The sequence below is a fragment of the Pagrus major genome, chromosome 15 (assembly GCF_040436345.1).
Source record: "Pagrus major chromosome 15, Pma_NU_1.0".
Classification (NCBI taxonomy): domain Eukaryota; kingdom Metazoa; phylum Chordata; class Actinopteri; order Spariformes; family Sparidae; genus Pagrus; species Pagrus major.
Genome location: NC_133229.1, coordinates 28,171,128 through 28,243,216, shown reverse-complemented (window position 1 = coordinate 28,243,216; position 72,089 = coordinate 28,171,128). Strand labels below are relative to the sequence as shown.

Genomic DNA, 72,089 nt, shown 5'->3' with positions numbered 1-72,089 from the left:
ATTTAACTGGTAAGAACTGAAATTATATTTTTTGAGGGTAAAGTACCAAAAAAAGGTACTGCTTGGGACCGGTATCAAATTCCAGGTACCGGTATCGGTACCCAGCCCTAGCTATGTTTACATTATTACAATTGAAATGGTAGAAAAACACAGTTTTGAACTCAAAATACGACACTTTCTCCTAAACATGACTGTGGGGTCAGGTAGTTCTGTGGTGCTGGGAATGTTAAATAATTGATTAAAAAACAAATATTGCCAGATTGATGACCTGAGAGGCAGAAACTCTTCAAATAACCTGCTGTTTTATTATAAAATATGAGTCTCAAGTGTCTTTCAGGTGTAATTTAGGGATAGAAAAGTGGACGTTGCCACAGAATGACCCAGTATCACGCAAACATCGCTTTATGCAACTTAAACATCTGCACCCGGGACGTCACGTCATGTCCCGAGCAGAGGAAGTCGATCATTACGGCGGCTGATACGAGTTGGAAGAAGCAGGTGCTTGTTGCTGCAGACAACACGATCGCTTGTGTCTCACCTTCACAGAGCGGCGTCGGACAGTTTCCAACCACAAGAAGAAGAAGAAAAACAAGAGGCTCTTTGTCAGATGCACGTGTGGTTTGTTCCACCTACAGTAGCCACTAAGTCTCTCCAGATGTCTCCACTGAGACAAAGTGTTTCCACTACCACTGCCAACACACACACACACACACACACACACACACACACACACACACACACACACACACACACACACACACACACACACACACACACACACACACACACACACACACACACACTGATGTCACTGATGGCAAAAGATGCAGCTTTCTGAGTTGGGGGCAGAAAATGCAAATGGGAGATTCACAGAGAGACAAAGAGGAAAAGTACAAGCAGAACTTTTCTTTCTTTACTTTTTTCTTTGCACGTCATTTATAATCAGAGTCGAATGTAAAAATCTTTTTTAAACGTTATTGATTTCAGGTCTCTGTGATGCATCCGGAGAAAAAACTGACCATATTCTCATTCATCAAAACTTTTCTTTTAACTAAACCTCTTAAAAATGAGCCTGCAGAGGTTTTAAAGTTTGAAACTGGAAACCCATCAGTGAAGAGCAGGTCTGCTTTATTTTTAGCCGCGGTGATATTATTATTATTGATGTGCAGTTAAGACGAGACTACTGTGAAAAAACTCCTCCAGTTGTTGGGTTCAGGTACGCTCTGACATCCGATACTCGAACTGTGTTATTGTGGCCAGACAATTTGCTAAATGTGACCAGAGTCTGTTTTCTAAACAAACAAACTGATTGCTGTACAAAATGTCTGATTATGCACATACGGACTGAGGTTGTGCAAATTACTGTTTGACGGCCGACTCAAGGAGGAAATTTCCTCCCACAGAGACCATAACTTCATTTTGATGACTTGAGACTTTGCTGACGTGCACTTTTTAAATATATCGAGTCCTTCTGGGTCACATGGTGAAAAAAGTCTGTGCACACTGAACTTAATTCAAAAGTGGGATACTGCAGTTTAATTCTACACAAGAGAGGTTTTTAAATGATGTGATGCAGGATTTAATCGTCATGCGAGCTAAATCAAATGTCAAAAATAATATCGTGTCCTGGATGCAGCACTAAATAAACTAACTATCAAGCAAAGGCAACATGTCTGACTTGCTTTTTTCACAGTATATCTCAACATAACATTAAAATAGGGTGTACCGGACACATTTTAGTGTTTCATTTGCCCTTATAAAAGTATTTTTGCTGAGCGTTCTTCCAAATATTTTCTAACCTCACAGTTAAAATCCATTGGTGGAGATGAATCATTAAAACCATACTCCGACGACTGCCGTTAATCTTTGAACAATGGCGGTAATGTGAAGAAAACGTAGGCTCAGGTTTGCAGCTACACCATTATGAAGATGACATCATCTCCTCTGACGTCTTTCTGAGAGTTGAGCTGTTTTATCAACCTCGGGGGAGTTTACATCGCTGGGTACTTCACGTCCTGACTTAAAGGCTCAATACATTTATTGGACTGCTTTTTAAGGCAATAAAAATATAGAAATGGATTTTACAGGCATATTTTTACTGCAGGCAGTCTGGACGGGGCTTTGAAACAGGATTTAGACCTGGGAAATAAAAAATACAGGAAATTAACAGTTACCTGAATACATAAAATATGACAAACCCAATAGGTTTTATTGGTTTCAGAGAAGTTTCTTTAATGCGAGAGTGGTTGGGTTGTAGTGGAGGGAATCAAAATCAGTATTTTTAAAAATCCCATGGCTCAAGAAGCTGTAAAAAGGAGAATTTATTATTTTTTGGGGGGATAAATCTGGATTACAAGGTTGTTAGGTCTTTAGTTTTTATCTGTGAGCCATTATAAAGTGAGACAGGGTTGTAAATGTGCGGTCTTTAGATGGGAAATACTGGAAAACCAATTTTTCAGAGTTGATTTCCTGCTTACTTTATACCAGATCTTGTTCTGGCTTGCATGTGCATTTGTTGTGGAAACAAGTGAAAGAAAGACATATTATTAATACTATTATTTTTCTCTTTTTAACACGGTTGTTTGCAGGATACATGGCGCTGAGGTAACGTATCCGTTTATGTAAGATTCATATTTGTGAAAGTAAACTTCGCTTTAGTGCCGTACCAACAGACTACAGAGCAGCTTCTTTCTTCCGGCTGTGATAGGTCTAATTTTAGGATTTACCCATAACTAGCCGTAAGTCCTTGGTAGTAATATACAGCCTAACAGAGCTGTAACATGCCTGTAGCCTCTTGTGTCTTTTCTGTTGTCAAAATGAAAACATGACGAAGATATATAAGCACTTAAACTGAAGCCCACACTCTTAAACTTTCAAGCTTCTTGTTAAACATCGACCTCTGAGCTGAACGTGGCTGCAAAGTAAAGCGAAAGCTGTAAATGTAAACATCTGTAATCACGAGGAATCAGCCCGAACATGTAATATTTTGGTTTTTAGAGCGAGAAAAGATTTTAAAAAGACTTTATTACTCCCTCATTCTGCATCAGAGCGTATGTTTGTCATGACTCGGCTTCTACTCTTTATCTCTGTAAGTCCGTCAATTAGTGATAATGGACCCCATCGGCCGAGAGGAGACCACTCCCTCCCTCCCCTCCCTCCCTCTTTACTCCCTCCCCTCCTTGACACACACACATGCACACACACACATGCACACACACTCTCTCTCTCTCTCTTTCTGTCCGTCTTTCTTTCTATCTCTCAGTCAGTAATAATGGAGCCCAGCAGTCCGAAGAAGATCCAGTTTGCTGTACCTCCGCTGCAGGGACAGCTGGACCCTCAGGCCGCCGAACATGTGAGTGTATCCCAGCATGTGTGTGTGTGTGTGTGTGTGTGTGTGTGTGTGTGTGAGGTTCACGTATGTGGAGGCTGAATGAAGCGTCTATCTGATGTTGGGAGTCTTGTCTGGAATTTTCTGTGTGTGGGTGCAGATCAGCGTGTGTGCGTGCATAAGTCCGTCTTATGAAAACTGCAGCTTGTTGTATCTGGGTGACGGCGTGTGTGTGTTTAATGGGTCTGTCGTGTTTGATGATGTGCATGTGACACATTTCGAGCTTGTTTGTTTTCACGAGTATTGTCAAAGAGGTTTAACGGGGGGTTATATGTGTGTTTGTGGGCAGATGATGTGGATTATTTAAAAGGGAACACCCGCCCTGAAACTTATTTAATACAAACAAACACAACTAAGACGTTTTTATTCTGTGTTCTTGAAATATAAACTGTAGTTTTAGCGTTTTAAATGTCCTCGTCGCTCCTTGTTTACTAGCTGATGATCTAAAAAGCGACTGTAAATAAATTCACCACCGTCACGGATGATCTGCAGGTGATTGCAACAAGTTCACGCCTGTTCTCTAGAGAGGAAACACGGGGAATCACAAACCAACAGATCTTTCTTCATTTCGAGAGGTTGAAAAAGGCCAGTTCGACTCCTGAAATGTGCAGAACACCACAAACTCTGGTTCTGAATGGCGCCTACAGTAAAAAAAGAAACAGAAGCCGCTCTTTCATACATTGCATCATGGAGTTTGGAGAGCAGCTCTCTGTAAGGCGTGAGTGTTGGACGCCTCGCTGACGTCTTTACGAACTGTTTATTCGATGGAAACCGGAAGCTGCAGCTGGTAATGACCAGCGACAGATTAGGGCCCCTCGGTGGCTGTTTGTGGAGAGGCCCCTGTGTTGGAAACCGTCAACACTTACAGAAGTCGAAGATAAATTTAAGCACTGGTTTTATGAGATACCATCTCGTAAACCGAGTCTCCCGATGAACATTTACATTCCTGTAGTGTTATTCCCATCGTCTGGGAGCTGGGAGCCAAGCAGAAAGGATTTTTCTCAAGTTTTGTTAAAGGAACAGTGAGTTTAATCTGATCTTTACTTTGGCTCCACTGGTTTATTTAGTTATTAAGGCTGGAGGTATTGGAGTAATCAGCAAAAGTGCCATTTATAGCTCATGTTTCTCAAGTTAATGTCGTGAAAATTCATCTAAAATGTCCTTTTCCAGCCTTCTTTTTAAAATAAAAATAAAAACAAATGAGCCGTTGAGGTTAGCTGTTAGCTCGTACCTTTACGCTACAGTACAGTTTGTGGGAAAGTCTTTAGGTTGGTAATAAAACTGTGAATGGAGAGTTAAATACTCACAATAAACCGAAGCCAGAAGTATTCAGGCAGTTAATGACAATTAACTTTGCACAAATACGCAGCAGTTAGTGTAATCGCGTGTTTTTACGGTGTAAGAGTTGCAGCAATTAGCTCCAGTTGTTACTTTTAATCTCGTATTATTTGGACAATTAGCTGAATGTTGTGTTTTTTAAAGCCTAATTACTAAAGACACTATTTAAGGTGTTTCAACTGCTGAATACTCAAAGATATAAAGACAGCAAACACGCAAATGTTCAGGACAAATCTCAGTTTTTTTACCTTTTGGGCATTCAGCAGTTGCAACATGTGAGCTTGCTTTAGCAACACAAGATCAAACAGTGGGAAGGCGTATCCTCTCAAAGATTAAGTATTTAAAGTGTGTTTGCACAGAAGACAGTCATCATATCCAGATGTTAAGAAATGCAGATTAAAATAGACATAAAATCAACTGACTGCAATTAATATTATATCCATATTTGCAAAAGCCATGTAGCACAACCTTTTGTTAACGATAAGATGGTCAGTGTAGCTTACTGACAGGTTACGTGTTACCTCAGCGGAGTGAAACTGTGTGACTGAAGTTGCACCTGAACTGTAAAAGACACTAAAACTGTATCTCGTCGTTAACTCGTCATTTGCTGCTCATTTAAAGCTCCTATTTGTAAGAAAGTTGATTTTTGAGTCTCGTTCCCAACGAGTCAAATACTCAACAATCCCAAAGTTGGGAATGAAACTCAGAAATCAACTTTTCTAATAAATAAGACCTGAGAAGACACATAAAACAGATGTTTAAATTATAAAAGGCTATAAGGTTATAAAGTCAATTACTGCCATCTTGTACAACACAAGGGTTTAAAAAACTAAACTAGGTTTGAGTCCTTTGTCTATTTTTATATATTGTCGGACAAAGAAAACAGGTGAGTTTATCAGTCTGGTTTCAGTTATCAAACCTGTGTTGGATCAGACGGCTGAGGGAAGTCTCACAGAGCACCGGAGATCATTTCTTCAAAACTTTTTCGAGGAGCAGCAACGAAAATGTGTCTGTGTTCGTGTGTTTACTTCAGATCCGCCGCAGAAGACCGACTCCTGCCACTCTGCAGATCTACAGACAACCTGGCACAGGTGAGAGAGAGAGAGACAGAGTGAGTGAGTGTGTGAGTGTGTGTGTGTGTGTGTGAGGAGAGAGAGGGGTGTAGGCAGAGGGGGAGATGAGAGCTGAAAAGCAGCAGCTATAATGGAGCCTTTATTAGATTTGTGCTGCAGCTTTTGGTAAGTGATCTCAGTGTTCAGGCTGGACTGATGGATGCCTAAAGTGTGTGTGTGTGTGTGTGTGTGTGTGTGTGTGTGTGTGTGTGTGTGTGTGTGTGTGTGTGTGTTGCCTCTCAGCTCTTATAAATCCCTCCACACAGGAACTGACTGATTGAATAATCGGCCTGATTCCATTTTGTGAGCTCAGCTCAGTGAGTCTGGTTCCAGCGGAGACGCTCTGCAGGCACCTGAGACCGTTTCTCTGCTGCTGTCCAACACAGCAGGAAGCCTGGAAACGTCCAGAAGGACACATAACACATCTTCAGTATCTTCTTCTCTGTCTTTATTCATTTAAATTTGATTTGGCGACAAATTTCAGAGATGTTCTGTTTTTTATTTCTCGGTAATCAGCCGCTGACGGTCTGAAGTGGAAACCAGCTGGCAGCTGTGAAAACAACAAGCGACTCTTCGCCTTGAAACTAAAAAAGATCAGCATGACAAAAATGTGGATGTTATGTCTTAGGTTGTTGAATGTTTTCAGTATTTTGTCTTCAACAAATGTGGATATTTTCTTAAAGTTTACCACTTGAACTTCTACTGACAATCTCTGGGACTCTTGTTTGGTCTTTCTTTGTATTTTGTTCGACCTCCTCAAGAGATATAAATCTTCCTCCAGCTCTCAGTCGGTCATTTGAAACGGAAAGAGATGAAAACATCAACACAGAGCTGAAGGAGAGTCGCACTGGGTGACATGTTCCTCTATCGATCCTTCATCCACCGTCCTGCTGCCCTAAATACTCACAAAAGGGACAAATGTGGATTAATCCGCTGCTGAAAATAGTCCCCAACTAATGCACTATTTCCTCCTGTTTGAGACATATTTGCCACAAGCAGTGTTCACGTGTTGTGTGAGATCATTTACCACAAACTATATATTTGTGAGCCATCTTCAGCAGACACCAACAGCCACAAAGAAGCCCACTACACAACCTGACCACTGACAGGACAACTGATACTGACAGATCCTCCAGTGGGGCTAAAAAAACCATCTGTCCTGCAGATTTGGAAAATGGCGACGTGCCATCTACTCATAAAAATGAGCTTAGTGACGAATCAATCAAAACAGAAATATCTCAATGCTGCTGTCTCTCGTCTCTCCCGCAGATGTTGGAGATCAACACAACGCCAGCGGAGAGTCGCAGGTTTGTATAAATGTTGTTTGTACACACAGATGCAGAGAGAAGCCGGCAGGTAAACACTGATCTGTCACTTTAGAGCGAACCAGCGTGAGCAAAGAGCCTCCATTTTACACATGAACACATCAGCTCAGACATGTCAATCAATATTTTCTTGTTATTGCACATTTCTTGTGAACTCTCGTCATTAAAAGGTCGCAGCAGACAGTCAGGGGACAGACAGTCGGCCGGATAAACGATGGCTCGTCTGGAAAGTCGATGCTGCGTCACTATAACGAGATTAGAGAGGACGACATGGTCTTTTCCTGTCTCCTGATGGATATTTATTTTTATGTATAAGCAACGGGCTCCTCCTCTTCACATCCATTGTTTTTTCTTTGTCTTCTTGTTAGGCTTCAGAGGCCGCTCAGAGGAAGCAGAGCACCTACGCCCCGCCCACCATGAAAGGTAAACAAAACACAACTTTCAGCCTCGCCTCACATGATTTTATAAAACGTGAACAAAGTCTACAAATGTATATTAGACGCTCTACGCAAGGAAAGCGGAAGAAATCCATTTCCCCCCTGAGGAGAGGATTAGGAGGAGGATTTACCCTCTGCAATCTACAGTTTTCTATAATTAATCACCGCTAAAAAGGCGTCTAAAATGGGAAAACGGTGACGAGAGGGAAGCTGAGATGTTTGCAGCAAAAACGCCAGAACAACAAAAGACACCAGAAGGAGCAATCTGTAAGATATGGCCAGAATATTAGTTTAAAACATTACAAAACAGTGTAGACGTTATGTCAAAGATGTCCATGTATGGAGTTGCAGATGTCTACTGAAGTTAGCATGCTAACCAGCTAGCTCCGGCCCGTCCAGTCTCGCAATACCACTTTGCACCGCAAGAGGCGACAGTCCGATAGCCCCCGAAGTTTCAGCTGGGAGATGTAAAGGCGACGAGTATTTAGTCTGATGATCAAACAAAACTCGGATTCGTAGTCTTGTTCGGAGTTGCTGTAAATCGCCTCCATCCCGTGTCTTCAAACTGACCTCCCTCGGACTTAGAGACTTTGTTCAGTCCCTGATGGAAAATTTACACCTTTAAGACTTTAACTAAAAGAAAAGTAAGACTGTGTACTGTGAGAATCAGTTGCAGACGTGCCTCAAAGTGTCTGTCAAAGATCCTTGAAAGCAGAGAAGATAAATCACCGTCCACTGTCGGTATCTTTTGAAGCTTTGTCACACTTAAAGATCTCTTACATCTCGATTATCGGCAACAAACCCGTCGTTTTTCCCGATGAAAGTATGCGCCGTCAGAGTCGTTTGAAGGTATGACCGGGACACGTTGCTGGAAAATGTAAAACTAAATATGCTAAACATCAAATGAATATTTGTTTAATGCGGATAAAAACGTGAAACAGGGAGTTTCCCAGCACACGAGCGCTGCAGTCATGCATCAGCCTTACATACAGTATGTGTATGTACAGACAGTGAGATCTTTGTTCAGAGTCATAGCTCCTCTAAAATCACCATCATGAAGGATTTCTACAGACGCTGTTTGTACTTTGAGCTCTGTGGTGTCATGTGCTGGTGTTTCTGCTGCAGCTGTATCCACACATCTCCTCCGTCCTCTCCTCAGGAACATGTTTTCTATATGTTTGCTTTTTTTATGGACGTTCTGTTTGTTTTGGTTAATTACACATTGTTTGTCTTTCTTTGCTTTTTCTGTAGCTATTTCTGGTTTTTACTCCCACTTCTGTTTTCTTTAGTCTCAGTAGGCTGAGTTGGAAGGAGGGATGATGATGATGGTGGTGGTGGAGGATGAAGGGCGGATACTTGTGATAGTTTGGTTTCTCAAACTGGGGATTACTCTTTGTCTGTGTTTGGGAAGAAAGATTCACGAGATACTTTCATCTTTTATTTCTCAGCTTCTGAATAAACTATAATCAGGGTTTAACCCATTACAGATCCGGCTTTTGAAAATGAAGGATTTTGCTTTTTAAAACTGCCACGAATCACATTTTTTAATGAATTACAGGATATTGTCGATGGACATTTGTTTATTACGACCATCATTTAACGTTTTTGGGTCTGTTGTTGTTAATTGTTATTGGCAGTAGTGGTAGGAGCAGAAGTGTGTGCAGGTTTTATAACTTATATAATCGGTATGCTGCATCGTCTCTCCTGATGTGTTGACAAACAGCAGCTTCTTGACTTGACAGATGTCAACACAGCTCATCTTTTATGCACAGTTTGTCCGCAGAGCACCTGCATCATGGCTTTTATCTCTAAAACACTTTGTTGTCATTTTGTTTATCATCGCCTGCGCTGAATAATTTATAGAAGTGTGATGGAGGCCAGAAGAAGGAGCGGTGCAGCTGCAGCCTGCTTCTGTTTAGAGACTCGGGAAAGGCCTTTTCGTAATCGCTCGACTTCGTATGCGAGACGGGGAACTCCGGTTTAACGAGCCTGCGGGGAAAAGGTGGAAGAGTTTCAGGGGAGAAGAAAGGAAGAAACCAACAGGAAGAAAAACACGGTGTTTATAAGTGTGTGTGCAGCTCGACCAGAGAGTGCAGCGCCGAGCCGGTTCCGGGAAGTGAAGACAGTAAAAGCTTTTCTTTTATTGATCCCGCCTGAGTGTGTGTGTGTGTGTGTGTGTGTGTGTGTGTGTGTGTGTGTGTGTGTGTGTGTGCGTAGGCCAGTTAGCTAATAGCTTCAGGAGTAACTGCCTACGCACCAGATTGCACATTTGCATACTGTAGGATCAGAAAGAAGCATTTTATTTATTAATCTGAGTGTTTTCTAATAAGTTTTTCGTGTTGGAGGTGAAATGGATCTTGAATCTGACTTTTAAGCAGACTTTGGCAGCTTTTATGTTAATATTTAGTCTGCTAGTCTACTGATCGAGCTCATGATCGAGGGTCAGACATCAACAAATCATTTGAATTCAGCACCGGTCCAAGAACAAGTCGGGGTTTACAGACTCGTAATACTCACATTGTTACTTGAACTTTGGCTCTTTTGTTTTTGGTCCATTTTTACTGTTTGGTGTTTATTGAAACTGGAGTTTGACAGCAGAAGATTTGTATTATAAATCAACAACCTTCTCCCTTAAACAGACGTCTAAACTTATAAAAGTGAGACAAGTTTCTCTGGCGCCGTCCTCAAAAGCTCCCAACAGGACATTTAGGGTTTATACAAGATGTCAGCGAGCGCCACTGAACTGTTTCCTGTCTTCTGCCTTTCAGTTCGGTTTTTAATCTTCAGTTATAAATTAATTTCAGTTTAGTTTCGTTGATTTTGGGCTTCTTCCGCTCGATAGCGACGTTGTCTGTAGTTGCAGCATCTGTCCACTAGAGGCGCTCTTCTTCTCCCTCAGAGCTCCAGCTGGGGGTGGAGCAACACCTCCTGGGGGCGGGGCTCTGCGACACAGACGGCGAGCTGAGCCCAATCACAGCGCAGCTGTACGCCGCCGCGACCCTGTGGGGTAATCATAACGGGCCGGAGGAAGCCAATGGGAATGAGGCCGGTCTGCTGCTAGCCAATCAGGAGAGAGCGGTCGCAGAGAGCAACAGTTCAGGGGGTAAACAGAGAAACTCAGCAGTACACACGAAATACATCAAGTGTTGTGTTTTCTCAGATTTTTGACAGATTCCCAGTAGTGTTATAAGTAAAGACAATACGTACGCAAATAATATTATATGTTTTAAGTATTTAGAGAGCATTTTAGAGAGTTTAAACATCTGTCGACAACAACTTGAAGCCTAAAAAACATTAATTACCAAATAAAAACAGTTATTCTCAATCATAATTAAAATGTAAGTTGTTCAGAGATTCACAAGAGTTTTTTTAATGTTAATATTGAATCAAATGTGAGATGACAGGAGGCCTGTAGCTTTAAAATCAGGGTTTAAAGTAAAATTGTGCAGCTTTAAGGAGATTTTAGTGTCTCAGCTGTTTGTTACACCTGAGCTGCTCTTATAAAACGCCTGCAGGCAGCTGTGAACAAGCTCTGATGAACAAACCTGACGCCTGGATCAGATCCTTTATGTGACGGCTGCTGCAGACTATTTTCATTCTGTTTTACGTGACACCTTTGTGTAAGAGTTTAATTTATGACAAAACATCATATTTAAAAGCACTTTCGATGTTTTGTGTGCAGAAACCTGCAGTGAAGTGTAGGATACAGTATTTCCCTCTGAGATGTCAAAGCAGAACGCAGTCTGATAAGAAAAGACTCAAGTAAAAAGTACAAGTACCTCTAATCTGTTCCTTAAACGCAGTACTTGAGTTGAAGCGACTACGAGGAACTTTTGCGTGTTAATGAAACAGTCTGGTGGTTCATCTGATGATTATAAATGACCTGTAACGAGACCATCAGCGAAATGACTGATATTTTTATATAGTTACTATTATTATTATTTGGGTCCGATCACATATATCACGTATAAAATCACACGCTTCCAAAACAAATACACGCTTTTGTCCAAAGAGGCGCTAGAACCAACAAAAACTGAAAGTTCCTCGTCGTCACTTCAACGAAAATAGTTAAAATACCTGCCGAGCACCAAAACACAGACGAACTTGGAGCATCTAGCAGCTGAAGAGATGAAAACACAGAGAGTGAATATTAAATCTTAAACTCATCAGGTACGTTAGACAGAAACACAAGAGGTCTGAGTCACATCAAAAAAATAAACACTTCACGCTCTGTTTCTAATAATTCACTGTGTTTCCATTTTAACGCTCTGTTCTATAAACCTCCTGACTTCTAACAGCACTAACTCCTCTTTCCTTCTCTTATCCTTCTTCTCTTGTGGCTTCTTCATCAATCATCTTCATCTTCCTCTTCTCTCTCCATCTTTCTCAGATTTGTCATGCGACCACAAAAAGGAAGCGTCCAGTCCCGACTCCGTCTCCCGATAGCCGCCTTCGCCTTCGCCGTCACTCTCATCTCTTTTTTCTCTCGATAATAATAAAACGACTTTTTTCCTTCTTCCTCACTGCTGTTCATCCGACCCCATTAACACACTGCTTCACTGCTGTGCTGCACATTAAACGCTGTACGTTTTGAATCTTTCTCTCTCTCACACACAGAAACATGCACATTTTAAGTTACGCGTATTCAATCAGGCTGGATTTAAATTACCGTAGGTGATGTTGGTGCTTGTGTAGAAATGGCTGTGAATAAAGATGCATTATATTCAAACATTTGCAGAACGTGTGAGTTTTCTTTATCCGTCGAGATATTCTGACGTCCTAAAACATGTTTTAGTTGCCTAAAAAGATGTAATGAACCCAGCGGGGATGCACCAGAGCGTTGAGTAAACCATTAAGAGATTAAAACAGATTAATGGGGGGAAAAAAGGTTTTAGAAAGGACGCCATGTTTTGTTTTTCTGCACCATTTACCCAGAAATAAATAGCAGTACATGGCTGCCTCCCTCACATCTGTGTGACCCCACTGTTTGGAGATCAGAGTCCCCCGTCGCTGCATTAACAGCTGAAACGTCTCCGTGTGTTTGTGAATGAGCGTGTTGGTTTAGGCAACACGTGTCCCAGTGTTTCTGGCCCTGAGAGGCTAAACGGCCGCAGATGGGATTGTGCTGCGAGAAGAGGAAAAAAGGGGGAAGAAACAAATGGGATGCACCGACTTCGACCCTCTAACCGTTATTATCACTCCTGATAATTGTTTTCACATCTGTGTCTCGCAGTGAATCATCTTGAAGTGGTTCAGTTCTGGCTTTTCTAGTACGGCTGAATTTGAGTTTCCTGCTCCTCTGTGAAGATTCAGCAGGTATTTCCTGTTGATGCCGAGTCGAACGTGCAGCTGGAAACAGGAGGGATTATTAAAGGGACAGTTCAGTGTTTGTTCAGTGTTTGTTTACATGTTGTGACCGAGGATACGGATAAAGTGCATCTTGTTTTCTAAGGGTTGATTTCTTGAGTTAGAAATGTACTTAAACATTTTGAATGGAGGGAGGATTGCATCAAGAGTGGAAGAGTTTCTAGTTTTTCTTGTTATTTTTTAACATCTGATGGTTGTGGTGACGGTGTATAGGTGGTGTCGGGTGGAGGGAGAGGAATCAGATTACACTTAATAAAAAGTGTACTTGCATGCAACAACGAGAACATTTGTGAGGATTTTAGCCTCTGGTGTTCAGTTGTCAATGGAAACAAACTCTCTTTGGGACGACAAAGGTTTTACTTTGTTTATATGTGGCGGACCCTGCCACCTTTCTATCTTCAAACAGTGTTCTGGGACCTTATTTTCCTCCGAGTACAGCTTGTTCATATCTGTATATATTCGTTTGTATTATTATCTCATTAATATTGTAAATAATACAATTCTGATTTTGTTTCTCTTGCCTGTGTAGGTATATTAAGTGTGTGACAACAGAGTGTGTGTGTGTGTGTGTGTGTGTAGGTAACCTGAAGAGTCCCGTACCTGAGGAGGACGAGGAGGAAACCAGCCCTCGAGCAGACTGACGCAGCAGGCGGATCTCAGCGCAGAAGAAGTGGCCGATGCACCGTTGACTTTTCTGGACAACCCAACAGACTCTGGCGTCCATCTTGGCTGTTGCACCTACACGACGAGACACTGATGAGCGGGAGAGAGTTCAGATCACTGAGACAGCAGTTAACTTTTAATTAGAGTCGTGTCAAAGGTTTACTCTTAATGAAGTGGCCTGGGAACACATTCACCTCAAGCACAACATTTGTTCGCCCTTTAGTTCATAAATTAGTTGGAAATATGATTTTCCCTTTAAACAGAGCAGCAAACTGACGACAAAAAGCTCGTTTTAATGCTTTAAACTAGCGAATACTGACGACATTAATGTTCAAAACTCACGCACAAAATAAATATTTCAAAAAGGAATCAAAAGAAGTTAAAATTCATTGCTGGTCTGCTAACTAGGCTAAACGTTACAAGAGCAAGGGTTAGCCAACTACACCTGCTTAGCTAACTAACAGGTTAAGCTAATAAATTCACGATAGATAAAGCTTCTTCTTTATCACCATTAAGTGTCCATTCACTCATTAAGAAATTAAAAACATAAAATAAATGAATTAGCATGTGTAGCCTACATATTTCATGATTGCTAGCTAAAACAACTGTTAGCTTACGGTGGCGGTTAACCTCCAGAAGCACCACATTACCTGCTTGGTAAATATCCTCATTAAAACGCTAATCTTCAGGGTTGTTTCCCTCCTCGAGTTTGTAAAATGTCCGCTGTGTGATCAACAATTTGCAGGTGTTTGACACAACACCTGTAAAATACACCTGTAGCCTCGCTGCTGGAGAATAATGCAAAGCAAAAACAGTAACTCTTATGCTAAGCTAACTGTTAGCTCTTTATCAGTCGTACGGACATTTTTTTCAAAGCAGACATTTTGATAAATAGTAAAAGTACAGTGTAATTAACAACATTAAAGATGGCTGCATGGATTGGCCAACATTAACGTTATTAGCTGAATATTTCACTGAAGTCATTATGGATCAACCGATAAGCAGGATTCATGTTTGATTTGTTCTTCTTCTGTTAATTTCTATGTTTCCTTCTGACTTACAATATCAGTAACTGAGATAATTGATTGATTTCATACATATTAGACTGTGGAAATATAAGAATGTAGGTTATTTTAATGCCCAGCTCGATTTATCCCCCCCTCTCCTTCATGTCATCATCGTGGTATTAGTTTTCCTGCAGCGCCCCCCGGTGGCTCCTGTAGGACACAGCAGGCAGGACTGGATTTTAAATACCTCTTCTTACAACAGCTGCTGCAGATGTGAAGGATCAGAAGTCATGTTTTTATGATGTTTTTTGTAATTTCTCTTTCGGATGCCATGAAATTGGGACTAATTTTGTTGCAAAACCTAACATGAAATAAATAGTCGATGCTGTGTTTATACACCTCCAGCTGACTGAACCAGGTGTTGTTGTACCACCTAATGTTTGCTTTGTATACATTACTCTTTATATATTTGTTTTGGAGTAGTTGAACATAGTTTGAAGTGCCTAACGTGCAGAGCAAATGTTGATCTAGCCTTCACTCTATAGGCAGAACTGAAATAAGTATTTAATCATTTATCATCAGTAAAAGTAATGAAAACACTCAGTGAAGCACTCAAAACTTCACTTTAGTAGGAAATTATCAGCAAAATATACTCAAAGTATCTGAAGTATTCATTTGTTTGTATTATTATGTGATTATTATTGATGTACTGACACGTGAAAAGTACTTTGTTAGAGCCGATTGTAGTGGAGCTAATTTTAACTAGTTTTGGGAAGTTAATTCTAATTTTTATAAAATCTTAATCTGAAAAGTAAGTATAGTTGTCAGATAAATGTAATAATATGGATAAATAATGGAGTACAAAGTGCAATAATTGCCTCTAAAATGTAGTGGTGAAGTATTAAGTAGAATACCTGGGGGGATTAAGTAATCAGATTACAAAATCAAACATTTTCCAAGAGTGTTTGAGCACATTTAGCCCCCAAAAGTGTGATTGAGTTCTGAAAATAATAATAATACAAATATCTGCACAAAACAAAACATAAAATAAAAATCCTTTGGATTACAGGAAGATCCTCACACAGCTGGTGCTCGGGCCCATTTGATAAATGTGTAATAAGATTACTTTACTGTAAATATGCTCAATATTAAGTAAGTACGTTACTCCTCTCAGGCTGTCGGTGACTTTGGATGGAGTTTTTATTCATATTTATATTTAACTGAAGATAAAAGATGAACATTTCCAGTGTTCCTCTCAGATTACAGGAGCAAAGTCCAACATGTGGCCTCGATTAAAAATCAAGAGTGCGTTTAGTTTCCTCTGAAAACTTAAAGAGTATTTGTGAAAGTATTTTAAGTGTTTGATTCTGAAGTAATCCAAAAGTACTCAGATAAGATAACTGAGTAAATGTACTCGTTACATCCCAGCACTGCCTACAGGATCAAACAGAGATGGATTCACAACATCTACCTGATGGTATATTATATATTAACACCCACTTACCGGTTCTTTCACTTCACCACATCTCAGCCGAAGCCACCGTGTAGGAACCAGCGCCACACACTCACAGCTCAGGTCTGACACAGCCCTAAAGTTTATTTTTATTCATGTCATTAAGTTACACGGTGGAATCAGAGAGACACAAAAATAAAAAGGAGGTTAGAAAGAAAAAAAACAGCAACCATTCCACATCAAATGGCAGAATGCGTCCACGGATCCGTCCTCACGTGCTAATAATGCATACTACCGACTAAAAAACACACCAGAATTAGACATGTGGATCTACTGTAAAGTGCAGACACGTCATTTACTAGATTTTAGTGTATTCCTGCTACATACTGTAAAATATGACCTCACTTTGCTTCCAAAACAGTCCAAAAGGTAGAATAGTACGCAGTATGAGCCTTCGGACGGCCCTGGCGTTAGTCACACATGAGCAGAGGGCTGGCATAGAGGGAGCATGGTGTGTGTGTGTGTGTGTGTCTCAGTATGTAGCCCTTGCCATGCCTTGATTGAGGAAAAAAATACAAAATAAACCAGACTGCACTTTGTAAAAGTCGTCCGTCTGTTCCTAAAAGGTCCCGCACAACCACCCAGAACATGTAACTGCTTCGTTTGAAGACGCCCCATCGACTGAAGTTCATAAATCCAGTGAAAAACATCACCAAGAGTGTTTATATGCATTTTATTCTTGTCTTATTGCAACTCCAAGGTTTTTTTGTAGACTTTCACAGGTTTGAGATCAATTAGGATTTAATTGTTTCTCTGTGGAGGAATTAGTTAAATTTACTTTTTAAAACGCTCCTATTGAAGTTAAAGTCCGAACACATCGAGACCGATCAGACACAACATTAAAACCACCGAGTTAGGAAGTGAACAATATTGATTAACCGGTTACAAAGCAGTGTTTTTGCTGGGAAAGCTCGGGTCCAATGGCCCGGGACAATGTCACCTACAGCTCCGCAAAAACTGCTCAGGATGTCCAAGGAACAAGACAAATCCTGCTACCGAGACGGATCAGAACTCGAATCGATGTCCAACCTTCAACTGGAGAAACTGCAATGAAACGAGGGGTAGTATTTGAATTATGCTACTGAATGGAATATTTAGATAAGTTTCCCAGTGTAAAAGTGCTGTAACATATAAAGTATAATGGCGTCTGTGTCGTTTATATGCAGGAAGGCTGCACTGCAGACGGTTCAATTGCGTGAACACTCGTTACAGTGAGACGTGTTTTGTTAAATTTGCTGTAGTGAAAAGAAATCTTCTGTCCCCGCCTTCAAAAACAGAAAGGAGTCGTGCTAGTGGTGTGTTGATGTAGAGAGGAGGGAGGAGGATTGCTAACCGAACAGACAGGAAGTTAGCTTAAACGCTTACAGCAACTTTAAGATTTGCAGTCGTGCGCCTGGAACGCTCGGAGGTCGAGAGTCAAGGCGTCGACTTGGACTCAGATCACAATCTGATTGGACATTCGTGTCCGATCCACGTACGCCTCATCTCGCGACCCACACGACTAAAAGGATTTATCACGAGTGCCCTGGCGCCAGATGCTACAGGACACCCCCAGAGGTCCCGTGTCCTGCTTGATCAGGCCCGGTCCACCACACCTATTAGAGGGTGCAGCTGCCGCGGGGTCTCTGGGTGGGTCGTGCACGTCAAGTATCCATACGAACACCAGGGCGCAAGCTTCCCCAGCAGCAGTAATAATGCGATAAGATACCAGCGGTTTTAAAGGTTGTGTCTGATCGGTGCATCTAACCACAGCACGTAGATGGCGTGGACCCTCGACAGCTGCTGTTAAGGTGCCTTTGAGCAAGGCACTATTCCCCCAGCTGCTCCAGTAGGGCCTGCTGGCACTACAAGACTGCCACTGTAAAAATTAAAACACAGAAAAGATCATATAAATTATATGTTGCACTGGCTTGTTCATTTCTACTCGGAACCATTAGAGAAAAATAGTAGCACCTACTGGACCTTTACTCAACAGCTGTGAGGAATAATTCTGGCAGCTCCGTGCCGACACCGTAGAACCACTGCAGTACATTTCTTTTTTTAACATTTGTTCCCACTGTAAAAGTTCTTCTGTTAACCGAGCTGCCGCAGAGTCAGGCGGATTATTTCCAAGAACGTCTATGGTCCAAAACCGTCCAAACAACAAAACAGCATTTCACCCATTAATAACCCAAACACTCCACCACTTCCACGCCCTGATACACAATGTTTTTAGTGTCAACACATTTGGCAAATCGTCATCATCATTGTCGTCATCATAAAAATAACAAAACATAAACATTAAAAACAGACGAGTTCAGTTCACATCAAAGTAGAATACAGATATTATATCTTTACCCACAAAAAGTTCATGTTACGACTAGCTTGAAAAAAGAAAGAAAACATCACCATGTTATACAAATGTGTTTGTGTCTGCTTGTGTTTCTTTTACTATGAAATGTCGAGATATTTTTAGTGTGTATGTCGTTTTATATCTGCTCAGGATGTCTGTCAGTGTGTGTTTTATGAGTGTAAACTTACATTAACAAGCAACATGTCTTTCATTATCAACAAGGAAATCCTCACCCACCCTCCTCAATAAAAGCAGAGAAAAATAAAATAAACCCACATCACATCATCAGAACCGTTTGCATTCCCCAAAAGTTAAGCATCCAAATCCATCACCACCACATAGAAGTCGTCAGCTGGCCACTAAAAATCTCAAATCTTTCATCGAAAAAACAAAAACGAAAAAAGAAAAAAAGAACGAAAAGAAAATAATATTTTAGTGTCAACTATATATATACTATATATTTATATTTTTGTTCTTTTATACCAACCGAACATATGGTATATTATGTGTTGCTATGGTTATGGTCCCTGGCAACAGCATGGAAAAGTACAATGATTAAAATAAAGACACTGATCCCCCAACTTCATCCAGCTAGTGTGTGTGTGTCTGTTTCATATTTGTCTAATTTCAGTGTTTTATTGTCTGTGTTTTTTATGTTCTTTTGGCATTTTGTGTATTTGTTCTGCGTTTAGAGTTGAATTGTTTAAATCAGCGTGTCACACACTGACGTTTTGTAGGCATAGTTTAGTGTGTTTAGTTTGTGTTTAGTGTTTGCCGTTAGTGTGTATTTGATAGTGTGTGTGCGTCTATATACGAGCGCCGACGCTCTCTGATGGTAGACAGTGCGGCAGGCCGTCGGCGTGCGTCTATGCGTTAGCGCTGATGCTCTGTTTGTAGACAGCGTGGTAGGCGTTTCGCAGCAGGACGTAGGGGAAGCAGGACTCCAGCAGGTCCATGGTGAGGAAGGGCGACTCCTGCACAATCTGAAACGCAGCAGACAAAACACAAGACAGTTAGGCAAGAGAAATATTCACAACAGCAACAATCACTGCAACGATTACTATAATGATAACGACGCGATGTTCTGTAAACAGTGGCACTCCAGCTGTGTCAACAGCTGAGGAAAATGGATATAGATGAGCCGCACAGAAAAACAAACAACAAACCCCCGAGAAGGAAATCCTCCACAGAGACGAGGAGTTAGGAGAATCTAACTCTGTCGACAAGCTGTCAACTTCTGAAGACAAATTTTACTCATATTTTTGTTTGAGTCAACATCAGTTGTCCTGGAGATCCTCAAAGAGGACGTCAGTAAAGACAAAACAAACTTCAGAGACCGAAAGACAGTAAAATGACATTTTAAATGTGTACTTCACAGCCTAATATCATGTTATACAATCATTTAATACATAATAAAGAGGCCTATTTGGCTACTTTTTAAAAAAAGGGCCAGATTTGAAAAATAAGTGCAGTACCAAGGGGCCGGACCTTAACGATCCCATTCTGGTTAGACAGGCCGAGTTAAAAGTTTTTAATGAAACAAGAACATTTCTGTGCTTCTCAACAGATATAATTAATGAACGGGCCAATAGGCCTTCTAACAAGATGATCAAAGGGGCGCGAGTGAGGTTGTTAAAGGGCGGCATTTGGCCCACGGGCCTCCAGTCGAAGAAGTGTTTCTTAAATCCCACAAATTAGGTCGACTACAGTTAGAAACAAGAATATAAGAACTCCTGCAACATTAGTTTGTAGAGAAATGTCCCCAGAATCAGGCTGTTTGAAGGCCCTGTACATTCAGATGGATTCTGATTGGCACCACATGAACCAAACTTCTGCTGTAAAGGCGCCTTCATTCATTCTCTCTCACCATGTCCAGCAGCAGGTAGACAGATTCTCTGTTACGCGTCGTCATCTTGTCCGTCTCCTGGCCGATCTTCAACAGGCTGGACGAGGCCAGCTGCACAGAAAGACACGGAGAGAAAAACGTGTCAGTGAAGAACAAATTGTTTCATTTGTTATTTTGTCAGAAATGTTTTCAGCAAAATAAACCACGAATCAGTCAGTCTGTTTCCATCACCTACATTTATGCAAATCTATTAAAGAGGATGTGACACGACTGCAAATGAATCACAGTGACATGGCAGTTTATTGCGGACGAAGGTACCTTTTCTTTTGTATCAAATAAATTGCTTTTTTCTTTTCTCATCCATGTTTGATGTTTTTATCAGCTGCTATGGTGACACAGGAGGGGAGATATGCAAAAAAATTGTCCCCATCTGGAGTCTAACTGGGTTTTTTTTTTGGTTATCTCCCCATAAACTCTGCCCTTTTTAATAAAAACTGAAGCATTGCAAATAAAAAGGTCTCACATGTCCTCTAATCATAAGTCAATGACAAAATGTCTTTTCATCTTACAGCCAGGAACTCCTTCAGGCGGTCCTCTATGCTCCCCTTGTGGATGGTGAAGAGAGCAGCAGCGATCTGGTTGATGGCTTTGGCCAGGCAGTGGATGTTGTTGCAGTGGCCTGTAGGGGGCAGCAAACACACATTATTAGTCAGAGGAAGATGAAGACATCATCTGTAATTGAAGATCAATTAACTGGTTTAATTCCCGACACGTGAGGTTGTTTAAGACTCTCACAGCAGAGAAATTATGCAGAATAATAAAAACCTGAATTTCATTTTTTCTGTATTTCGTGCTGCCATTATGTGTGTGTGCGTGAGAATAAAACATGTGCTTGAATTTTAAGTTCACAAAATGGTCGGCGTGACTCACTGCCGCCTCGGATTGAGATGTGCTGTCGGAAAACCAATCGCTGGCCAATGTGCAGTCTGCATACTAACAATGGGGGAGCCCATTACAACTCATTACGCTCTTCAAATGTCCCTTAATAACAATGGCGCCTTTCATTTCAAGGTTGTTAGGAGGAGAACGTCTCGATAATTCATCCTTGAGTGACAAATCTCTTTGATACCGACGAGTGTGTCTCTATTGGACTGAATATCAGCTTCATCTAAATGAATGAATGCTTTTTTTTTTTTACTGAAAAACATCCAACAAATAAAGTTAAACAGTTCACACTGAGTAAACTGACCTTTAAAAATGGATTGAGCATTTAAAAAGTGTTCATAATAAAGACGATGATACGGCTCCGGTGCACACAAATGAATCAATCCCAGGGCACAAGGTCGAGATCATTTGCATGCAGAACGCTCTCGTGCCACCGATGCAGTAAATTATGTTTCCTGGTGTTTCCTCCTGCACTGCTCGCAGGCTCTGAACTGCCTCCACGAAACAACATCCGGATTGTTATTTTCACTAGTTATATAAAGGAGTTATTACAGGTGAAAACAAGGGGAAGTAATGATGCAGAATTAGACTACTCCATTTGCAGCACAGATACAGTAATTTAACCATGTTTTGCAGTTTTCTAATAAACTGGGGGAACTGATCTACAGCATACAGTCAGGAGATCGAAATTTAACTCTCAGGAAGTAAACAAGTCTGGCTGAGCGGCAACAGATGGGGGCAGACAAGCAAGTTCGTAAGTAAAATTGGAAATATCTCAGTATGTATTGTTGGCAACACTTTATCTTACTTATGATTTATGGCATTATAGCTGTGTCATACTGCACAAAAGACAGTTCTGAGTTCCCACCGTGCTTCTCGCCATGATTGTGCCGTTTCCATAGAGGAGCAGAACTTATATATAGGGCTGACAAATGAGTCACAGTGAGTGAAAATGTGACAGGAGCAGAAAACGCTGGGAGACTGCTTGGGTTCTTGAGGGCTACATCCCTTTCACACTGGCTAAAAAAACCCACCTACAGCCGCTAACATCAATGTGAATACATATTATAGAGTTTGACGCTGCAGTCGCCACAGATTTTGCCTCAGATCAGCTGTTATGTGAACACAACAACTGGGTGAAAGCGTTCATTTACTCTCCTTTTCCGGCCTGATGCAATAAAGTGTGTTGAAGCCGAGTGCTGCTGGTTTGTGGTTATCTTTCCGTACGTCTCTGTCAAGCCACGCTTGAACATCGTTCAGTCGGATACTGAAGTTAAAGACATTAAAGAAGTAACTGTTGTTTGTAGCTTCCGTGTGGTCTTAGCACGTGCAACTCGTCAGAGATCGGAAAGAAGCGATATGTCTCACTCCTTAGCAACTTCAGTTTATCGGCTCTGGTAAATAATCTGTGAATAGCAGAACAGCACGGTGTCTTACCTTCGATGGCGGGGCTGTACTGTGACATCACGTTGCTAGCCAGCGTTGGCAAGGAAACGGCCACAAACACCATCAGCAGACAGGCGATCTTATACTCCTCCTCTGGACTGATGTTCTCTGCGCAGACAGTTTCAGAGTTGGATTACGTAACATCGCTGCCATTTTGTTTATCAGACAAAGGCGACAATACATTAATGTTCCCTTTAGCTTTATTTAGACGTGACAGGATGTTTATAACATGAGCGAAGGAAAAGGGTCACGATAGCGAGGAAGTGTGCGTTGTGTTTACTCACAGCCTGTTTTTATATCATCCAGTACACAAGCATTAAGTACACAAACGAATATTGAACACACCAGCAGAGACTTTTGCGAGTTTATTATTGTAAGAGGGAAAAATAGCCTTTATATTTGAGATGGGAAGCTCGTCGACGCCTTTCACAGTCTTTGACAACTGTGAGCTTTGACGGCGGAACAAGACGTGCATTGAATCTCTCTTCGGGCGTGTTTAACCTTGTCCTGCTGGAGCCTTTACGTGAATCAAAAGGGATTTCAAGTCAGATTTGTTCTGTACTGAACTAAATGTTACGGGTCCGACCTGTGAGGAGTGCAGTCGTGACTTTTACATTAATGTGACAACAGTGATTATGAAGAGATGATACCAACGTGTTAAACTGACGTCAGATTTACATAAAGAGCTGAAGGATCTGTGTGTCTTACCACTTTTTTGCGAGGACAGAGCCACCACCAGAGCCGGGTCGATCTCACAGGGTAGACCTGCTGCTGACGACAGCTCGTAGACATTCATGGCCACCTGGAAACAGACAAATTCATGTATGAACATGAGGCAGGAGGACATAACGTAACACTACCATCAGGTGTAGAAGTCTGTAAGTGTGTTTTACCTTCATGTCTGTCTCCCTGGGAATGTGGTCCTTGAAGTCCTCCACAGAACTGACCAGGAAAGGAATGTGACAGGATAACACCTGGAGAAGGAGACAGTCCAGTTTTAGTGCTCAGCAGGAAATAAATTGAAAATACTAAAAAAAATAAGACATTTATGGTGCTTTTATATTTGGATTGGTTAAAGCGAACCCTCATACGTCTGTCTGGCGAATAATATATTGATTTTTATGATGATTTCAACAGTTAAACTTCTATTTAATCCATCAGCTGATCATGAAATGTTCCTGCAGAGATCTTATAAATAATTAAAGTACATATTTATGTAAATTATTTGACAGTAAAAGCAGTTAAAACTGCAGTCTGCTGTATCTTACTCCATATACTTTGGCAGCTCATTAAATCTACGAAAAAGTAGTTGGCATGGCAATCCTTCAAGAATATTTCCGTACAAGACGTCTCTTTTTCGTTGTGTATTTAAAGTTAAATAAAACATGTTCATGAACTTCATAAACGGCTGTTAGTCACTGTGATTTCAATAGTTCACTCTCCAACAACAGTGTGTTTGTGGTGTTTGTGTCTTACATCTCTCAGAGCCTCCTGAGCCAGCGAGCGGAAGGACAAGATGACGCCAATGATGGTCATCCTCTTCAACACACTGTCCACAGCTACACGCACACAAACACAGGAAAGATATGTCAAGTGTCAGTCTGACCGGTCGGTTGGTAAATCATTGCACCGCAGTTCATAATCAAATCGATATTAAATCAGTAGTGTGTGAAACGATACTATGTATGTGTACGTGTACAGGTGTTCGTGTAAGTGTGTCCTCACAGGTGAGTTTCTTGAAGAGGGCGGCCATGTGTTCTGGTTTGTCAAAGCTCGTCCTCATCTGGGTCAACACCTCCATGTTTTCTACCACCAGTTTCTACATGGAGACAAACATGCAGACATGTTAGCAGTGGATCAAAGTGTGACTTCTTGCTTATGTAGTAGAATTATCCTTCAATAATATCTATAAATTCTTTGTAGCATTGTACTTGAGTATTTTCTCTTCATGCTTCTTTCTACTTGTACTCTCACTACACTACTAAGGAAATATTGTACTTCTAGTCTCCAAGTAATGACTTTTACTTAAGTTAAGGAGCTTAATACTCCGTCCACCACCACTGGAGAGTAGTTATGTATTTATACCTTCAGCTCAGCGACCTGTGATGAGATGTGCCACATCAGACTCTCGCTGAGGAACTTCATCCCGTACGGACCCAACAGCTCCGACAGTGAACGCATCTCTGTGCACACACATCATAAAATTACAACAAAATACAAACAAACAAACAAACATAATTCAACAGATATTTTGCAGATATTTAACTGTCAATTTCTGCACAATATTCATCAGCTATATTCAAAAACACAGCTAATGTGTATGTGTTCGTACCAGAGATGTCAGAGTATTCCTCAGCGTTGAAAGTCAGCTCGTTCTCTGTGGGCAGGTTGACGAAGGCCTTCATGGCGGGGAAGTAGGCGATGTGTCCGTTGCTGACCTGACGGAGCAACGTCTCCAGGTACCTGCGCAGGCACAAACAAAATACTTTGTCAGTAGCGGTGACATGTTAGGAGTATCACCTTTTCTGATTTCTAAAACCACGCGTGACTTTCATGAATAAATGTGTAATTATGTTGCTAAATGGGATTTTAATCCATCTGGAGGGATTTCTTCTGCTAACAGCAAATCCCATCAGCAGATCTGTAAGCTGAGTGAGCTGCTGCTAAACCTATTTTGATTGTTTTTGTTTTCATGTTTGGTTTTTAATAATGATGTGTTTAATGAAAATGCAAGAACAACAATGTGATAAAATGTGATAAAACAAGCAAAGTCTGGTTCGTTCGTTGTTTGTGCTGCGACAGGATTTCCTGCAACAATAAAAGACTCTGTCCTTCTGTACAGAGAATTTTATTGGCGTTTTAATAAAAGTGTTTCAATCTGTGGACACGGGCTCCAAGGACACATTGTTTACTGTCTACACTTTAAAGTATCAGATTACAATAATACCTTTATACCGACACAGCCTGTACAAATACAATGTATAATCCCATGTGGAAATTATACTTCCTCTCCTCTTTACTGTCTGATGTTTTTACTTTTTAAAAACTTTTTATACTTTGAGTACATTTCAGAGCCTGTCAAAAAGTTGAATCAGTACTTTTACCAGACTCTTTGTACTTTTGCCACCTCTGTACTTTGGATTACTGTATATTCTTTAGGTCACAGGACTCCAGCAGACGTACCAGTTTGTGTACAGACTGGTGATGGTGGGCTCCCCGTGGCTGTCCAGGTGCTGCGTCTGCTGCAGGAGGACGTTGTTGAAGACCCGGGTGATGTCGATGGTGACGTAGTTCTCTATGGACTGGAGCACCGTCATGTAGGCTCTGACGCTGGTCAGCAGCTCACTGGGCTTGGCTATCTCCTGAGTAGCCTGGTTGTACATGGTCATCCCCACTATGGACCTAGAGACAGATAGAGGTAGATTTAGTAAAATAATATTTAAAATGTCACAATCTCATTAAAATGGGAGCTACCAACAACGTGCAGAGGAAACAGCTGACATCCTTCTCACATAAACGAGAAAAAATAAACATCTCCTCAGTTTTGTTTTTCTAATCTCTAGTAGATGCCACCTTCAAAGGTCTTATTTCCTTTCCGATCACTTGTTTCCAGCATGCTTTTAAAAGTTGTTTAAAGCACCAACTGTGACCTTTGCTTTCTCTATATTTGCAAAGATAAATGTCTCAAAGTGTATTAACCTTAGACGGAGAGGACCATAAACAAGGACGAACAAAAATAAGCTTTAACGTCGAGTTCTTGTGATTTATCTGCGTGTGTTTTATTTACTTGGTAAATCGGATCTCCAGGTGCGAGGTGAGGTACTCTCTCGGTGTAAATGTGTGCTCCCAGACTGCCAGGTTGGGAACGTAGTTGATGGAGAAGCAGAGTTCAGATAACGCTGTGTGCAGTTTATCCAGACTGAGGGAGGAAAGAGAAAACAGCAAGATCAAAGAGGATCGATAAGAAATGATGAATCCCTTAACGACCTGTGTAGGGAAACTAGGGCAGGTCGTTAAGCAACAACATGCAGTGGAGAAAAACAGTAAACAAACAAAGTAGAATATAACAAAAATAATAAAAATGGAGGAGAAGTGACGATGTTAAAACCTCCACTTCCTAAACAGAAGCCAGACACATGTGGGAAATAGTGATAAGAACACTGAGGAGCGTAAAACAACAACAGCTTGATTCAATATGAACAAAACGATGATGCATCAACAAACTGAGCCGTTTATATGAGAATCATTACTACTGCAAAACATAGACGGAGGTTTAATGGGAATTCAGCCAACAATAAAAACTATTATTAATAATTATGACAGGCGCAACAGTAATTACTCAAGAGACACAAGAAAAAAAGAAAGGGGAAGGAGATAAGTATTTTAATTTAGTCTATTTCTGCCGTTTTTCGTGCTTCTGCTCATTCGACTCACTTGGTGACCAGTAGTCTGTTCTTCCTCATGCTCTCCACTCCTGGTTTCTCTCTCTCCGGCTCGCCCTTCTTCCCCGTCGCCTTCTTGCTCTTCTTGTTCACGGCCTGGCTGATGGTTTTCGCACAGTGCTTAGGAAGCAGCTGCGACACAGAAAAGTAGAAGATGAGAGACGGACAGCGAAGAGAGGAAAGAATGAGGCAGGCAGGGATAAACAAGAGACGGAGAAAGACCGATTATTCACGGTCCGGATGATGTTCTTAGAACAGTAGCTTTTATTAAAAGAAGGACGTGAACCTGGCAACTTATAGAGATGAATTTAAGATGCTTTAAACAACATGCATCAACAAAGACTCACAACATTATTGTGACAGCGTGTAATATTATGCAACGGGTACAAATAGCGATGTGTTTCTGTTTTTAGAAGAAGTTTGTTTGTTCAAGAAAACTTGCAGGACTTTCTGTGCACTTAATCTAATCAATAATAATATTCTAGGCCACATTACTTTTGTATTTAGCTCTCATAACTTGAGGACATGCGATATCTGCTGTCACCCTCAACTTCATCTTCTCACAGACTGCTGATGTTAGACATTCAGAGCATGGCGCTCCTGACGCGTTTAGTCTTAAAGGAATAGTTTGACATTTTTGGGAAATGTAGTTATTCGTTCTCTGGCGGAGAGTGAGCTGAAAAGATCAATGCCACTCTCATATCTGATCAATAACACTCTCAGAATATGTCTCAGCTGGGACCAGTAACTCACTGGACAGTCTGTTGGTTGCCTGGCAACTGCTCAGAGCCAAAAAAAAAAAAAATAGTCCAGCACATAACCCTCCAGAAAAAAAAAGGAGCTTTCGACGTGCTGGTCGGGATAACAATTAGACAGAGCCAGGCTTACCGTTTCCACCGGTTTCCATTTTTATGCTAAGCTAGGCTAACTAGCTGCCGCCTTTAGACTTTTAATAACCATAAAAATAAGAGACGGGTATCGATCTTCACATCCACCTCTTGGTAAGACAGTGAATACCTTTATTCTCTAAATGTCAAACTACAGTAGTTCTTTAAATTGGCTGTGTGTGTGTGTGTGTGTGTGTGTGTGTTCGTACCTGGTCGCTAAGTGTACATTGTTCAGTGCAGATGTCAGTGATCAGGTTTCTGGCCTGCTTGGCCATCTCATCCAGAAACATGTTACACAACGACAGGCTTCGATCCCCTATGTGGTGACGCTGTGGAGGAGGAAAAGTAAAAAGTCATTAGTTATCAACATGACATCATTTAACAGCAATAAAACTGTTGTTGGGCAAATCGTTTGACATGTTACGAATATGAATGTAAGTAGAAGATAACGTAACTGTATCCGCATGTGTATTTACCTCCTCAGGACAGAGCTCGTGTGTGCAGGACATGAAGTGTGTGCAGAGCAGAGGGAAGCAGATGGAGTGTCGGCTCTGGGAGGGAAGCTCCAAACACTGCTGGAACATCTTTTCAAATGCACGGCTGTAGAAGCTACAGGAGACAGAGAAAATGAAGGATTTATGTACGTATACTTGAAATTATTTTACGTCATGGCAAAAATTTTAATCGTCTGAGTCTCACCAGAAAATCGACAAGTCTGACGTCTCCACCAGCATCTCCACCAGAGAGTCCACCATCTTTGTGTGGAAGATGATGGTGTTCATCATTTTACCGAGCTCCTTGTGATCGGCAATACCAAGACTGGCTTTAGAGACGCTGGTGTAGGCCTGCAGAGAGGAGGACAGTGGGAAGAAGTATGAAGGTAGAGATCTTTTGTTTGTATTGACCAGCAGTGCCATAGTAATGTTTCTCTCCAAGTATCCCCTCACTCCTTTAGATAAATGTTTTAACAGACTTTAAAAGGACAAGATCCGTTTTCACACCTGCAGTCTGAACCAGTCCAGCCTCATGCCTCTGAAGTCAAACACCTCTCCATCCTCCACTGAAACACAAAAACACCAGCATTCAATGAAAATCACACACATCATTAAAACTCTGGTTCCTGACTGCTCATCAGTTTGTAACACTACTGCATATTTATCCTGTTATCACTACTTTATGTTTTGACGGTACAAGAATCGATACCTTTACCTTGTTTGACACTGAGAGAGGTCATAGTGTTGACAAATGAAGACATGATTATAGACTCGTCCTCTGGACACACAGACAGGTTCTGTCAGACAAAGACAAGATAGAAAACTGGTTAGAAAAGACAAGAGTAGTGTAAAAAAACGCTACCTTCACATACGTATCAATCAAATCGATCTAAAGATTAAGACACGGTGGGCAGTGTATTTGTTTGAGGGAATATCTGAAGTGTGTTCATACCTGCACCAGTTCATTCAGCACCACGGCATCAAAGCCGGACAGGTACTGGACGTAGTATCGCTGCATCACAGGGCCGTACTTCCTGACGTGAGCTCTGAGCTCCTCCATGTAGAAGATCAACTCTGCTATGTGTCTGCAAAACACAACACACGATCAGACCCAGAACTAAAGCAACACAAGCAGCCGAAAGTGTAGATGTGTATGTTTGCGTACTTGTCGATGAAGTCGTCTGTGCTTTTCTTCTGGATGTTGTCTGCGTGTCGAAGCAGCCAGATGATCTCGTCACGGGCAAATGACAACGCCATGAACACGAATAAGGCCTGGCGGGACAGAAAGAGGCAGAAATAGAGAGATATGGAGAGAAGTAAAGAAACGTAAATGTCAAAAAAATCCCCAAGATTAATAACCAAAAGCAGTTGGCAGCAACAGTATTCTCACAGTCTCTGAACAAAATATGGAATATGTTTATAGAGTCAGTCAGGCTGAGCGAATATATTCAGTTATACATTAATGAGGGTCTCCATCTGGCCTGAGGAAGTTACAGAGTTTACGGCGGTAAAATCTGTCAGTCCTAAGAAACTGTGAAACTTATGCAGCATTATTTAAGGTCATATTGTAATATTTAAAGGCTGGGCTGTATGTTACAGTAGTTTCCATTCGTCCACACAAGATCTCACTCCAGCAGAAGAGAGATGAGTGACAATTGAGGGATATTAAGTTGAAGATTTTAACATTTAAGGTGGTATTCAATTGGATATTATTCTTTCAGCACATGAAAGTTATCTTAATCTGTTTATCTTGTTTGTAGCTATTACTATAACAATGTCCTGATGCTGCCCACTTGTAGAAATTGATTTAAATCTCGACAAGATCTGATTTAATTAAGTAGAACGAATTAAATTAAATTAATATAGGGCCACGATAGCGAACACATAGGTAGCGGGACAAACAGAGGAGACATGGACGTTAGCAACAGTCATTAGCTTCAATCACAGCCCAAACTTTTCAGTTTGTCATGTTTTTGTGACTTAAATAACAAAATTGTCTGAAATTCTCCAAAAGCTTTTATTTCGAAAGGTGTTAAGTTCATTACTTCCTGTTTCTTGCTCCGAAAAAAGAAGAATTAATAAACATTTTTACTGTATGGATGTGTATAAAACATTTAACCATAATTGTAAGATATTATTGTTATTTCTGTTCAGTGTTGTAAAGTAAAAACAGGAGTTTGGACTCCTTGGTAGCTGAACTGAGGAACTAAAGGCTACTTAAGGTGGTATTTTAGTGTTTTAAGGCAGTTTTGTTATGATACACTAGGTCATTACAATCCCACCCATCATAACAATCTCCTTCTTTAGAGCCTAACTGAAAGACTAGTTATTTTATTTGATCGTGCCAAATTATCTTATATTTGTATTTTAATATTTAAGTCAATATGGTATTAATAAGCTATTACTTATCCACGATAGTTATTTAGTACTGCTCATCCAACTCCTCTAAAACTGACTCCAGGGTTATTTAAGGTGTTATTTCACTGTTTAAGGTGGTAATGTGCGTTTACCTTTGGACCCAGCAGTCCAGGCTGATCGGCTAAAACAGTGGCCAACTCCTTCAGAGCTGATCGCAGAAACTTGCGTCTCTCTCGGTGCATGGAGCCTCTGCAGGGAGACAGAGGAAGTCAGAGCAGAATATCAAAAACAAACCAGCATCGTGATTAAACGGTATTTTGACACTTTCAGGACGATCCTGCGAGGAGGACAAAAGTAAGCAGATGACAGTGACGGCAGAAGAATGAGAATGAAGATGAAAGGGGAAGACGGAATAAGTAATGAGGATAAAAGCAGAGTTGAGACAGCCGGGGAGACAAAGCGGGGAGGAACAGGAACAGGAGGGAAAAACTGAATGAGGATAAAGATAAGAAGGTGATGTTTCTGTTTGAAACTCCCTTAAGGAGAAACTTAAGGCTACAGGCAGAGTTGAAATGATAGTTTAAGTTGGGAAGTAGAAAGAAAGGAAAAGGAATAAATGAATAAAACGAAAACGTGGGCACTGAAATATTCAGAAAATGTGAAGTATGGTTTGTGTGAAGGAACAAAAAGGAATACGAAAAAGGGGATTAGTGAACAGATTGTGTACGTACGCATGAGACAGGGCCTGTTCCTTACACTCCCTGATGTCGTTGATGCGTTTGTTGTATCTGGAAAACACACAAGAAGCAAGGACGAGTTAAAAGAGCAAAAACAAACAGAGAATTTATTATAGAGTATGCATGTCTGTGATGTGGTTTTCTGCTATCTGAGAACAGACTGCTACAGGAATGAGTCCTAAAAACCATGAAGTGTGTTTGCATTTTTGCACCTCTGGTACCTTATCTTGAAGTCAATGGATTTTTTGTTATATGCCTGAAATAACGATAGCTTTTGCTTCTGGCTATTGCATTAATGCTTAAAAAAAAAAATCATAGAGGTGGTGTTCATCTGTGAATTATTAATCGATTATCTTGCTGTACTAAATGTTTAAGTATCAAAAGCTTTTGTTTACAACAGATCCTATTTATATTGCAATAATCTAAAAGGAAAAATCCCATCGGCTCTTTGCGAGGGAACCAAGGCGATGCTAACTTCCTGGTTAGCCTACAAAAATACGTGATTCCTGCAGCACTCTAAATGGTTTAATGTAAAGCTGCTGGGAAATATTGAATCACAAGAGACATCTGTAAATTCTGTGTGATCTAGACAACAGTCCAAAGGTACGAAACAGTGAAAAATGATCTCTCTCACACATTTCAGAAGCTCTGACCTAGGAATATTTAAGATTTTCATGTAAAACAAATGACTTAAACAAAGACAGATTGTCTGCTCATGTACGTCATCTCCTTTAGATGCTCTCACCCTCTGATGTTCACAAACAGGTCCTCTGCGGCCTTGTGGATGTGGAAAACTTCATCCCTGAACAGACAGAGGCAGGTGGAGCTCTGCAGAGCCAGCTTCCACAGAGACAACGCTGCTGCATCGCTGTTCAGCACCGAGTGACACAGGATGAAACCAACTGGAGACAGAGAGGAGAGAGGAATATATGACTGAATAAACAGGACCTGACATGAACACTGAAGGTCCGAATCTCTGTTTCTACAGTACTTACAAACAATCCACTTCTCCATTGTGTCCAGTGAGAGGTATTCACATGGCATCTAAAGACAGAGATGAGCAAACATGATTCAATTTAACATTTTTCTCCTTAGATCAGACACTGTGACTTAGAATCAGGATCACAGATATTAATTTAGTCGTTTCTCTGCAGTCGTCGTCATACTAACAGTGTCCGACTGTGCAGGATTAAGCATGGTGGAGGGAGCCGAGATGAGAGAGAGCAGCTGGGCGTTCCTCCACTGGTCAGCGGACAGATTCCTCCTGGGATAGACCATCTGAAGACTGATCAAAGCATCTGACAGGGACTGGAGGAGAAAGAAGGGATGAAGAGAGAGAAACAGGAGGAGGGAAAGAAGAAAGAGAAAGGCAGGGTAGAGGAGCAAGAAGAACAAATTATAAAGTTTTTCCTAACATAGTCTCACAAGGTTGTGAGAACGACATATGAGTCAAATGATTGTAACTGTGTACAGTGAGCTGTCTGACACTCGGATACATGTATCACTGTATTGCATCAGTCTGTGCAAACGAAAAGCAGCTGCATAAACAAGTTTCCCCACAGTACTTTATTTTCCCCTTGAAGTCAGTCGATATTTCAGCTCACAGTCACAGAGCCGGAGATTGTTCTCCTCTGACTGACGGATCTAAAAGTGGCACTACAGGTGCTATGGCAACCGTGCCTCGGTAGAAACCAGATTGAATCTATTGACAGGGTTAAAAATATTCAACCACCTTTCTGCCACTTTCAAGTTACCTAAACCAAATGTTTATTTTATCATCAAATCCAAATTGTTATTATAAATGCAATTAAGTTACAGAATTCCTTTATACCAACAACAATCAATGTGTATTGTCATTTTATCTATTTTACCCGATGTTGATCGCATGTTTTGATCATGATTATATAATGTTTGCTCATTTCGATGCCAGGATATGGAGGACTGCACCTGCCAAAATCAGAAATGTATAAAGAAACATATAAATGGCTCAATAAATTAATTAATATGCCATTAAATGCACCAAAAATAAAGTTGAAATAAATGTAGGCTTTAATGAATTTATAAAATGTGACATAAGTGGATATTTGTGCTGTAATTCGTCACTGTATTTATTTACCTTTGTATTAATTAAACTATTTATTCACTTTGCCATTAAATTTTCCATTTATTTAATCACTTTGTTCTTATTTATATTTATGTATTTACATTAAGATTTACGTATTTATTTCTCAAATCAATATGTAAATCAATAAATACATTTAAGAAGAAAATAGGAATGAATAAATATCCATTTGTTACATTTTTATAAATGAATGAATGCCTCTATTATTTATTTATTTATTTATTTATTTATTATTTATTTCTTTCTTTCTGATATTGGCAGGTTCAGTCTGGAAAGAGCACAACAGTTTATACACCACTGAACATTAAAACAGTTCTCGCACCTTTCCATGCGGAACAAACTCCTCCATCATCTTCTTCAAGGGGTTCTCGTAATCCACGATCATCTGGCCCAGCCTGGGGTACTCCCGGTCACTAACACACACATACACACAATACCACTGTTACTATGGAAACCATTAAACACATGGATGGTTCAGAGAATTTCTCGGTTGCATCTGTCTGTCTGTCTGTAGCGTTCAGTCACCTGGCTCCATGTGTCATCTCGTGGGCGTAGTTGTACAGTCCTATGATGGCTTTCCTCTCCTCTATGCGAGACAGTATCGTCATCAGTGTAGTGTACGTCACCACCAGGTCCAGGTAGTTCTTGGTGAGGTCAAAGTTCACCGTCTGACAGGAGAGGAAAGAGATATTTTCTTGACATTCACCTTAAAAATATGTCTTTGTTATTGTGGAGAAGATGAGAGCAACAGTTGAATAAGTGCTTGTATGTTGCACTTGATTCACTTACAATATCAAAGAAGACCTGGCAGGCGTCGATGGTGTTCAGCAGCTCACACACATGGTCCTGTTGATAAAGGATAAGAATTAACACCATATAATCCTTCACAGCATACGTTAGTGTATACGTGTGTGTGTGTGTGTTTTCTTACTTTGAATTCCATAACATCTACGAAGGTAAAATAGTAGAGAGCCAGGTTCTTGAGAATCTCTGACTTTTCCTTCTGCAGCTGAGCCAGCTGTTGCTGTAAACGCAGCAGAGGGCACACAGTTAGAAAAAGTTATGACATAATCGACAATTTACAGCATCTATGATGGCCTTTAAATATATACATATATATATAAATATATATATACGTAAACTCTGACCGTTGTCATAACTTACTGTATCTCTCCTTTTGGCTTTTTGTAGGTACAATGTCTGCCTTTAAAATCTTGTTTCTCTGCATGTTTCGCTGCTTTAAGGCTGAGCTGACAAATCACTCTTGGCACCTGTGGCTCGATTTTGTGCCGCAGAGTTGCTTCATGCAGATGTTACACTAATTTACTACATATTCAGCCAGCAACTACGATATGACAGGGGTTCAAAGTCTTAAAGCATCTAAAATTAACACATAAACCAGATGTCCTCATCTAAATTCTGGCTCAGGTTCAACCCAATTTGGAAAATAACTTCTTACCACATGACATCTTTTAAAAACTAGATTGAGAAACATCTTCATATCAGTTATTCTGACACATGTAACCAAAGAAATCTTAAATGACTAATTAATAAGTTTGCCTTCAGGGATCAATACAGTTTATTGTATCTTGTTCAAATGCCTCTCTTAATTTTGACTAAATGAAGATAAAAATGATGTAAGTGAGAAGGCGGCGCTGAAGAATTCAGTGAAATTGGAGCAAGTAAAACTAAAAGAGGGAGAAACAGACATAACTAGATACAAAGATATATCAAAAGAGACCTTGCTTTAAAACTTTTACTTTGGTAGGACATTTCCTTCATTTGTATATTTGTTTACATACAGGAAAACTCACTCACAGATATCTAAGTGTGAGTGGGTTAATGCAGTGACGTTGTTTCTTTTTATTATCCCATTTACTTAATTTGAAATGTGTTTTTTTTCCCCCCAACTTTTGAAAAATTAATAAGTTTATGTTTGGAAACAGAATGAGAATAAAAAGCTGGGGGTAGCTTATGTTTAAAGTTCACAAAGAACTTAATAAAAATGTCTGACCAAAGTAAAATCTGACTATCAAAGCAAAGCCAGACGGTCCACCCAATATTATCTTAATTGCATTTTTAAGGATTCATGAGTTTAAAGACAGAAGTGAGACAGGGAATTCAAGGACAAAACCTTTTTCTGTACCTGTTGATGTCTGGAAAAGTTACGCTGTGGACGCAATGTGTGTTTTTAAAAAACGCCCAACTTTAAAATAAACTCAGTTTGAAAAGATTGTCGCATCAATCTTTTAACAAGCTGGAAAACCAAAAGCTCTATCTGTAGATAGTAAGAAGCAGCTTCTATTTACATGACAGAAATGACTGAAGCATACTGTATGTAAATTTAACCCAGCCCCAAAGCCGCGTGTGTACTTCAAGTCAAAACTGTAATTTAACCAGTGCAACTGTGAGAGATCAAGTGGAAAAAGTGTGAAGAGTGTGTGACACTGCTGCTGCACTAAGAAGTTAAAACCTTTGTCACCTTGACCCAAAGAACGATTATTGTTTTAATCTTGAAAAGATTTGAACAGGTGATAATAGAGGGCTTTTTGCCCGTCTTCCTGAATGTTGATTGGCCAATTTGTCTATAATGCTCCTCTTGTCACTGGTAACTGACAGAGGCCTCAGACCTGTCGAGAAACTGGTCGACCATCGTTAAAATATAACTGAAGATACAGTCAACTGACAGACAACAAATTGGTATCTGCTCAGTAACACTCCTTAGTGCAGGCAGTCAGCCTGTCACTCAAACAGCCAGCCAGCCATCTAACCAACTCGCAGTCAGCCAGCCGGCAAACCAGGTCGTTCAACCAGCCACACAATCACTCAGTGGATGAAGGATAGAAAGTAAAAAAATGCTGCCAGCAGCGAGGAGAGGAGGGAGAAAAAGCAGAGCAAAGCAAAACGCACTCCAAACCAGCTTTAAAAACAGGTACAAAAAAATTACATTGTTACAAAACTGAAGTACGTCAACTAAAATACAAAAGTTACAAAAACTTAGATACAAAAACTTACCAAAAAGCACAAGTCCGGAATAAGCCAAGTTTAGCATGCAGAACACAAACAAACACAGAAACAAAGCAGAAAACAACATAAGAGACAATTTTGGCACGGTTATACTGAATAAAGCAGTTAGCTGGACACACAATCACACACACACCGTCACACACACACACAGTCACACACACACTCACACAAAGCTGTTTGCTAAATGACAGTTTCACATAAACACAGAGGCCAAAAGCTATGAGCTAAGCTAACAATTAAAGCTGAGACACATTTGATGAGCAATGACTGAGTTTAGTTCACTCAACCGACACACACACACACACACACACACACACACACACACACTTTTTGACATTTTTTGGTTGAATCTGTCCAAAAATGAGCATATTTCAGTACTGTGAGCTTGTGGCTTTTAACAGTACTTGTACTCATTTATTAATTCTTAGTTTAATTTGAAAAAATACTAAAGAGCTTTTGGTTAACTTATTGCATTTCACAGTACTTGATTGATTACTTATATATTCGGTAATGGACATTGTGATTGATACTTTAAAATAATCATTAGTAGCTTCTGTTATTTTTACAATTTCACTGCCCAATTATATAACTTTTACAGAACTTATCATTCTACCTGACAAGCTATTTCACTCGAAATTCATAATATGAATAATTTGTTGGATTTCTCTTTTCTTTTCAATAACTGCTGCATAATTTGTTACCTTAATTACATTATGCAGTGCAACTAGTATTTTCTATACATTTTCCAGACCTGCTCAGCCACACCTGCAACTTCTAGTGAAAAATAAGAACCAAGGTTCATGTGACCATTTTCCAAAAACTGCATACAGAAAAATAAACCTACCGCCCAGATTCAAATTGTGAATATATGACCAAGTACACTCTGTCATTCTCTTTCTCTCCATACCATTCAAACACATGGCAGACATACAGGACATGCAGGCGAACTTACGTTATTGTTCCGTGTCTCCACAGCAGGAAACTTCCTGACAATAAATTTAACCGCAGACTCCAAGTTCTTATCGACAAGGTAGGAGGGCTTAGCCTTGGGGTCGCCACATGCCTGGAGAGGAGAGAAGAAGAAGAGGTGAGCAGAGACAAAACAAAACAATATTGATGTACTCTGCTGCTACTGAAACACCTGGAATCTTTACTCTTTACATCTAGACTTGATTTACTTCTATTATTCTAGGATTTGATGTCCTCATGGTCAGACATGTGAGACGTATGGTCATCATCAGGGAAACATTTAGTGCTTTACAGTGAAAACTGGTTTATCTCGGCCCAGGATATGAGGGGGGGGGGGGGGGGGGGGGGGTTCAGGTGAATGAAATACTGACACCACTGACATTTAGTGAAGTTTCCAGACCAGATGCATATTCAAGACGTGAAAACAAAAACACACACAAACTTCATTAAGATGCAATGAGAAGATTCCACAATGTTTCGCAAACAGCAGGGTAAGTTTCCATGTGATTGAGTCTTTTCATGTTCTGGATAAACCAGGTTCAGGTGTTGTAAACAGACTTGAATTCATCAGTGGTTCTCAACTGCTGAGCTGTGGAGAGACATCAGAGAGCTTAGCTGATACTGGAAAGTAAATTAAAATGAAATTAATACTACTTTTCTCTACAGATATGACAATGTATTGTATTTGCTGGAAGTCTGGAGTAAAATTCTTAGCATCAAATAATTTAGCGTGCCTCATTTTGATCATCCAGGAGTTAAGCTTTGCCAAATTGATCCACAACACAGTCGGGATGAGAACCACTGAGAGAGTCCGAGGTAATGAGAGGGTTTCAGTTTCAAACACCGTCTCTCAGCCGTCACTGGTTAGTACCACTGCATGACAGGCAGAGTGTTGGATGGGCAGAATGAAGGAGGGACTGAATGAAACATAGACAGAGGAGAAGAAAAAGAAAGTGAACTTAGGTAAAGGGGGTACAGAAAGATAAATGACTGAAGAGAAATGGAAAGAGAGATAAGTCGTCAGAGAGAAAAAGCCCTTTATCAGCATGTTTCCTGTCATCTGCACCTACTGCAGCAAGTTTTAATTATTTCACTACACCTGCAGAGCTGTCGTTTTCTTCTCATCGGTATTCTTCATCTATTCTGTCTGCCCTGACCGGCAGGAAGCAACAGCGCTCATGCATTATGGGTAGTGTAGTAGTGAATGGTGAGGAAGATGTGGTCCATGCATGTGCCATACACAGAGTGAACGTATATAAAGTTTGTTGGCTGCCAACACAGAGGAACAATCCTAGAAGAGGTCAGTGCCTTTGACCGTTCTGAGGATTCAGTTCCTCGTGGTTAAGGTTTAAGTTTAGAAAGTGGAAGCACACATTTAGAAAAAGCCATAAAAAGTAACATGAAGTTACCGTAATGAAATTTTACAACACAGAGCTTTGCTATAAATGTCATGTTTCGACCCGCAGTAACACATCACAGCTAATGAACCAACAGGCTTGAAACAGCACCACAACCATAAACCTGGATTTCAGTTTGCATGGCGCTGAAACATTTCCAGCATCAGCCAGTACAAAATGAAACCACAAAACATGCTAGTTCACACACAGCAGGTAACTGACAACCTGGGTATTATAACGTGATGAAACACGAGCTGAAAATCGAGGGGGAAGTATGGGAAGAAACTGATAAAAAGACTGAACAGTAGTCACATTCTTGTGCAATACACTGCACTGCTGACAATGGGTGTGATCACTGCAACAGACTTCGAAAACTTCAAACCACAGATCAGTACAAAAATTGAGGATCTCCAGCTTCATCATCCTTCAAATTTATAGATTAGCTTTGACACATCAGAGCCACTGCTGTGGATGTTGCTGGTCTAAGAGGAAAACACTGATCAGCATCTGCTGGTAGTTACAATCTGCTATAATTTAACATGAGATCAGGGCTCGAGACTGACGAAGTCCTGTTGTCCTGCGGATGATAGAGAATGTGTTTGGGGTGAACATTTATCTTCCCGCAAGAGATTTTATATGCATGTTTAACGATCAATTAGCACGGTGCTTCTCAAACTGTCTACCACCTCAGAAAATATTAGGGCTTTCCAAGTACCACTATTATGACTGAGGTTATTTAGCGCAGGTCTACTGTATTAGCTTACTGGCCTACTCTTATCATCGTACTGTTTTGCGCTGTTTAAAGCTAACTTTAGCAGGTGCTATGGACGCTTTAGCAATGCTGCTAAAGTAGCCACCAGCACTAATGCTCGGTTTACTGCCGTCAACTTAAGTTTCAACAGGCCTTCTTGAAATATTCTCCTCCTGCTCCACACTTCTTCCTCAAAGATCCTATTTGGAGCTGCGTTTGTACTGTTTTTGAACTTAAGATCTTGCTATCGTAGCTCGAGTTTAGCTGGGTAAGTTATAATGGATGATTTATGTGTATGACGCACATGAATATAACTGCTTAGCCAGCTGAACCAAAAATATTACAAGAAAGACAAAACTAATTTTAAGTAGTATCTTATTTAGAAAATTCTACAGTATTTTGATAGTATTACATGTTTTTAAATGAATTTGTTTCTTTTTCAAAAAACATTTCCGGGATTCTTCCGCATCATCTTATTTTTAACTACATATCTTCGTTTAAATAGGCAAGAAAAGAGCTAGTTAGCTGTTAGCAGCCAGTGAGCAACAGAGTCCTGAAGTGTGTTTGGCTAACGGAGCTAACAAGCTCATACTTTACAGCTAATTAAGATAATAGAGCTAATAGCTAATGGAGCTAAACACACAGCAGGACTGAGAGTTTCTAGTCAGATGAACATGAGGCCTTAAACAGTGAACTGCAGCTTAACATGACAACACAAGAAGTTTAAAATAAATAAATGTACTTTAGCACGTACAGTTTGGAGTAAAAGTATTTTAAATGCTTAAACTTTTAAACTAACAACTATAGATGATAACAAAGTACAGAAACAATATTTTGTTTTGGGAGGGTTTACATCCACCTCATGAAAGGTTAGAACTGTTTTTCGGGACGGTCGTGAAAAAAGTTAGTCTGGAGCCCTGCATGGTAGTCAAAATGGTGTAAAATAGGTTTAATATGCTCCAAAAACTATCCTGAGAGGAGGAACAGGACAGCCCCTTTGTCAAAATCAACTAAACAATATGTTTAATTGCTAGCTACCTAGCCAAAACACATAACAGTTTGTCTGTTTAGTCTGTTAGCTAAAGCTAATTCACGCACTAAAACACCAGAAACAGGCATGCGGAGCTCTCAGAGCTGTGTCTGAAACACACCCACCACTACTGCAGGTTCTCATACACAAAACACTTGGACACTTGGGGGGATTTGACACAGAAAAACACACAACACCAACATGATTTCAATACCCATCAATGACACACACTGGACCCTTGAGTCTCAGCTTGTTTCCTTGCGCCCACTTCTCTCACACCTGACCAGAGTTGCAACTTCAGTGATCTTTGTCAATGTCGTTGAGTGTTGAACTCAACAGCTACTGGTCAAAGACAATCTGTTGAGGTGTGCGAGAGGTGGACTGAATTTTAACCATGTTAAATGAGAACAAGGAATCAAGATGTGACTGTGAAATCCATGCAGTTGCAAAAGCACAAGCCTTGTTTTGCTAACACAGTGCTCTTCTGATGACGACACACCACAAGCCCCAACCTACACAACAAACTAGTCTCTACATGGGCCACTAAGATGTAGTTACCCTTTGACTCACGCCGGGGAACTGCAGAGTGAAAAACACTGTCTGGTTACTGCATAACAATGGTATGCTGACTAAAAGGACTGTACAAATGTTTTCCATGTTTTAGCCCAAACTCAAAACTGATGGGAGTTTCTGCTGTTGTGACATAAAGGCTCTGCAACAGCTTTCCATTACATATTAAGGTTTGTCTACAATGTGTTTTCGTACAGACGGGCCTCTCTTTATATAATCTGCACTTTGTGATGCTTGCTGATGATAGATACTCTCTATATCTATTAACTTAATTGATTTATTTACTTACTTGTTGGTGCGTTCAAATGACTGTAGGAAGCTCCAACATCCAAACTTGTGGGAAACCTACCAACATCGTTTTTTATAATGCAAGAAACCACCAAAATCACATCCTCCTCAACATCTGTCTTTTTCGGTTTGAATTTCCGATATATAGTTTGTGGATGTGGTGCTATAAAAGCAGTTGAACTTCCCACAAGCTACAAAAAGAAATCGTCTTCATCACTGTCTGCATTGTAGGGGACAGCGACATTGAAAAAGAGACAAAGGCAATTAACAACACATTGACAAACATCCAATGTGAAACACCTATGCCTTGGAAAATGGTTGTCAGAAATGTAAAGTAAGTTAGAGTTGTAATTAATGGGCTAAAACATGCAAACCCTGAAAAAAAGATTCTCTAAAATTATTTCTATTTTACTTACTACTTTTTAAGTTATAGCCACACCAGTGCAGCATCTCAGTCATTTGAGCTTCAACTATGTTACTGATTCAGTTATTAATAAAGTATATGTTCAACCAAAAATGAATATTCGGTCATGCCGATGGAAAGTCGGGTGAAGTTTCGGAGCCCACAAAACATTTTTGGAGCTTCGCAGCAAAATAGTGGTGCAGAATTCTCCTGAACAGCTGAAGCTGAAGGGGACTTGTTTTAAAACGTAGAATAAACTATTTAAAAACAAAATCCAAGGTAATCTGGCAGAATCCAAGGCTCCGGAAGTCCCGAGATCCCAAAATTGTTTTCAAAGAGACGTTATTTACATCAATTTTTAAGCAGAAATCTTCCTCTGAATCACCCCCTCTGAAGTGGGTGCACAGGCAAGGGTGTAAATAACGTTTTTTCAGATCAATTTTGGATCTCTGGCCTTCCGTAGACTTGGATTCTGCCAGATTACCTTGGATTTTGTCTCCATTGAAGTCTCCATCTACTTTAGTTGTTTAGGAGAATGCTGCAACGCTACTTTGCCGTCAAGCTCCAGAAATGTTTCGTGGACTACAAAACTTATCCCGACTTTCCATCGGCATTGGGGATGAGGAGATAATGACTGAATTTTCATCTTTGGGTGAACTTATCCTCAAAATGTTTCACTTTCAGAAGTAGTGAACAGAATTGGCTTCCTTTGTTTAGCATCACAGAACAAAAAGCATGAAGATTTATTAATCGTTGCCTTTCATTTGTATGGCGTGGCATTCTCCGTTAGTGCTGGTGGTGGCTAGTGCAATAAGCTGGCTGGCTGGGTTTGGGTGGGGTGGGGGCTGATGGAAGGATGGATGGTAGGAAGGACGCAGTGAATGAAGGGACAGGGCATGGGAATAAGCTGAGAATCAGTAGAAGTCAGGGAGGAGTAAGGGAGCTGTTGCCTGGATACCAGAACAGACCTTAGTCTCGCCTCCACCATCGTTCCTCCACTCCGGGTAGCAATTAACAGCTGAGCTTCTCAAAAGGGTCCCCACATTGACCGACATATGGCAGGGGACCCTGTAATAGACAGCACTGGGCCGGGGTAACCTACATCTGAAAACTAATTATGGCGGCTGATTACAGCATGAAATATTCCAACACCCCATGGCACCTTTTCGGGGGAGTTCACATAAACAACGCAAACATCTCACTGAGATGAATTACTTTCGGTGTGTCATCCCTCACACTGTGTGAGCGCTCTCTTTTCTCACAAGGAGGGATTAACTGCTGCAAAAAAGAAAAAAAAGCTTTAAAGAATGGATGGTTTCATGTGATTAGGAACAGAACCACTAGAGAACCACTACAATCTGCTAAGAGCTGGCTGACTGCCTGGTCTGCCTGCTGGCAATGGGGAGCTCTCCTCTCATCCTTTTACATTTGTCAGCATTGTTGGACTTTTTTCCACCAGAATACTTGGAAAAAAAACTGGGGAGCTTGTAAGGATTAACTGTCATCTTAAAAATGTGCTTGTTGGGATTTTGAAACTGATTAATAAAGTAGACTTTCTTCACAATCAGAGACATTAAACAGGAATTCCTGTATTTTTAACCTGGGCCCTATATTTACATGTTTGGGTGTGTAAATGATTCATACTTACTGGAATGTGACACAGTACAATTTACTCAATTTACTGTACTTAAGTAAGCATTTCCGTTTTCTACTACTTTATTCTTCCAGTCTACTTCATTTATTTGATAACTTTAATTACTTTGCAGACTCAGATAGGTAGATAGGATGCTGCATCAGACCCGAAGTAGTGCATTTTTGAATTAATTTATCTAAATCGGCATTCGAACACAAACATCGCCGCCTCGATAATCAATCTATGCCAAATACTTTTTTAGGAATCAATCCAGTAGATCGCCTCAGCTGGCAGCTGCGACGAGGCTGCAGCATAATCCTTTGGGGGGACTTCTACTGTCAGCATCACATCCACTAAAAGTCCTTGTTTTTGTCACTGGCAGGCTTAGATTTTTATTCTGTCTGACAACAATATGGAAACGATTCCTACAGAGACAGACCAATTTGTTAAATAACAAGACGCTTTTGTAAAAAGCTCTTGAATCTCACCAGTGGTGAGTTGTTGCAGGGAGATGACAGTTTTACCAAGAGGAACTGCCAGCAAGACTTCTCCTCGAGCGAGACTTGTGTTTCTGGGTACAAAAGGATCTTATTATTTAACAAAAAAGGTCCATTTCTGTGGCAACCTAAGCCTTTCAACAAGCACTTTTAGTGGACGTAACTTTGATGGTCATCGTTGCCCCAAAGGATAACACTGCAGCCGCGTCACGGCTTTCAAACTTTTGGCAAGTATGAATCATTTACACACCAAAACATGTAAATATAGGGCACTACTTTCAAAATACCTGACTTCCCCTTGATTAGGGTAGTTTAGTGGTAGTTGGTTTGTGGCTTAAATCAAACTACTACTACAATCGTGTGTTGGGGCTTTGATTCCTACTGCAGCCACTCATATTAAACTATATGCACTTATTTTGTCAGGTACTGTGGATCAAAGCATTCACCAATTTGGCATCTGAATGTCAAACTTAACCACCTGCTGATTGTTTCAAGTGTCAAATCTAGTTTTGGGGTTTTGCTTTGCAGCCTTCTACAAGAACAAAGCTTCCTTTTCCCAAACAAAGCACAGAAAAATAAAGTGTGTTTGAAACGCTTTTTGTCATAAGCTAAATGAACAACACACTGAATTTCCTTTGAGGGTCGGTAAAACTGACAGTGAATGGAGCCCAGTCTTACTCTCAGCATTACAGATTCAAACATGAAGAGGAGTGAGGCACGAAGGAGAGGACCAACAGATCAGTACAGGTAGCCAGGAGTTGGAGGAGGAGGAGGACGAGGAGGAGGACGAGGAGGAGGAGGGGAAAGAGGAAGAGGAGGAAGTTGAGGAAGGGTGAAGGGGGTGGGGTTTCATAAGTGGAAGGTGATAAACTTTGCAAACCTTCCAAACTTGTCCTTGCTGCATAGGAGAGGGGGGAAGCATTGGAACGGAGAGAAGAAGAGAAGAAATCAAAACAAAGAGCCCACCCAGACAAACTGCTGGATCACTGGTCTACACACACAAACACACTCACAAACACACACACACACACATGTCTTAAAACAGCTGCTCTCATACAGGTGTTTTCTGCACATCTGAGGGTTTAAGTTACAGGACAGCCGTTCTGGCATTTTCTTTTTCAACACAACACATAAAAAAAACAAAAAAAAACAACACATGCCGAGCCAACATGTGATCATATTAACACTTGTTTTTAACGCACGCTGTCTTTGCAAAGGAACACAAGGTGTAGTATCCCTGCCTACGCACTCAGACACATGATAAATATATATATGACACATCCTTTTAAAGAGTGTGGAAGGGCAATAAAATGATGTGGCTGACACTGTCTGGTGAAGAGCAGTGTGAAGACAAAGTTTGCCCCCCTGCAGTTTTTCTCTGGTCGCAATATTTGCTCCACATTTCTGATCCCGGTTGTTGCTTAGTAACTGACAATGCAGAGCTCAATGACGGCTGAAGCATCGGGTGCTTCATTGCTGGCGATGCTCTTATACACATTTGTGTTTGTCATTACATGGTTGTGTGGACAAATGGCAACACGGTTCACTTATTTCTGGACACAGCTATCTACAGATTTGAACGTCAGCTCCTACTACACTTCAAAGTGTGTTTTGCCTGGTGGTGAAGTGGCTCGAACGTGATAGTGTAATATATATTGTAATAACGGCATAAGTGTTGTCTTTTCCTGATTTTAAAGGCTGCATAACAGCACCGACAGTCATCCCTACATATTGTCACAATATCATTAGAGGTATTTGGCCAAAAAATATCATGATATTTCATTTTGTCACCCACTCCCAGCATTTAAGAAGTGCTCTTGAGGAGAGCCCGACCGATGTATCAGTCGGACGATATATGTATATTGGTTTAGTATACATGTTGTTCGATATGGGTTGGTTGGGTTGGGTTTAATTGTTCAATTCCCACTGAATTTTACCGTTTCAGTGCTCCAATTTCATTTTGGAAGATAAAGTTTGTGTTAAACTCAAGCAAATAAAGGTGTGTTTATCCGCATATTCTGTGTATAGAAGAATATTGCCCTATATATCAATATCGAAATGTTTTTACTCCCCAATATCGGTATCAGTCCCAAAAATCCAGTATCAGTCAGACTCAGATTTCAAAGCCAATCACACAGCACATAGACTTTACTTGGACTGGCCCGAGTATATTTGGTGACCCATTTTAAAGCTTTATACTTTTTTTTTTCCCAGAGAAGAACGCCATCTGCGATCTATTACGTTGCTCTTCCTCTCAATTCATCCAACTGTTTTCTAGAAAAATATTGTTATATGCATAAAATAAAAGGGATGTAGTGGATCTTGGTTTGATTATCTTTGTTTTTTTAACCTCGTTGGTGACTTTCGTTGCTTTGCAGTGACCTAAAGCAAAGTTGTGCCAGCCAACAAACAGTGTTTAATAATGGCGTATGTGTTTTCAGCAGATCATGACCAGGTTGTTTAACTTTCAATGACCTTTCCAACAAAGTGAAGACTGGTTGATTTCCTTATCTGCAGAGTTTCTTCTTGGTAAGTAGAAGAAAAAGAGGAACATGAATAGTTAATTATTCACACTCCGGTCAATATATATTCTACCCACATCATTTCTTTTTAGTGCTTTTAGCGACTTGGCACATTTGGAAGAAGAATAACTCATGAATAACCGGCTCTGCCTTAAACCAATGATGCAACACTGACTCAATTCAGAGCGTCATTTCAATAGCATGTATTGAGTACCGATGAGAGACGGGAATCCCTCAGCAAAGATTTCAGCCACAGCACACATTTAGAGGTCTGCTACCATCTGAATCACAGATGTGCAGTGGTGCCATTGAGAGGCGTGAGTCTGCAGGATTTCCTCCAAATGAAACACTACAACAGGTGATTTCAAACAGAAAGGAGAGACTAAGCAGCACCTGGTGAAGTCTTTAGTTTTAAAAGAAAACCTGCAGGGTCACAGGCCTCAACAACACGACTGCTCATTTGTTACCAAGGTCAATCCGACTGAGTTTGGTCTCTTTTAATTAAAACAGAATAAATAAAAATATTAAATGTACCAACAGTCTGATGGAGTTCAGTCTGTGCTGCATTTTCTGAGAGGAACAAACCATTCAGACTGTGAGAAATTTATGGAGATCTGAGGCCAGTTTGCCCTTAACAGCTCATAAAACACCCTTGAAATTAAAAAATGAGGGGTAAAACTGCCCCAGGTAATCAGGGCTGCCCTTCATTAAATGTCAACCTGGGATTTTTTTTTTCTAGGAGGTAATTATTCATATATGACAGCAGCTACTGACCCCTCTGAGCCACCATAGGTAAGCATATTACCAGTGTGCACCTTCCAGTGCGTTCTGGACAACAAAAAGAGCAGATTTTGTTGATCAGAAAACAGCAGCATGGAGCAGGAGGACATGTTGGCACCACACAGCCAACAGAAGAAAATCCTGATCTCACACAAACCGCTGCATCATCAAAAAACAAAACCATCAGTGTTGTAAAAGACTTTACAGGAGAATAGTGGAGACTGAACTGGTTGGAAATAGAGAAAATGGAAAGTGAAGATCTTCGTCATTAAGACCGATGTGAGTCCAGTAAAGGTGGTATGCTGCGTTATGCTTTGAAATTAATCTTTGTTACATAAACTGAGCGCTAACCCAAATGCAATGTTCTCTTTAATTAATTCACTTCACTTAATGGTAGTTTCTTTTCCTATCCTGTAGATCGTACTGTTGGTATCTGAAGAATAGGGGTGTAACAATTTCAGTTCTTTATCAAAGTGCTATACGGAGGAAACTGGTCTTGCTTCAGTTTCTTGAAAACTCAAGCAAGTCCGGCTGCCTCCGTATAGCACTTTGATATACCATGACCCGGACGACTGAGAGTCTTCACCAACAATTCCAAGTCTAAATCAAAAACTGATCAAAATGAGCAATTATCAAAAATTAAAGGCAGGATTGGGGATAATTTTTTTCCTTTCCAACTTGTGTGCGTCTGGCATGTGTCCAAAGAAAAACAAATACATTAGCAGGGTGTGCTGGAAACTATTTGCAGGTGAAAAAAACTGTTGTGTTGTTAAGTTTTGCCATCTCGTGACTATTCTGTTTGTCTTTGTGTTTATCACTTTGTTCTCAACTGACTGGGGAAATAACATTAGATTTGACCAGAGATAATGGCCGAGACGTAACAAACCGTCATCAGCCGATGCATCACTTGACCTAAAAGTGAAACTGGAAGACTCAGGACTGTGGAGACACACACCGAAATTATAATAAAACAGCGCTTTTAGACACTACTCTCACTAGATAGCCACTTCTTATCAAGACTATGTTGGATAAAAGTTGCAAACAAAGAGGCGGAGGCAAAAAATAAGGTGAGACCGCACTAGATGGGGGAAATCATGGATACTACAGCCACCAGGCTCAAGGGTCCATTTCTTTTTCTGTTTCTCTTCTCGTGCACAGATTCACTGAGCTTAACAGCCAATCAGAGTGATTTCTCTCAACGATGGGTTTCGCTGCCCATTTTACACGCTTAATTAGCCAAAAGGCTGCTGACGAGGGCCGACTAGTGCAAACAGTGTGAACACTGGTAGGCCTCCATTCCCCCCAAAATATGGTAGTTATAATCAGACTTGTAGCCCATAGTTTTTGAAGAATTTAAAAAATGTAAATGTCAGTTGTTAGGGCCTGAAACCAATGATTTGTTAACCTTTACATGTCAAGATTTCACAAGTCTTACAATGTCTAGTCATGGAGAATTGAGAATTGTGACACCCCCGTTAATCATTTCACTGTCTGTAAGTCTATTCCTAACACAGAGACTATGTTGTTTTTGATGCTATAGTTTCTACTAACTAAACACTTGCATGGGAGACTGCATGGAGATAGCTGAGTGTAAGCAAGGTTAAGGAAAAGAAATACTCTGTAAGCGCAAAATATGATGTTAGAAAGGTCCACTGGCTGAAAGATAAGCACAGCAAACAAAAACTTAAATGCCACTCAGCCAAGATTAATTAAGGCGACTGTTACAGAAAATTTAAAGGAACATATCTTCATGTTTTCTGCAGCTAGTTAATGATGTGTGATGAGTGAATATGCTTTAAAATGGAAAAGAACACTGCTGTGAACTCGGATGATGAGATTATCATTAGCGAGCATGAATTTCTCTCCCAGAGATAGAGATAAGACAACCAAGTCCGTCACCTGTGTTTTCATTAAGAAACACAATAAAGCTCCACTGGTGATTAATTAGACCATTTTTGTTCCCACTTCAGCAGGAGATCACCCAGATAAAATCACTACAGTGGTCTCCAAATGGCCATCAAAAGTGGTACCAGATTCAGGCCAGAATGAGCCCGCTGACGGTACCACAGGTGACGGTCCCAGTTCTTTCATTTCTAGCTTTGGGATGCAGTTGTTACTGGATGCTGGAAAGTTTTCTAATATCAGAAGAGAGAAAAGGAAAGTGTAAATAAACACTGGAACAGAATTTCAGGGTGGATATGTCGAGAAGCCTTGTGGTGAGGCAGATCAGGATAGATTATGGAGATGATGGGACAGACAGAAAGAAAAAAGGAAGGAAGGAAGGAAGGAGGGAGGAAAGGAAGGGCGTATTAAGAAGAGTAATCAGCAGCAACATCTCAGTGATTGTGCCTGACTGCTCGTACTGTCTTATCACTTACACAGAGAAGGAAAGTACAGATGTGCTCACGATGTAAAGTTTTTACTATATTTTTTATCGATCATCTTCTTCGGAGACGAGTGCTGATCATCACAGGACAACTCAAATGCCAGTAAAGAGGAAACAGTATGGGCTTTCAGACAGTTTAACTCACTACTCTGTAACTCTCTATAACTTTGCTGGGATGTGACTGACCTCTTTCTCTCTCTGCCTCCTTCTTATTCATCATACATACCCAGGCACAAAGGCTCGTCCCACACAAACAGACCCACTACTCTTTCCCTCCCACACACAAACCATTGGTGTAATACTTGGGCAACACAATTAAGAATCAACAACAGTAATAAATGTGTGTTTATGTGGGTATATTGCACTGTCATAATGTCTGCAGGAAACTAAGCTGCAAATGTTAATGATACTGAGAGGGGCTTTAAATATCTAAATGGTATATATTTGTGCAAAAACAATCAGTTAATTGATAAATGTATTAATTAGCAAGTCAGTTGGAGTCCACAAGTGAGCAAAACAGCTGCTTGATAAAAGATAAACATGCTATTATAGATTTTTATATCATATTTTTATATGATGCATTGATTTATTTGGGTTTTTGACTGATAAAGTGTGCAATTTTATTCATTTTATTGATTTCTGACGTTGTGATGAGCGTTGGTTGATAGTATCTGACCAGTAACTAGCTAGCTTTGGCCATGACTGTAACGATTAATCGAATAAACAACATATAAATCGACAGTAAGCAGCCTTCATTTGCTACTTTCGCTTCATTTTCTTACAATTGTTTAGCCAGCCGGCTAAATGTTGCTAGCTGCAAGCTTCAGGCGAAAAATACACCGAGTTAGATGACACTGCCGGGTTTGAATTAGCCGTAAGCAGTGGTCTGCAGCTCCGTCTGTGCGCTGGTGTTTTGGTGAGCTTCGTGTTTTGGCTTTTGGTGGAGCAGAGACGACGCCCGACTAGCTAGCTAGCTTAGCCGTGTTAGCTTAGCCGCCGCCATTACCAGCCGACGCTAGCTAGCTAGCTACTAACGCCGCTACAGGCCTGAAGGTTTGCTGATATCATCTCAAGGGGGGGCTTAATTTGACGGTTTTTGCTTTTGTTGTGGTGTCTAGGTGGTCCACAGCTGCTATATTGCTGATATTAAGCGTCTACGTTTGTTTTTGATGCGACCGAAAATCAAGTTTACATCGTGAAGCCAAGCGGCAGCTTTACCGCAAGCTAACGCGACAGCTTGTGGCTAGCAGTGCTCGTAGCCTGCTTCCAGGGATGCTAAAGGGGACACATTTGGGATACCTGTCTGTTGACGCATATAAACACGTTAAAATATAACTAATAAAATCGGATAACATACAAAATATCAGCTAGCTAGCGGTGCTAGCTCATCAAGCATTCATACTGTCTCCACCGTTCATATTGACACTCGTTTGCAGGATGCAGGTGCAGCTTTTATCCGTATTAATGAGCCTGTTAACAATCCCCGTGTGGTTTAATGGAGGATTTAACTGCGTGTGTGTGCGAACCTTTTTGATATTGTAAACACGGGTCAACATCCCGATGCCTCTGTCGTTGAGGATGGTGAGCTTTTCTGCCAGCTTCTGCTGGCTGGGCTGGATCACTCCCCGAGACATCTTCTCGCCGTTCGGGTTCAAATTTTTCCCCCAAATTAAATCCAGAGAAAAATATCACAAATCTCGAAGAAGAAGAAGAAAACGAAGAAAAATCGGGTGGCGTTATTGATTAGATTTCGCCCATGTTGGGTGTAGAGACTCGGGGACGGCAGCTTCCTGTACTCCACCCCGCCGCTGGTCGCTCACAGGGATGAGGAGTCGTCCTGCTTTCCACAACGAGGCTGGAGCGAGATGCGTTCAGGGACGCTCGTTTAAAGTCGCTCTGACAGCCTGGTGTAACCCAGTTAATCACGATTCAATACTTCCAATTACAGAAGTCTGATGACACGTGTAGAGCTTTTATTGGTGTGATGTTCATACTCATTGTCGTATACATAAATGAAGGCATGCTTTATAAACGTTAAAACAATGTACCCTAGTGCATTTCTTAATATGGCACTAGAGGGGGACATATAAGCAGAGGTTATTATCAGAAAAAAAGGCAGGATATCGGATCTGATAATTGGTCGACAGCAAGTACATACATATAGTTTGTTAAATTGTTATTATTAATTAATGATTTTCTCGTCACATAAAGGAACACTTCATCCCTCCATTTATCACACACATTCAAAATCAGCACATTTGCAGATACATGGTTTAAAAATGTGAAAAATGAAAAATCTGAAAAGCAACCAAGGCTGTCGGACAAATGTAGTGAAGTAAAAAGTACAATATTTGCAGAAATATAGAGTCGGAAACATGGGAGCACTTGAGTAAAGTGCAAATACCTCACCACAGTTACTATCTTCCACTAATTATAACAATATTATGTATATTTTTTTGTGAGTGGGTTTAAATAAAATACATATAAATAAATATAAGGCCATCAAATACAGCAAACTAAATGTAAAGCCATTACTAAGTAGTATAAAAAGAGTTGTTAAGGAATAAATAAACAAAAAATAACAGCATTATCAGCCACACCCTGAGCAGAGTAAAGGGAGTCGTGTGATTAACTATTTTACCGTGAGTCATTGAACGCCTCACATTGTTGACGCAGCTTCCGACTCAGCTGTCAGCTCGTTTAAAGCCCAGTTTGCTGCTACAGAAGCTATTAGCATATGTTTCTGACCCCTTTTGTAGCCTTTTGTAAACACTGTGCAGCTGTAATATAATGTAAACAGGCTCAAAGCAGCGAGGACCTAACTGTTTGCTGTTTTCTGTAGAGATCAGAGCAGGTGGGTGCACGAAGCAGGACAAGTAAAAATGATCAAGCCTCGTGTTTTTGTTCAGGATCAGGCTTTATTTAGAGGAGTTTGATGCCCCAATGCCCCCTTTTTGTATGTAGGTCAGTTGTTAAGATTAAATGCATCAAAAAGTTAAGCTTCTGCACATTTGCTCCTGAGTAGATGTAAGTTTTAAAGAAGCCATACCCATAACTGGGTGTATATATATATATATATATGTACATATATATGGATATATATATATACATATATATATATATATATATATATATATATATATATATATATATATATATATATATAAAGAGAGAGAGAGAGAGAGATCATCCTGCTCTGTTCACACTATTGTGTCCACTTAAAGTCTTTGGTTTGTTCCAGCTGACTCCTGTGAACCCTTGCTGGCCCGTGATGCATTCACTGTCTCAGGAGATCCAGGGCTTCTCCAAAAACCGCCTGAAGAAACAGTGCACGCGTGTTACCACGGTGACAGGCAGGAAGCTGCTGGAGAGGAGGAGTGATGGAGCTGCTGGAGAGGAGCAGGTGGAGCAGGTGGAGGAGCTGGAGGGGGGAAGTGGATGTGGATTCGTAGAAGATGAAAGTCTGGACCTTCAAGTCGGTGCGGTCCGACCCTTCTTGCTGCTGGGTAATACACAATACTTCATGTACAACCTGCTCTGCACTTAAGACGAGTACTTTTACTATGAGTGTTACTATCTGCTGCAAGTATTACGACAACTGCAGCTACACTTACTACTCGACTACAACTATTACTACTTCTTTTAACTACGACTGCAACTTAATCTCACACCACTGCTGCTACTTTTACAGCTACTATTTCAACTAAAACACCCACAACTGCTACAATTAATATTACTTTTACAGATTAATGTTGTACTAATACTATTATTTCTACTTAGTAGTCCTCCTATCACTACTTCTATACAACCAACGCCACTACAACACCTCCACAAGTACCACAAGGGTTGCTATCATCTCTACCCACTGTTCAGCTACTACAACTACTACTATGACTATTTTTATTCCTACCAGGGGTAAAAACAGTACTTTAATAATGCACTTACAACTTAAATGTTGTAAAAGAGTATTTGACATGCATTTAATTAATTTAGTCCCTTTCAAAGTACACATTTGGCACTGCTGTGATTAAAGAACCAACAACCACTGCTGCCATTGTCTAAGAAATAATTGCAATACACAACATTATTGTCATTTTAAGACGTGATAATAAAACAACGCAATAATGCAAATCGCCTCGTTTCAAACAGCGGTGAAGGTTAAATTCTTTGGAACTGGATCGTGACACAAATATTAAAATATCATGAAGAAATTAAACATAAATAAAATAAAACCAAAACGACAAAATGAATCCAGGTCGGCCAAAATGATGAAGGTCGTGTGCTCGTATCAATAAGATATGTACGATAAGTCGAAAGCTTCGCTGTGAGGTTGTAATTGATCGGCAGTGTGAGTTTCACAGTGTCTCAGTCACCTCAGTATTCCGGTCCACAAAGGCACCGGGTCACGGTTCTGTTCCGAATAATAAATAAATAAAATCCTAATAACGAATAAATCAATGTCATTAATTTTGAATTCGTCTCAGGGAAGCGCGGCGGTGCACCCTTCAGCTGGAGGACGCAGGGCGACACCCTCGACATGTCAGCATGTCTCCGTCCTGCTGAAGTGTCCTTGAGCCTGACATTGAATCCCCCTCTCAGCTCTGAGGTGCCGTTCGCTCCTGCAGCTCGACGCCGTGCTTTGACCTCGCTGCAGGAGAGAATCAAAGAGAGAGTTTCTCAGCAGGGATCAATAAAATATTACATCTGTTAGACTCAACAGAGGTGACTCTTTACTATACAAGCGCTCACTTCCCTGTGAAGACGCCTCACAGGATCCGTTCTGTAGTCCCTGATTTCACTGTTCAATATTTATAATGTGCTGCCAACCTCGTCTTACACCACAAGTTATTATATACACCAGATGGAAAATTCATAAATAACAGATAAAGCATATTGTTGGTGTCTAATTGAAGAAAGGTACTGAATGAAAAATGGTCTAATTTTAAAGGAATTGCACGACATTTAGCTAAAAATCATAGAGAGGAAGCTACATGTAATCTGATAAATTACCTCCAGTGATGTCACCTAGTAGCTAAGTTGCATTGTGGGTAATGTAGGCAGCAGGCTACATGCAGTTTCGTCTGGAGTCACAAAAGTACTCCCCAAGACCTGTGAACACACTTTAATGAGTAAAATTGATGGAGTTACCCTTTAAATATGAAGCCAGGAGACAGTTAGCTTAGCCTAGCTTAAAGGCTGGAAACTGTGGGAAACAGCTAGCCTGGCTGAGTCCAAAGGTGACTATATCTTCCTACAGTCTTTGTGCTAAGCTAGGCTAACCTGTTGTTCGCTGTAGCTTTTATATTTACTGTAGAAACTTGAGAAAGGTCTTCTCATCTAACTAAACGTGTTATTTCACAGAGGGACGAGCTCTTTAGGATTTAAAGGATTCAAAGGCTTTATTGTAATAAGCAGAAATAAACAAGTTATAAATGCAAATTAAATTCTCACTTCACTGTGTCTTTACCTTGTGTCGCCTTTTAGCTATTTACAATAAACTAGAAATGCTTAGTTTAAGAAGTAATTGTTAAATTTTGATAAAAAGAAAAAAGAATAATAGAATAATACATCCAAACCTCACATACATTCAGGTACAGAAAGTTCTGTTATCCTGTAGGAGTACATTTTTAAAGATAAATTAATGTTAAGTTTATTATATTACAGTTATCAAAGCCCAATATCACAAAACATGCCTCAAATTGCTGTACATAAACAACATTAGCAAAACACAAAAAATGTATTTAAAAAAAAGCATTAACAACAGAATATTGCTACCTACTATACGTACAATAAAATCCTTTATTTAAAACAAAAACAACCTGAAATCCACTGAGAAACATCAGACGAACACAATAATGTAATTGCAACACACAAGATGAATTATTGTTGAGCTGGAGGAACATTTTCAGGGTTTTGTTGAGGAACCAAACTGTATAATTTCACCTCTAAATATAGAATTTAAAGTCTGTTTTTTTATTAAACCTTCACTCCTGAGCAGAACAAAGATGACTGAGATGTGACTTCTGCTGTTGAGCAGATTGAATTTGGTCTGGTGTCACGCCTGCTCCGAAAGAAATCCTGGCATTCCTGCCTCTTTTCACAGATGTGTCAGTTTAAATCTTCTCCTTCGACACTGATGAGGCATATGGGCTGGAGCTGGCTTATTTCCAAAGACACTCTATCCTTTGGATTTAGATTTACTTCTCAACACCATGAATTTGGCATTATGTGAAAGTGGCCCTGGCGACTGCGAAGAGTGCAAAATATTACGACGTTTGAAGGCAGCGAGCCGAAGTATCCGCTCAGTCCTGCCTTCATATTCTGCTTCCTGCTGCCCATATGTCTCTTTTACATAATTATCCGCTCCGTCTCTTTTTAGACCTCCGCTGCTGTCTTCATCGAGACTTATTGACAAATTAAAAGTTGCTCGCTCTGTCCTCTCGGCTCACACAGAGGCTCAGGTTGCCTCTCTGTGTGGTCTTATTTCCTCCATTAGTCTCAAACCTGCTTCCTCGGCTGCGTTAGTCACTCACGCTCTCGCTGTTATGAAGGCTGTTGTCATGAAAACGCCTTTTTTCATGAAAATCATAAACTTCCCTCTCTGCGGCTGTAGATAATATTGAATGTTTATTTCAGCAGTTTTTTAAAGCCAAGCCTAGCAGTGCTGTACAAATCATCTGATTTGTTTTTTTTTCTGTAGCTTTAAGCTATTTTACTGTTGGTTTCTGCTGACTGATAGCTTCTCTCCTCGGCGTTGCAGCTGTTCTGGAAGTGTTTTCTGTCTGAATGTTTTCCTACTAAGTGATATACGTGCTGATATCCTGCAGCGTTTCCCTTTTACTGCTGAAGTTTAACACCTCTGTTTTTTATCTCTGTGTTTATGTGAGGTCTCTGGTGATAATACACCGTTTGTTCCCTGGTTTATTTTATCAGGAATAAAGCTGCAGGAGTGACACTTTCACATTTTCCTAGAGACCAGAGTGACATCTTCAGATTCACAAAACCCAAAGATATTCAACTTAAAGGGGCTCTATGTAACAATTAGAAGCAATTTTTATGTATTGGTGACGTTTTAATCGACCTTATGTGTGTGGATTGTGACGTGATGTGATTACTGAGACCCTCCCTGTCTCCCTCTGTTGCCTAAACAAGCGTGTGGATGTTTTGTTGAAGTTGTTTAATGCTGCTGGACTGTGGATTTCGTCTCAGTTACTCTCTCCGCTCCGCTAACAGAGAGCAACAGCCGCTAACGTAAGTTTAAAAGTCTGCTAACATAAACTAACGACCGGCTTCTAGCACGACTGAGCCCCTTTAAAATGATTTAAAAACAAAGAGAAGCAGCAAATCTTTTCATTGCAGAAGCTGGAATCAGTGAACGAATGATAAATGATAAAGAAGACAGAAGATTTATAAAATATCAAATAATCAAAAGATAAATTTTCTTTTGACTGACTATCCACACGTTATACTTTAAAGTACGGCTGTTGTGATATTCCGATATTGGCGATAATCGTGATATTTAGAAGTGAAATATTGATATTGTGCTCATAACACATTTGATAATATCGTGTAAATAAAACATCGCTTCTTAAATAATTTCCAAGTCGCCCCGTTCTCACTTTGTGACAGTAGGTGGCGTTAACGCACCTCGTAATCAAAACACAGTAAACAAAGTTAAAGATGAATCTGACTGAGCATTATGTTTTTCATGTTTTCTGTAGACACCGTGATGAGATCGTTATCGTGAATTCTTTGAGCAACGATCATCTTGTAGTGAAGGTCTGATATCAGGACAGCCTATATTAAAGTAAAAGTAAAGATAACGGCCTAAAATATTACCTTGGTAACAATGAAAGTAACCTACACAAATAGTACTCGAGTAAAAGCCGTAAAGTATCTGATATTAAATGTACTTAAGTATCAAATTTCAAAGTAAATTAAACGTATAGTTACATGTATGTACAGTACATACTGTATACTATGGGTCAACTGTAATCAACCTGCCAATTATCGTATCCAATCATTTTTTCTATCTGATTGCTGATAAAATAAATAAAATAAATAGAAGATTAAAATAAATTAGTTTTAATTGTCTCTGATGCTGCATGCAATCTTGAAAGTTACTTAACTTTAAGTAAAAAAAGTACAATATTTGTATAAAGATGCAGGAAATGTAAATACTTCAGTACAAGTACCTCAAAATTGTATTTGTGTAGAGTAGTTGAGTAAATGTACTTGTGTACATTGTGTTTCTCTTGTGTAAACATAACAAGAGCTGCAACAATTAATCGATTATTTGTCAACTATTAAATTAAAGGGCGACTGTTTTGATAAACGATCGGCGGGTTTGAGTCTGAATTCTCTGATCCAGCTTCTTAATGTGAATATTTTCTTGTTTCTCTCTGAACAAAACGAGACATTTGAGGACGTCATCTTGGGATCTGAGAGACACCGATTGGTGTCAGAAAATGCCAAACAACTAATTGATTAATCGAGGAACTAATTGGCAGATTAATCAACAATGAAAATAATCAGCGGCCGCAGCCCTGCAGCATTTTATAACCGAGCAGTTATTGTCAGCCTGCAGGGAGCTTTTTTATTTTTTAAACAGATAAGTTTTGGTAAGCAGAGTCATGCCCTCCTGTCTGTCTTCTCATCGAGTTGTTTCTGCCTCCTCAGCCTCTCAGGATGCAGCCCACGACATTGACACCCTGCAGAGATATAAGGTCAGTACAGAGGGATCGATACAGCGGGCATGCCCTTGCCTTGTTGTGATCGCATGTGTAGTGACATGAGATTAGAGGCGGCCGTGGTCGTGTGCTCTCCTGCGGGTTCTGCGACAAGCAGCCGATGGCCACGGGAGCTTCATGACTCATGCAGTGACAGTTTAGCTCAGCAGAGGGAGTAAATGATTACAGTAAGTCTCAGAGAAATGTGACTACTCCTCTCTGCAGTGGCTGCTCCCAGGCACCAGCATATTGCTGCCTGTGCAGTCTCAGGATGATGAATAGGAGAGATTACAAATACCTTCACCTCCTGTTTCTGGGATGAAACCTTTTGACTGCATAGTAACCAAATCAACCAGGGTTTAACAGACAGCTATTAAAAGCTCAGGAGACAAAGGGCAGTTAATAAAAGGGTCTGTTCTTACCGGCAGAACATTTAATAAACACAGTTATCTCAATAAAAAGACCAGAAGGTTAGCTGTGTTTACGTGGAGCCTTGTGTTCTGATTATAATTGGTTTAAAAGCCCAAAATGAATAAAAATAAAAACCGTCCTGATCCTGATTATTCTCTGGCTGTGTTCTTTCCGCCCACCGTCTTGACGTAAATGCGAGGTGATGTACGAGAACTTAACACAGACGACCGTAGATATCCATCTTCAGGACAGCGAGCTGATCAAACAGACGCCAAACGGTATAAAATATCTGACGAGGAAGACGAATGACGTAACATCGATTTTGTGCACGTCACACAGCTGCATGTAAACACCAAACTATATAAATCCAATCCAGTGTCGACAGTTTCAATCATGTTTCTCACAGTCGTGTTTTCTTTATCATGTTGTAGGTGTGATGTACATCTGGATATACAGTATATCTCCTTGTTGCAGTGATTATAATATTGTCAAGGGTAACATCTGAGTTTATTTGCCTCTGCTGAATGTAGCTTCTCTATCGAATCTTCAGTAACAATTGAAAAGAGCAACAAAAATACCACTTTTATTTCAGCAGGTGGACCCAAATTACATCATCGATCATGATATTTGTTTTCTTTCTCTGACTAATCGCTACGTAATTCAATTTGAGGACACACCTGCGAAAACACGGCAGAGAACGATGAGAAACATGAGGGTGTTACAGTCCTCAAGCTATGTCTGTGTTTGAACTGTTGATATAAGACATTTTATTACTTTTAGGTTGTAATTTTGACATCTAGTTGTTTTTTTTACAAACAATGAAAGAAAATTGTTACTGTCAAACTACTTAGATATTATATGAATGAACATGTAACCTGGATTTTACAGAATCCTGATCATAACAGGATAATAGTGTACTTTTAAAAACACTAAATTAGAGTTATTAAATACACTTTATTAAATCCTGTGTTCTTTTTAAACACAAAATAGTGACTCGAGCTGCAAGGCAGTACTTTCGAGCTGTAAAAATAGAAACAAAATCTAAATGGACGGGACTTTTTTGGAGTCCATCAGAACCGACTAACAGTCTCTCTTTTCTGACTTCCCTAACCTGCATGTGGCCCGTGAGACATAAATCTTTAAATATATCTCAATAATATATAGGTTTTATAGGTTTTTTATACACCTGGTCACTGTAGTGTTTGCGCAAATGTTACTCGAACATGAGGCAGTAGTGCATTTGTCGGGGACTATTTTCACCGGCGGATTAATCCACATTTGGTGCTCTAGTGAGTATCATCAATTATCTGCTGGTTTTGGTCCTTTCATTGGATTTGTTTACTGTAAGAATAAATAAAGAACATCACTATTTTCCTTTAAGTTTTATATAAAGTTTGCGTGACGACACAAGCAGTCTAAAAGCAGGACATGATGCTGAGATGTAAAGCAGGAGATAATGTAGCCCCCTGAGCTAAATTAGACGGAGAGAAGACAGACACTGTAAAATGAATTGGAGCCATCTGTCTTCTGTCCCGTCTCCCCCGTCTCTCCCTCTTTCTCCTCTTCATCTATCTCCCCCCTTCTCTGTCTTTACTCCCCCCCTCGCTCAGTCACATTCAGGTTGGTGTCATGTCATCAATATGGCTGACAGAATATCTCTCTCAAAGCAAAAACAGTCGTTAAAGACCAGTCAATGCTCCGGGGTCATTTGCTCAAGGAGCCTCATGTGTCTTTCCTGCCTGTCAGGTGTCTCATGTGCTGAACGTGGCCTACGGGGTCTCCAACCTGCTCCCAGATCAGCTGGTTTACAAGACGCTGCAGATCCTGGACCTCCCGGAGACCGACATCACGTCATATTTTGGGGAATGCAGCTGCTTCATAGATCAGGCCCGGGAACAGGTACACACACACACACACACACACACACACACTGACAGATGTGAAGTAAACCATTTTAAACTCAGGTAATGAAGCAGTAATTTAATTTTAAGGTCCAGCCTGTTGGATTTAGTGGCATCTAGCAGTGAGGTTTCAAGATTGCAACCAACTGAACACCCCTCATCTCACCCTTATGGGTTTGGTTTGTCCGTTCTGGGATACTGTAGAAACATTTTGGACCCGCTTCTTATGTAAATATACACAAAAACACACTTTGTACATGTACTTTTTAAATTTCTGCCCCTTATTCCCCCGAAATCTGACTCACTGGACGTTTACCTGGCAAAAATGTACCTAAAACCTTCAAAGTAAAAGCCTTTTGGACGTATGAATTAGCTTGAACTTTTAACTTCTTTAAGTCTTTATAATATATATTATTGGATTAATATACATAAATCTGATAAATACATTTTGACCGTTAAAAACACTGTTTTAATTTGGCAGTTTAATTAATTGTACAATAATTGATAATATTTTATATGTCTGTTAAAGGTTTTTAATCAGCCTAAGATTCAGTAAATACGAGAGGCTGACTGATAAATCGGTTGGCCAATATTATCGGCCAGTATCGGCCTATCACAGATATATTGGCATCGACCTGTATGTTGTTGACACAGCCGATATGAAAAACAAAGATGTTGTACTGTCTAAAGTGCACTCATGTCCTTTTAGACAATACGAGTTTATTGTTGTCTGTAAAATATCCTGCATCCGTCATATATCTTTGTCACAAGTGTTTGATAACCACATTTGAGGGATCACTGCAAAAAATGTGTGTATATCGGCTGATATGTCGATATCGGTTGGGCTGACATTGTAGCTTAACTGTCTACGACGGGAGAAACGACTGGTTTGCCGTACCCAGCAATATGTCAAGATGTGTCAGATAATTGCAGAATTAGCCGTTGTAAGAGTTGAATGTTGCTTTGTGCTACTACTGCAGCAACCCGTTGGGAAGTTTAACATCACTGCTTAAAGTCCCTAATATCTCCCCTCCATGAAAACGAGTGGCGATCAGTAGAAAGTAAGTAAAATAATCCAGTACAAGTACATTAAACTCCACTTCAGTGCATGAGCTTCGTCGTCTTCCCCCTCCGACAGACGCAGACACACACAGGAGACGCAGTAAAGTTTCACGGTTTGAGCAGATAAAAAATGCATCGAATCTGTTAAAATATTTCTGTATCTACTTCCTCTCAGGAGGCTAAAAACGCCGTCTTTTATATCTGTCGGCTAATTTAACATGTCAGTGTGCACACAAAGCTATTCAGCTGCCTCGCTGTGATGTATTTACACGCAGCTACGGCCGTCTGTTATCTGCAGCTCGGCACAAAGACGAGGTGGGTGTTCAGAATACGTATCAAAAGACCACGCTGGGGTCGTTTAATGGAGGAAAGTCAAAATCGTCTCCGCTTAAAACTTAATTTTTCCGTCAGCCATTTCACGTTTCTGCATGTGGTGCTTTTTCCTGGAAGAGAATTACATTTCTTCCTGTGTGTGTGTGTGTGTGTGTGTGTGTGTGTGTGTGCGTGTGTGTGTGTGTGTGTGTGTGGGGAGATTGACCGTAAGCAGAACATAATGTGATGTGAGCACTGATATGAAAACGCTCAACTCCAGCGCAATGAAATCACAGAAAAACAAGAAACTCTGACAAAACCAAATTAAGTCTCCATGTTCGCTGTGATGGATTATCTTGCTCAGGCAATTTTCAGTCTGCAGAAGTTTTTCTGTTGTTTGTGCTTTCTAGAGAAAACAAAGCATATATATGTAACTTTAGTGACTGCAGACACCAGTAAATATAATATACAGCAGGGGAGAAAAAACGCTCTTGATTGATAGAAACTTATAAAAGACTGATAGCCTCTCTGTGTGGGCGTTATTTGATTGTTTTTCACCCAGAGGAGCAGCTTGATTGGGTTTTGTTTTGAAATGAAAGCACAGATATAACAGTGATAACATGTCAATTACAGCAACCCAACCTGCACGTGTGTGCAGCCAAAGCTAATTTAAATGTCCCGTCCCTCAGTGAGTATTGATTGACATGTAAATTATAAAAAAAAATAAAATAAAATTGTGCTTACAGTTTCTGTTCTGCTCCGTCTGAGGCAGGAAAGAGACTTTATTCTGTGACGGGAGGCTCCGCGTTGAATAAAAGAGACAAATGTGTCAATATGCTGAGCTTCAGAACGGCGCCGTGGGCCTGCACGCATTGTCTAAAGATGTGGCTGGAATTTAAAAAATTCATTTCTAGCCAGGCACTCTAGGCACTAAAATAATTACATCAACATTAATATTAATCATATCACAAATTTTGACACACACACACACACACACACACACACACACAGACTCACACAGATTTATTCCGTCTCAACTTGCCCTCCGTGCTCCGTCTGACGCTGCTCTCAGAGACGCTGGAAAGTCGGAAATTAGAGATTTTCATGAGGACAAATACGGCGAAAACTGTGATTTTTAACAGTAGATCTGATTGCATGTCAGTGTTTTCTAGTTAGAACATGTTCCTGATTTTTAAATGTCAAACTGGAATGGCACTGAGTAGAGCGCATACCTCTGCCAGGTCCCAACAGCCCTCTTTAATTCAGTCAAGCCAGCATCAACCAGAAAATCACCAGATTTAGGATCAATACGCCTGATTTTTGCCATCATTCCCTGAGAAGTTAATGAAAATGTTGCAAAATGTCGTATCTCGCAATGTTAAAGAAGGTGAGAAAAGAAAATCCTGGATCTCATAGAAATCCACTGAGTAGTTTTTGTGTAATCCTGAGTAGTAATCCTCCCGATGAGTCACTGAGTACTCATCGGTATCTGGCCACGTTTCAAGATATCAGCCTCTGACACTGAACTGCTGTGTTACCTGCGAATTCCTCCCAAGAGGGATCAATAAAGGAACATCTTATCTCACACTTCTGCCACAACCTCAGTACAGAAAGATGAATGATGTTGAATATTTTAAGTCTCACTTTTTTATGTTCTGTGCAGCGCAGACAGGCGTGTCAAACCTCAGCATATAACACTGACTGCAGCTGAGAAGAGAAATATGTGTCTTTACTTTTAGAGTGACGACTTTAAAATCCAGCAGAAACCTGTAATAAACCTGTGACCTCCGACTTTGACCTGTTTACCTTCTTAACCTCACTGTTTTTCTCTTCCTGTAGGACGGCGTGGTGTTGGTCCACTGTAATGCAGGCGTGTCACGCGCTTCCTCCATCGTGATTGGATACCTGATGCTGAGGGAGGGGCTGTCGTTCGATGACGCGTACGGCCAGGTGAAGCTGGCGAGGCCCTCGACTCGGCCCAACCCCGGCTTCTACCGACAACTACAGACCTACAAACCTTAAAGCTGCAACACTTGACTTTATTTGTCTATTTGAAAACTACTACTGTGGTGGGCTTATTAGTAAACAACTGTTTACACATCCAGCTTCGAGCTCTGCTTTGGTCTCCACCAACTCCTGAAGGAATCACATGGATCTTTACCTGCCTGAGACTACGTTCGCCAGATAGTCGTTCACTTTCATTGTCGGCCATTTTGCATTGAGCAGCTAGTGTTTACACCGAAAACATCCGCCCTCTGTCAAATAAGGAGAATTACGAGCCGTAAAAACCAAAACAATGAGCTGAAAGGCGCTTAAAGGCTCTGCAGAGCTGAGGAAAACTGCAGATTTAGTAATAACTCAGATTCAAACAAACTTTTTGGCATGAATGTTAAGACCAAAGCTAAATTACATGTTATTGATTACATTTTACACAAGAAAACTAATTAGATCACAACAAAGTAAAACATTTTTTATGTTTAATTAATCACTTCGAAACATCTGGTGCAGTTTGTTTCTTTTAGTTTGTGACAATGGTCAAAGTATTTCACAGATAACTCTAACTCTGCTCTCTAACTTCTCACCCCACACAGATATTATTTATTTTTCCAAAGAAATCCTCTCAGATCTTTGTATTTCTTGCAGCGTAATAAGAAGTGAGGCTCTGTCTCTGTCTCTCTTTCATGACAAAGTGAAGACAGCCTGTTCTTCTGCCTGTTTCTGCAGCCAGGTTGTGTTCGCTCGGTCTGTACGTTGTCAGTGTTTTCCTGATTCTCACGAGTCTCGGCGGTCAGGTACTCTGCCACCACGCTCTCTCTGTTTAGTGTCCTGAAGTCCTGCAGTGTGTGGGCAGAGCTTCGGGACCAGCTGGCAGAGACGAATCTTTATCTTTGTTCAGGGGCCTCGTAATGGTAGAACGGGGGGTCACTAGATAAGCGGTGTTTATTAAATTAGATCACTCGCTTTTGAATTTTAATTATTGGAGTGTATGGGCCGAGTTCTGCCCTGCATGTGTTATTAGTTGTGTGTCTGTGAGCTCTGCAGGGCTTCTTTGCTCCTTCTTGACTAGTTAGTGGACTCCACACTTCACTGCCATAACATTTTATAGGATTTAGAGCCAGGTTTTTCCTGATTTTTACCCCTACCCCTCGTTTTTTGCCCCTCAAGACAGAGTTACAGGCGGGAGTGGTTGATATCTCTCCCTATGAAATGGGACAACCCTTCAAGAGCCTCGATCATCATCAGTAGACGTCGATGGGGTTTATGTAAACAGGCGTGACCGGACATTTCCAATACACGTCTTCAGTCGTGGTGATTTCTCTTGCCTTACTCTAATCCTGGTATTATCACAATGCCATTAACGACTTATCTGATGGAGGCAGAAAAGCATGGCCATCGCAGTTTGTTGAGAACTTCACGCAATCGATCAAATCATCAAATAAAACAGGACACCACTTCATTACCTGGCCACTAGCAGGTGTCTTATAGGCTTTAACATTAGCCCCTGCCAGTCTGCACTGATATTAAAGGAGCGGCTCAGAGTTCAGGCTCTTCACTGCCGGACTTAAGTTTAAAATGATTGGGCTTAGTTGGAGGGGCAAGAGGTGAATTGTGATTGGGCCTTCGTCTTTTTTTTGTATGTTCAATTTTTAAAGTTTAACAGCAGGTCGAGTTCAACATTTTGGTCTTTTCCATAATTACAGTTAGTGCCCAAGTTTGACTGAACTTGTGGAGGATGTCTGCAGGTCAATTCTCTGTAGGTTCATCACATTTCACATTTAACTTATTGTTAAAGGTGCTCTTTGTAAGAAAAGTAGATTTTTCTAGACTCACTCCCAACTTTTCTTACAAAGAGCACCTTTAACAATCGATCTTAAGATACATTTAATACAAGATTATAGATTCATGATGCTTTCAACAACTACAAATCTCTTCTTCAACTTGAGAAGAATCCTTAAAAGACTACAACACCCACAATTCTGCTTCATGCCAAAAGCTGTTGGGCCTTATGCTGCATTCATGCGCTCCTCTGATTGTCCCACTTCCCCAGTTCGGAAGTCGTTCTTCTGACCTCGATGTCTGAATGTGGGAGAAACATGGACAATGTTTTTGAATTTTATCATGTAAGCCATGAAATATATTTCACAAATATACATATTACCATCAACCCAATGTTTACTTTCGTCTGCCATGCTTCAGCGTCATTTGACGCCAACCCTGCGACTTTTTTACCCACTTTTTGACTTTTTGCTGTGACTTGAGGGGGGCGTTTTCAATGTTCTCAGTCGGAAATACATTTTTCCAACTGAGAAAATTGCTTCTTTTTTGCGTAAAGTTTAAAATGTTTTCTTATCCAAAATAATAATTATGTTAATGGTGAATCTCAACAAATTGCAGGAGGAAGATTTTTGTCTTTTTAATGTCTGGCTCAACCTCTTGATTTGTTTTGATGTTCTTCTGCAGTTGGAGCTGCTCAGTTGTCACGCAGAAGGTTACGTGTGATGAATAACATCTCATTTCTGTGTGCCACATGTACGTTCAAGCACTGGCACAATATGTATGCATGTGTTGTCATTTCTTCAATCCTTTTGACTAAAAATAGAAAAGAAAGTGTAAACCTGTGTCGTCCTCTTCTTCCTCCACAGTAAAAGCTTTGTTAACAAACTGATTTCCTGTTACATTTGTTCATTTTGGAGACACTTACTTTCTTCGCGGTATAGATTGTTTCCTAATTAAAGACGCACCAGTTTTTTTTCCTGAGGTACGACTCGATTTCTTTCTTCTTTTTCGCTGCACAAACACATACACCATCAATTACAATGATTACCCTCGCTGCTGCGTTGTCTCTATCAATTTAACAACTTTGCAAAGTTGATGCGCTAACCTCGCTCCTGTGAAATAATTAGCTTGTAATTAGCTCGATAGATAATGAGGGAGAATCCAGTTGGCTCACACGCTAATCAACAAACACCGCTGGGACGAGGCGCCTGACGCTGCAAACTCACAACACAACACACAAACCTATATCATATCCTCATCTCCACTGTGGAAATATCAGTGTGTGCTTCACTCAGCTCAGATCATCTACTGATGGTTGTTTTTAATGATTAACGTCCACGATGTTGGAGTTAACATTCAAATCCTTAGAGAAGAGATTCGACCGTGCAATCTAAATGCATTTATCCATTGCACTAGTAAGAGAAACAAAATGACCATAATTTAACAGTTATAAATAATAATGATGACTGTGTGATTACTTCAGCAGCCTTTCAGATTTGTCTGGTTTTAAAAAGTCAGTTTTTTAGATGAACTTTTGAACCAAAGTGCATTTTTTAACCACGCTAGAATTACAGCTTTGGGGAAGTTAATATTTGGTCCGTGGAGTTGACATTTCTGGTACCGCGGCCTCTTAAAGATGAGACGACAGCCCCAAGGGTCTGTTAGGACAAAACTGTTCAAACTGTTACAGATAAAACTTGACATTTTACTTCTTTTATGACAGCTTTAAGACAAGCATAAGCCGGAGAACATCATTAAAAGTTAGTTAAGTCAGTGATAAAAGGCTTTTACACAACAAATTGTAGAAAGAAATACAATAATACTCATCATCTGATGTGGTAAATGTGCTGTTCTAATTAATATAACTTAACAGTTCATGTTTTTACCTACAAATCAATGGATGACATTGGATTGAAACAAACATTCATGATAAGTTGCTGACTGCAGGAACAGGAGCTACAGGAAATAGTGTCGTGTCCTCCGGTGTACTGCTCATGTGCGAGAAAATACCGAAAGTACACTGGGACAATCTTCATTCAGTTCAGTGCTTGCTGTGTGTTTCCACATAGCTTGATTAAACGGATTCAACGCAACACACTGATGTCAAACCAAAACCTTGATCTACTACATATTTCCTCTCTTTTATTTCGGGGAGAGAGCCGTAACTTCACTTTCAACGGTCACAAGGACAAAAAAACTACATGTACAGAACCATCGGACAAACAACTAGTGCAAGTTTAATGTCCAGTCTTTGATTAACCTCCTCCACCGCCACCTTTCTTTGAAATCCTTTGCATTAGCGTGATATCCTCTTCCCGTGCCTGTTAGAAGTCGATCTGCAGCCACACAATCAGCTGATATGTTTTCCGGTTCGGCTGTAATAAAGCAGACTATTGGCTTTTGGGGGCGGAAGGGTCAAGTGGGATATGTGTCTTCACAGTCTGCCGTCTCTGGCGTCACAGACTTTTCAATTCAAAATGATTTGATTGGTTTGTCTCTTCTCTCATAACGTGTCTGATTCCAGTCAGAATGTCCTGGCTTTAATTTCCGATGACGCCAAAAGTTAATAAAAAAGCTGGCTGACCATAAGTTTGTTTGTTAGATGAACCTTCACTGTTTAGAAAGCTATAATCTAACACCTCTACTCGCATTGTTAGTCCAGTATTTTGCATTCTTCCTGACGTAAAACCTCTTTAAAAGAGACGTTTGAGCTGGATTCTCGCCGTCATCAGAGACACCGTATTTGAAAGTGTGCATCTTTGTAGTTTGTGTCAGTTGCCGGCTGCCGTTGGTCGGGGGGGAGGGAGGCGGAGGGGTGGAGGTTGGTTCGGTGCCAGAGTCTTGGAGGAGGAGGTTAGTTCTGCTGCCAAATTGGTTGCAATTCCTAGCAGGCCTATAAAGGTCATAGATTATTTAACACGCCTTTAAAGCCACAGCCTGATTGCAGAGAGCAGGCCTCTGTCACTGTTAATAACTAAATATTTGGAGCCTACAGCTTTGTTTCTCCCGATATGTTTACACTACTGTCCAATAAATACACAACTCTGCTTGTTACAGTCTTCAGCTGAAAAAAGAGGCAAATAAAATATCGACCCAGTGTGCGAGTCACGGCCGCAGTGCCAACATGCAGTCTGTGGCCGCTCTTGACTGTGGGGAAGTTTGGCCTTTTCTTTTTGGGGTTGTTCAGTGGTGTATCACTGAAGAGTATCAGCTATGAAGCCAACCGGGCTTCCCCTGACATTTTTGTGACATTTTACCGTCTGGATGTGACGGCCCACAGTATGGCACAAGCTGTCCCATCTGCAGGGTCTCGTGGGGTCTCAGTCTGTGCAGACCTCAGTGCGAGAATATTAACAGAGAGCGAGATGTAGGTTACATACAGGATGTTGAATAAATTCACCCTAAAGCGGGAACAATGTTATCTGGCCTGTTAGCTTTCATTAGACGTGATGAACTGCAGAATCCTGAGTGCCTTTTTCCTTTTTTCTTCTTTCTCTTCTCTCACACTGGACATTATGAACACAGTAAGAAATAATAAACATAAATAACAGGATCTTCTGGCTCCAGTCTGCCTGCATCATTTCTGTTTAAAACTTGTATATTGTGGAGAACAGGATCTTCATCAGATGCTTTTAAGAATAAATCTAAGTCCCTCTAACTGCAGTTTCGTCTTTGCATTTCTTTACATTGTGCGCACGTAAGCATATGAGCGAGAAGTTCTCATTATCACATGTAAATCACATGCAAATGTTAGTGTGTTAGATATTAGTAAATAAAAGTACAGTCGGCCATGTGGTTATGTACATATGGCAGCTTCCTGTTGGTGGGGATGATTATCCATCCATCTAGTTGTCTGTATTCGGGGTGCACGGTACGACAGTTGGATTTTGCAGCACTGCCATGATAATATTTTCCCATCTGCTGATTTAAGGATATGAAACACAAACAACACGCTCTCTGTCTCCGTCCTCTGGCTTTTAAACCACCAGACCTAAATAGGTGAGAGGGATCAGGTGTGATCAGCTTATTTTTTGTAGACCGGAGAAGAAGAGACAAAAAACAAATACTGTTAATACTCTTCCTCTTGTTCCTGCACTTCGGCTGATGCTTTTCTTTGAGTGTGTTAAAGAATGAACTCTAATGAGCGGATAAGTGTTTCTGAAGTATCTGTGACGCAGATATTAGAAGGGATGAAGTGGGAAACGCCATGAGATGATTATCTTTAGACAGATCTGATGGTCTAACAAGTAACTTCTGTAGACATTTCTGGGAACATCTCAAAGACTTTATTTTTCTTGTGTTAGGAGAAATATCTGAAACTGTCACTTTGTCTGCAGCGATGAAACGAGGAATCATCACCCTCATCCTGTCACTGCAAAACACAAAAAGAGTACAGTGATATAACTTTCAGGTTATACAGCCCACCCCTGTGTTTACTGTCCGCAACACCAAAGAAACTTTCAGACTCATCCGATCTCAAACTGCTCACCGGGAAACTCTGAACCGCAATAAAAACATATTTATTTTCTCTTTTTCGTTTGTCTTCTTCCAACATAAATGTGCTGATGGTGAGATGAATTGCCCCACATTAGCATTATTTCTGTTATTTTCCCCCATGGGTGTGTGATATATTATTAAATAATCCAGGCGTTCATTTAACGCACGATATTATTACATATTTTAATGATTTCCTTCTTATCTCCCCAACCCACCGAACAAGACTTATAATCCAGCGGCAGCTCCCATTATCTCCACACTGCATTGACAAAACAAACAGAGAAATATCTATAATAATAAAACACACACAATGGGATACAAGGGGAAAATATAAATGTACACTTTCATAGAAAATAAAACAAACTGCGATGTATACGCAGCGTAAACCCAATGCATAAAGCACAAGAAGAATTGAACAGGGAGCAAAAAGTTAGATTTGTATTTGTGTAAAATTAATCTAGTGGAGCCGATGGGAGAGCTTTAAGCTTATTGCGGTATTGGATCATGGGACCCAAAGTAGGAGGAAATTTATCAGATAAGCCTCTTACTGTGTGCTTTATTTTCTCAACAAATATTCGGTCACTAAACCAGAGAGAGAGACAGACTCTGGAGGGTCATGACAATTTCCTGTGGAGGGAAAATCCTTCTGCAAGCCACCGCTGATGCAAATGTAGTAATTCAGAATCACTCAGTGAGAAGCGCAAGAAAAGGAATGGCTTTGTTTCTTACTGAATGAAAAAACTAATTGGAAACACCAGAAAGCACTTGGCTTCAGTTTGACATGCAGTCAATGGTCGACCAGCACTCTGTTAGCTTTGGATGGGGTCGAAATAATGTGTATAGTTACCGCTGGGACGCATAAGATGCACCTTAAAGACGACACTACCATCACCGGCCGGATTACAAACGCAGATGAGAGTTTGTATCGGGAGGAAATCAACAATCCGCTGCTCAGCGTCAATTAAAACCTGATTGCTGATTGTTGATTTTAGAAAGGAGGCGGTAAAGACACACCCGTCTACATCAGTGGAGCTGCGACCCAGTCACCAGAATAAATGTTGGCAATGTGCATTTCTGCAAAAAACCACGAATATGTTGAAACTTTTCATTTATTTATGTTTGAGTTTCTATTTTATAGAGGTGTCACGATTTTTATTTTAAATTGAAAATTGATTGAAATGACCCTTGAAATCAAATGCAGTATCGATGTGTTCAAGCGCACCTCATAAAAATGCAAATGACGGTTGTCGGGGCATAAAAAGTCGAAGTGTAACAAGAGCAGAAAAATAGCTGAAAAATTGTTCTACATCAAAATTAAATCGGACGGTGACCTTATAATCAGAGGTCAAATCCAAACGTGGATTTGGAGAATCATGACTCCCCGACTA

The 72,089-nt window shown here is 40.4% G+C and overlaps 2 protein-coding genes across 5 annotated transcripts; one reads left to right on the top strand and one right to left on the bottom strand.

Annotated features, from left to right (window-relative positions):
- Positions 1-18,343: 18,343 nt before the first annotated feature.
- On the bottom strand, positions 18,344-51,873 carry nckap1 (NCK-associated protein 1). 2 transcript variants are annotated; one of them, XM_073481352.1, is made up of 31 exons: positions 51,539-51,873; positions 37,739-37,849; positions 34,691-34,777; positions 34,549-34,605; positions 34,285-34,427; positions 34,082-34,172; positions 32,808-32,945; positions 32,633-32,681; positions 32,383-32,539; positions 31,632-31,688; positions 31,053-31,149; positions 29,708-29,814; positions 29,495-29,627; positions 29,258-29,339; positions 29,050-29,108; positions 28,748-28,893; positions 28,525-28,657; positions 28,258-28,377; positions 27,154-27,293; positions 26,507-26,638; positions 25,903-26,121; positions 25,052-25,182; positions 24,805-24,902; positions 24,445-24,538; positions 24,196-24,278; positions 23,613-23,693; positions 23,428-23,521; positions 22,711-22,827; positions 20,898-21,007; positions 20,350-20,439; positions 18,344-19,465 (listed from the first exon to the last, which is right to left on the bottom strand). In XM_073481352.1, the coding sequence occupies exons 1-31, from the start codon at positions 51,644-51,646 to the stop codon at positions 19,349-19,351; spliced, it is 3,381 nt and encodes a 1,126-aa protein (XP_073337453.1). In that variant the 5' UTR covers positions 51,647-51,873; the 3' UTR covers positions 18,344-19,348. The 2 variants fall into 2 exon arrangements, with proteins under 2 accessions (XP_073337453.1, XP_073337452.1); XM_073481351.1 differs by having other exon boundaries at positions 19,247-19,465; positions 34,691-34,783; positions 51,539-51,735.
- LOC141008975 (dual specificity protein phosphatase 19-like) lies at positions 50,875-64,513 on the top strand. Of its 3 annotated transcripts, none has more exons than XM_073481355.1 (5): positions 50,875-50,928; positions 53,254-53,518; positions 58,692-58,738; positions 60,899-61,051; positions 64,267-64,513. In XM_073481355.1, exons 2-5 carry the CDS (start codon positions 53,284-53,286, stop codon positions 64,447-64,449), a joined length of 618 nt encoding a protein of 205 aa, XP_073337456.1. In that variant the 5' UTR covers positions 50,875-50,928; positions 53,254-53,283; the 3' UTR covers positions 64,450-64,513. The 3 variants fall into 3 exon arrangements, with proteins under 3 accessions (XP_073337456.1, XP_073337454.1, XP_073337455.1); XM_073481353.1 differs by lacking the exon at positions 50,875-50,928 and adding an exon at positions 52,778-52,866; XM_073481354.1 differs by lacking the exon at positions 50,875-50,928 and adding an exon at positions 52,988-53,039.
- Positions 64,514-72,089: the final 7,576 nt, after the last annotated feature.

Bases quoted from the DNA above. Each gene is read 5' to 3' on its own strand.
- nckap1 (XM_073481351.1), bottom strand. From the start codon at position 51,646: ATGTCTCGGGGAGTGATCCAGCCCAGCCAGCAGAAGCTGGCAGAAAAG. The intron at 31,689-32,382 runs GTGAGAGCATCT...TGTGTTTTCCAG, and splicing joins CTGTTTGTGAACATCAGAGG to ATACAACAAACGCATCAACG. The intron at 22,828-23,427 runs GTAAGACACACA...CTGTCTGCGCAG, and splicing joins TCTGTCCTCGCAAAAAAGTG to AGAACATCAGTCCAGAGGAG.
- LOC141008975 (XM_073481355.1), top strand. From the start codon at position 53,284: ATGCATTCACTGTCTCAGGAGATCCAGGGCTTCTCCAAAAACCGCCTG. The intron at 58,739-60,898 runs GTCAGTACAGAG...CCTGCCTGTCAG, and splicing joins ACACCCTGCAGAGATATAAG to GTGTCTCATGTGCTGAACGT. The intron at 61,052-64,266 runs GTACACACACAC...CTCTTCCTGTAG, and splicing joins TAGATCAGGCCCGGGAACAG to GACGGCGTGGTGTTGGTCCA.